This window comes from Arvicola amphibius, chromosome 4 (genome assembly GCF_903992535.2).
Source record: "Arvicola amphibius chromosome 4, mArvAmp1.2, whole genome shotgun sequence".
Taxonomy (NCBI): Eukaryota; Metazoa; Chordata; class Mammalia; order Rodentia; family Cricetidae; genus Arvicola; species Arvicola amphibius.
In genome coordinates, this window is record NC_052050.1 from 129,289,979 (window position 1) to 129,362,067 (window position 72,089).

General features: G+C 41.7%; 2 protein-coding genes across 3 annotated transcripts; both read left to right on the forward strand.

Moving 5' to 3' along the window:
* Nucleotides 1-1,212: 1,212 nt before the first annotated feature.
* On the forward strand, nt 1,213-25,400 carry Klkb1 (kallikrein B1). The gene is made up of 15 exons (XM_038325311.1): nt 1,213-1,351; nt 1,933-1,991; nt 6,428-6,590; nt 8,414-8,520; nt 11,952-12,111; nt 12,493-12,602; nt 15,453-15,612; nt 16,351-16,460; nt 17,001-17,163; nt 17,252-17,364; nt 17,522-17,690; nt 19,887-20,062; nt 21,093-21,188; nt 23,239-23,378; nt 23,939-25,400. The coding sequence occupies exons 2-15, from the start codon at nt 1,934-1,936 to the stop codon at nt 24,128-24,130; spliced, it is 1,917 nt and encodes a 638-aa protein (XP_038181239.1). The 5' UTR covers nt 1,213-1,351; nt 1,933; the 3' UTR covers nt 24,131-25,400.
* Nucleotides 25,401-28,254: 2,854 nt separating this feature from the next.
* On the forward strand, nt 28,255-47,497 carry F11 (coagulation factor XI). 2 transcript variants are annotated; one of them, XM_038325189.1, is made up of 16 exons: nt 28,255-28,532; nt 29,188-29,243; nt 33,920-34,082; nt 35,555-35,661; nt 36,361-36,520; nt 38,254-38,363; nt 38,697-38,856; nt 39,261-39,370; nt 39,463-39,625; nt 39,708-39,814; nt 41,431-41,599; nt 42,531-42,706; nt 43,823-43,918; nt 44,396-44,535; nt 44,816-44,937; nt 45,187-47,497. In XM_038325189.1, exons 2-16 carry the CDS (start codon nt 29,189-29,191, stop codon nt 45,326-45,328), a joined length of 1,980 nt encoding a protein of 659 aa, XP_038181117.1. In that variant the 5' UTR covers nt 28,255-28,532; nt 29,188; the 3' UTR covers nt 45,329-47,497. The 2 variants fall into 2 exon arrangements, with proteins under 2 accessions (XP_038181117.1, XP_038181119.1); XM_038325191.1 differs by lacking the exon at nt 44,816-44,937 and having other exon boundaries at nt 28,260-28,532.
* Nucleotides 47,498-72,089: the final 24,592 nt, after the last annotated feature.

Genomic DNA, 72,089 nt, shown 5'->3' on the forward strand with positions numbered 1-72,089 from the left:
CCTGCAAGGGCAGTGCGTGTTCTCAATCATCAAACCATTTCTCCAGCCCCTATGTCAAATTCGTAATCAGGCAATCAGCTGGTCCTCATTTATTTATGGTTGTATATGGATTCTTTGCTTTTTCTTTAGGTGATATTACTTTTTCTGTTTGTGATTTTTCTGGCTGTGTGCTGATGTATGCACTTTTAAATGAAAAGCCATTTTAAATAATTTTTAACATTTATTATTCATCTATTGTGTAAACATGTGTGTGCAGATGTGCACACACAGACGTGTGGGTGTGGAGGTCAAAGGACAGACACCTTTAGGGAGTTGGCTCTCTCCCTCCTCTCTGCAGGTTCTGAGGATTGAACTCAGGTCTTTGAACTTGATGGCAAATGCCTTTATCCACTGAGATACCTTGCAAGCCCCACAAATAGTTTAGGTTTTTTAAACTTGTTTCACCAGGCAAGTCTGTTAGTCAGATAGCTAACCAATAAATTCTGGGTTAGCCAACTGTGAAGTTAGAGTTGTGTGTGCAAGGCTAAAATTGAATCTGGGGTGCACAGAAAATAACCCTTGCATCGATGTCCATTGGAGCTGCATTGATAATTGAGTCTACGGGGTTCATACCTGGATCCTCAATTCAGTGGAGCCAGGATTTTATGTTTGAGGACTGACTTGAAGTGCTAACAATGAAATAAGCTTAGAAACTGAGCCTCCAGAGGTCATGCCAATATACTCAAGCCCATGGGCATGGTTTGTTCCTGGATCTACAATGACTGCCCTGGCAAGGGTCCCACTGAGGGGGGCCTTGTGACTGGGCCCGCAGCTATCATCCTGGAGCCTGGGTCTGCAGGGGTTTGCTGGCCTGATGCTGGAGTTTCCAAGACCCGTGAAAGCTGATCTTTGCATCGCTGTTCTTTACCCATGCAGCGCTCATCTCCACGCTGTCCTGCCCAGGCTTGGTGGCGAGGTTAACGTGGAACTTCTACCATTGTTCAGTGCATCTTTGCTTAGGTCTTATTCTCACCAGCTGCTCTAACCCATCACTTGGATTCCTTAGCACTTGGGAAGGCATTTTATTGAGTGTCGAGAACTGTTCATGTCGATTCCTTTGCAAAGGGAAGCCCATTGGAAACTCCATCCCTGATGTTGTGTTTGTTCAACTTCCCGGAATCGTTAACATATTAAACGGCTGAACCCGGACTGGGCTGTTCATGGACTGTATTGACAGGTTAAACAGTTGCAACTGTTGCCAGAGCGCAGGTCAACACTGGAGCCAAGCAAGTACTGCCTACAGCGGCATGTTCGGGGAGCGTGGGGACTGATTCCCTCGCCTCCAGAGCCACAGAAGCAGCTGTCCTTCCAGGTAACCACTTTCTATTATTCCGATCATTTTCTGTGTCATTTGGCATAACGCATTAGTTTCCTGAGAGTTTGGAAAATCTAAAAGGGACTGTTCTTTGTTTGTACAAATATTTTGATATACAACATTTTTTAAAGATTTTTATTGGTTTAAAAGTTTTAAGTTGGCTTGAATATTTTCAAAGATTTCCTGTATGTGGGGACTGTCGGTGATATTATTGTCCTTATTTATAATAATTTTGTGTAAGTTAAGAAAATTTATAAGTGTTTAATTACCTTTATTAATTCTCTTTACAGAATTAATAGAAACAAAATTAATAATAAATACACTAACATATAAATATATAAATGCACTAATAGTAGACTAGAGGTCTCAATTTGTATCTTAGGAAGCATGATACATATTTCAATTTTCCATTTACAAAATATTCCCCCCAAATCCTCACTCTCTTGCTGATTATGTGCTTTTGTTTACAACTTAGACATTTACCAAAAAAGCAAAGTCTATATATTAAATTAAATTAAATACATGGTCAATATGATCTAATCCTAGCACTTACGTGATATTTTTTTTTCCTTTCAAAGGATGATTTTATTCAACCAAGTGGGTTATTTCATTTCCTTATTTGCTACAGTTTCCTGTGGTAAGTATTTTCTCTAGAAGTTAAAATAAATAGTATGTGAAAGAGGAATAGTTGTGTAAAACATAACACTCCTGGAGAAAGCCGTTAGCCATACAGTCTTGGGGAAGGAGGCAGTTGCCGAGGCTTCAGGGCAAGAACTTCTCTTTAGCTCCATTGCCCCCAACACCCACGAACAGTAGGAGGGACACAGGGGCAACAGGCTCTTTGTGCATTTGTTAGCAGACATTTCTGTTTAGAGATTACTCCCTGCCAGAGTTCCTCCCACCCCATAGTTCCTTGTTTTTATTACCGGCCTTCAGAAAACAAACTCTACCTGAAAGATGGGAAAACTATTAGACACTATACATTGTTTGGGTCCAATTCAAATATCTGATTAGTGTGTGATATTTTTAATATGAGGCATAGGGAACTCTTTCTAGACTGAAGGTAAAGACTTCAGATGTAGCTAGTGTATTATCCTCTGAGTGGTCCGGATGGAGAGCTTTCGGCTCTAGGTGTCAGTGTTCTGCCTTTCTCTGTGTATTTCATTAGATTTTAGAGAATAATAATGGCAGGCTGGAGAGATGGCTCAGAGGTTAGGAGCACTGGGCTGTTCTTCCAGAGGTCCTGAGTTCAATTCCCAGCAACCACATGGTAGATCACAACCATCCATAATGAGATCTGGCGCCCTCTCTGACGAAGGCAAAACATGGCAGGCAGAATAACTGTATATCATCATAGTCTTCTTCTTCTTCTTGAGGAGGAGGGCTGAGGAGAGGTAGGAGCTTCTGATGCGGAGGGGGATGGTTCTCTTCTTCGGAGGCAGGAGAGTCTTTCCTCTTCTTCTCTTCCTTCTTTCTTCCTAAATACTACTCGGCCTCCTCCTCTCCTCATCCAATCCTCCTCCTCCTCCTCCTCCTCCTCCTCTTCCACCCCCTCATCCTCCTCCTCCTCCACCCCCTCCTCCTCCTCCACCTCCTCCTCCTCCTCCTTCTTCTTCATAATGTCTCTGAACACCCCTTCTAATTAGTCATTGTGGAGTGAGGTTTCCCCTTGCCTACAATGAGGGGTAGATTCTGAGTCAAGGGTGACTTATGATATGACTACACCACAAGGATTGTTTTCTTGACTCTCAAGTATTTGTCAAAGAGAAAGAGCTCTGATGAAGGCCTATCCTTGTCAATGGAAGTCATTTCTTTGGGCAGGGGAGACCTTTTTCTTCCCTATCTGCTAATTACACCTCCCTCCATCTGTCCCATCCACCCTGTCTACCTGCTCTTCTGTCACAAGCATTACCATGTTTAAACCAGTCAAATATGGAGGAGTGGTAGCCAGAGATGCTATTGACCATGGCTAAGATAAGAAAAATGACTTAAAAACAGATGTGTGTGTAGCACAGATAATAAATACAGTGTTTAGCTTTGCCATTATAAAAAAAGAAAAGTGATTTATAATTTATGCTCATGATAGAAAAATTAGAGATGTAAGCACATATAATACTTAAAATCGAATATTTTATATAGTCCCAAAGTATGAAATAACTATTGCTAAATTATTTTAGTCTTTCATATTTCTGTATGTATCTATCTGCTATAAAGTCTTATTTACCTTACCTTTGCTATTTATAGCTAACATTAATCCAAACAAACATTTTTGTTATCTGTTCCTCTTTATGGTATTTTGTGTGTACATTCTATGAACATATTCAATCATTTTATAAGTTAAATTTTTGGAATTAGAAAATGTTTGCTACGAAGGTATAAATACTTTTGAAGGTTTTTATGGCACACATTATTTCGGGATTGTCTTCCTGAAAGGCCTATCTCTGGTTTTCTCAACAAGCTTCTGAGAATGTTTCCCTGTTCCCACTTGGGAGAGTGCAAGTTGTTATCTGTTGCTTTGTAGTCAGCGTCCTGTAAACAGGGTCCGGATTTCTTCCCGAGGAACCATCTCTAGGTTCTAGTCTACGTGGTCATGGGGTTGCTCCTTCTGTTGCTGCCCGTCAGGCTGGAGCTTCTGACTCAGCCAGGCCAGAGCCAGAGCCACAGGCAGTGCTGGAGGGATGAGCTAACCAGAGTTAGTCTTGAAACAGGTTTTTCCTTAGGTTTCTAGGGAAAGATTCAGATTTATTTTTATTTCCAACTTGACTTGAGCTTCTAGTCTTGCTGCTGTCATGCGTCTTGAGACCAACACATGTCCTCGCCCGTGTCCCTCTCGCTCTCAAGCTGATTGCCTCTTTTTCTTTTATTATTCTTGTTGTATATATATGTATATATGTACACAAACGTGTATAAATGCGCTTTGCTACGTTCATTTTATTTGTGGCTTGTGTGTGTATGTGTACACTGGACAACCAATAAGTGGCTCATCTCTGGGAGAGGCTAATTCTCCTACTCCCAGAAATCTGAGTTGCCTGTAGATCTTTGTCTAGGAGCGGGACCCCATGAAACTTCCCCCTTTCATGTTACCATGTCCATTGATATTGCCTTTGTTCTGGTCTTGTTTGTGCAGATGCTTTGAGGAGACGGTTTCAAAGCCGATTCCCTGATATTCTAGCTATTATCACCTTCCCATGCCCTCTGCCATGATATTCCCTTAGCCATAGATTCAGGATGTGTGATGTAGATGCATCCATTGTGGCTTGCTTGCTCACATGTGTTGACCTTCACATTGCGTCCAGTTGTGGTTTTCTGTGATGGTCTCCATTAGCTGTAGAGAGAGGCTATGATGAGGGGTAACAGCTACACTTATCTAGGGAAGGTGATTAATGCATTGTCAGCAGCTTTCATACACGTATAGTCACTTATATTCCTTTGGTAAATTGTCTTTCCTTATCTGCCATTGGTTATAAAAATGGTTTAGCATTCATTTATCTTGTATCTATGTCTACATATGCATGTGTACACACATGCTTGCACACATACACACACACACACACACACACACACACACACACGCACCGTGGAGATGAGAGGACAACTTGTGGAAGCTGGTTCTCTCCTTTCACTCTGCAGGTTCTGGGGATCAGACCCAGGTTATTAGTCTTGAGGGCAAGCACTGACTCCTGAGGTTTCTCTCTACCACTCACCCAGAATTTTAAAGTTAAGGTGCTTTTCTTTCCTTATTGATGATATTTTTCATTTTCTTTTTTTTTTGAACATGTACATTTTTAATATGACCAACTAACATGCCCAATGTCCGTGAAACATGAAATATGAAAGATATCTCAACACGAATACTGAAAGATGTGATTATTCTAGATCACTTAAGTTATGTGGACTCTGTAATAACAACGCTGTCTTGGTCGTCATTGCCACCAAAATCATCGTCGCTGCCATTAACAACTGAGGAGGACAAACAAGTCTACAACTGGAACATTTCCAGTCCTTCTTCTTCATTGGCTGAGTCACAAGCTTGTCTACCTAGACTCAACTGCAAGATAGGAACTTCCAGGCCATCGCTGGTCACAGATTGTGTTTTTGCATGTGTCTGTGCGATGAGTGGCAGAGAATGTCTGCTCAATAATTATGAAATGCTAACCGCATTAAAAACAAGTCTCTTTATAGCTACCATTACCGCTGGGCCTACTATCGTGTTGTGCAAATGGGACACTTCAGGGTGTACACTTGGGAACACATATTCCCAGGAGCATCTACCCAGGAAAATCTGCTCCTTCCAAATATAAACCTGACCCAAGTGGTAGGCATGGCAACACCTCTCTGATAAGAAGAGAAGCAATACTGCTAGTTTGACCAATCGAAGTGGGACTTAGCAGCAGGATCTCCAGACAGAGAACATTAAAGATCTTAAATCTACAGTGTTTAATAAAATACATGTTGTTTAGACGCCTATTCTGTGGAAAGTAATGGCCACATAGAGAGATGTTAGAGAGAGACGGACAAGTTAATGGAGACCTGACTGATGAAAACGGACAGGCTATCTAAGGTGGAAAACTCAGTAGAAGATTTGGTCTGATTTTTCATGTAAACACAAATTCATGATTAAATCAATTGAGGACAATGTTCTAATGATGTGTGGGATGCGGAGCACCACACATAATGGAGCCGTGAGTCACCCCAAGTAGCGTTAGCTCATGAGTGTTCTTCCATGTTTCTCTTTTATTTGAAAATTATTTATTTAGACTTTTCTTCTTTCTTATTGAAAATAGATTCTTCTCTCATACAACATATCCTGATTATAGTTTCCCTTCCCTCTGCTGCTCCCAGTTTCTTCCCAAATTATTATGTAGGTAATAAAAAAGAATCAAATTTTCTGCTTTAAGTTTCCATAAGATGACTTTAAATAGCTGTGCTGTTAAAGTCGTTGGCACAATGTTTCATTCCAGCTTTGGAGCTGTAAAGATCTTTGGGCAGTCATTAGGGTGAATAAAAAATATAACAAAACAGATGGAAACTGTAACCCTTTTCTCCAAATCTCCTTTTAATGGTTGTATCCAGGATGTCTGAATCAACTGTACAAAAACAGCTTCTTCCGAGGTGGGGATATAGCTGCCATCTACACCCCAGATGCCCAGTACTGTCAGAAGATGTGCACCTTCCACCCCAGGTGCCTGCTCTTCAGCTTTCTCTCAGTCGCTCCAGCCAACGATCCCGATAAAAGGTAAGAGGTGGTATTCCGACATATCAGGTCAGACATTTCTCATGCTCCTTCCAGTTGTTTGCAAGATTGGCGTCAGATTGGTGTCAGGTTCCTCGAAGAAATCAAAGACCATTTTTTTTATCAAAAGTTCCTAGACTTTTTCTTTCCAAAGCAGACAACTGGACTACTGACCACAGACACAGACACCCTCAACAACCACAGCTCTCGTTCACAGTGATGCTCTAGCCAGGGCCTGGAAGGAAAAGCTTGTAACAAGAAAGGGTCCATCCTCATACCATAATATTTAGCCTTTCTGGTTCACATTCCAACATGTTCCCACATGTATATTTGTTTATGTATATAAATATGTTATTGGTTAGGTTCTGCACATGAGGAACAACATGTGTGGGTTTTTTTCTGAGATCATGTGATTCCACTTAATATTAGAAATTCAAGGTCCATCCATTTTCTCATTTTTCTTCAGCACCGAGTAGCATTTCTTTACATATTTTCTGACTTATTCATTATTTATTATACATTAACTAAAATTTATTATAAATGCCACAAATAAAACAATCACACACCCATTAGCCAGACCCAGAGACTGTACAATTCAGTGGATTTCTATCCAGTTAAGTAGCCATTTGAAAAGGAAGCCATAGAACTTCTTAGTGGACTTTATGCTTTTGCTTTCAAAAATGTATTTTATTCACTTTTATGCTACTTGTCCAATAAAAGGTGAAAATTTCACCTGCACAAAGAAATATATTTACTTGGCTTATATTTTTGAGTAACAAAGTTGAGAATATATAAGCCAGGAATTTTGTTGATAATAGACTTAAGATCTAGTAGGCACATCTCAATGGTACCTGAAGTGACCCAGTTTGCACATTTAGAACGTACATTTGTGTGTGTGTGTGTGTGTGTGTGTGTGCATGTGGGTGTGGATTACTATTAAGTGGCAATTTTGACAAATGCAAGTATTAAAAATATAGTTGGAAGTTTTACCTTAATTTTCTTTCATTTAATCAATAGCCAAAGTGTAAATTTTTGCTTCAGTTTCCATACCTGTAACTTTCTTTCTCACTCTGATTTTAAGAATTAGAAATGTGACACTCATTCTCTAATCCCTATGTGCTAACCTGAAGAAAAACACAAACTACATGTGACATTCGCTGAACTGAAAATTGAACTAGGTGCTAGGATTCTGATAAATAGTAAACTTAACACAAAGTTGATAATGAAGATAGAAGAATCCTCCCACTAGAGGGAAACTACCAAGAATCAATAAACAAGGTGAATATCAAGTAGAGCCCCAGCTCATGGACGATTTGATTTTTTAAAGTAAATTAAAATACTTCTAAATATAATCGCCACTTTAGAAAATGAAGAAATTTCAGATGGGAGAATCATAAGTTTAATGTCAGTTTGCTTCAAAATAAACTAAATAAAAGCTGTCGGGTGAAATGGGAGGGAAGAACTGGCCAGTGGTAGAACGCTTGATTAGCGTGTTTGAAACCCGAGGTTTCTTCTTTAGTACTACATAAAACAAAAACAAAAGCCATTATCTTTTGGGAAGAGGCTCTGTGGAAGCTCAAATGCAGGCATAACCATCAACTCTTGAAGACGGCTGGCTCTCTGGCATAAGGAATGAACAAAAGAAAGCCCATAGTGTAGATAGAGTGGAACTGTTTTAAGAATGTCTTTTTCAGCAAGTATCAAGGAAATGCTGACAGTTTCCTGACCCCAGGCTTTATTTATTAGCACACTGAAAATGCTGGATAATGTCTTAATGTGTGTTTGTCATTACATTTTCCTTTAAAAAATGAATTTTTTTTAACAAGGTTTGGTTGCTTCATGAAAGACAGCATTACAGGAACTTTGCCAAGATTGCATCGGGCAGGTGCCATTTCCGGTTATTCTTTAAAGCAGTGTGGCCATCAAATAAGTGGTAAGAGGTGAATTCTTCCAACAAAATTTGAATTACTAACACTCTTACTCAGAGTAGTTTGGCTCATAGACTTTACTATCATGGACTTCTGAAAGAGAACAGTAAGAAACATAATGAAGATGGAGCAGTATCTCGGTCATAAGAAGGGGTTGCATATATCTAGATAATGTTCTTGTCTTTATTAGTTATAACGCACAGCTTTGATGGGCCTCTGTTATCTATGGTGCTCACATACAATGTAAGATTTGGACAAAGGAATGCGCCCTTCAAACAACAGACCTTTCCTGTTTCCAGAAAAGACTTTTCAGAGAAGACAAAGGGGACAGACTATCCCCAGGATCACTTCAGGGAAATTTGTGGCTCCCACCAGAATTAATTTTGCCTTTTCCATCTCAAAGAACATTTGTCAATGTCTAGAGACATTTAGATCCTTACAAGTGTAGAAGTTGGTATTCTCTATGGTAATGGCCTGAGTTGGTGCAACACATTCTACCAGGCACAGAGCAGTAAGTCACAACATAGAACTTTCTGGACACCACTAGGTCATTGATAAGGGTCTAAAACAGTAATTCTCAACCTTCCTAGTGCTATGACCCTTTAAAATAGCTCCTCACATAGTGATGACCTCCCAACAATAACTTCATAATGGCAATTTTGCTACAGTTATGAATCGTAATATGGGACATGAATATCTGTGTTTTCCAATGTCTTTGGCTACTCCTTTGAAAGGATCATTTGGCCCTGAAAGGAACTGTGACCTACACATTGAAGACAGCTGACTTAAGAAATCATATTGTTTGCCATTCAGCCCAGACTGAAGGATTGAGTTCTGTCAATCATGCTTAGCATAATATTGCTTACAAGGAATATGAACGCTAGGATGTTAGCGAGCTTTATTTCTGACATCCATTGCAACTGATAGGAAGCAATTTCTATGCCATCTTAAAAGCTTCATACAAAGAAGAAGACATTTCTCTAACACTGCAGGGACTGATGGGAAAGTGAGCATGCTAAAAAGAGTGAGGTGGTGTGCCGGAAGAATCATAAGGAACGTTCTGGACTATGCTGGTTTGTCTTTTCATAGTTCACTCTGTAGGTTCAAATTTCCAGGGTCCTCATTTTTACCCCAATAACATACAGTCTTGGACTGCAATTTGAATTTTAGGTAATTAATGAAGGGTGACAATGGCTAAGATATGAACAGTACCCCACCAGTGTAATAGTTACATTTAACCTGAAGCAAGATACTTTTCCTATGGTATACGACCAAATCCATATACTACTATAATGTACATTATTTGATTAAATTTTATATATTATGATTGTGACAGACAACACAATTTTAAAAAATAGAAATAGTGTGTCTTTTCCATAGGTGCTCAGTTGCCATCTTTTCCCCCAGCTTAATCTTCCTCACCGAGTTTGACTCTAAAGTTCCTTTCTAACGTTCTCCCAAATACCGTCAAGTTAAAAAAGTGGTCCCAGGCCGGGTGGTCGAGGTGCAGACCTTCAATCCCAGTACTCCGGAGGCAGAGGCAGGCAGATCTCTGTGAGTTCGAGGCCAGTCTGGTCCATAGAGTGAGTTCCAGAACAGCCAGGGCTAACGGAGAGACCCTGTCTTGGGGAAAAAAGGTTTAAAATGTGGTGTCAGGAAAAATTTTAGTCAAGACTATTGAAGGGCAGGCTTAAAATTTACAGATAAAAGAAAATATTTTTATTTGTGACTGCTTCATTTCCTGTCTTGACTAAAGCAAATTCAAAGGAACCTCATTCTCTGATTTATAGATTTCTGCCCTATATCAACTACCAGGAGTGTTCAGCACCCCTACACCCTAACATAATACTTCTCTATTAGTCGGTATATACATAGTCTCCATGTATAAAATTAATTTTAAGATTCTTAGACACTTACAGCTATGTACAATAGAATATTTTTGTGCTAACACACACACACACACAGGGCTAATCTAATTAAGTTGTCTTAAAAACAAAACCCACAAGAGCCTTATTTGGCTTATTTTCTATTAAAAAGAATTAACTATATTTTTGACATATGAGATAAACTTGAAAGGACAGGTTGGGCTTGCTAAAGTCCCTTTGAAACGTCAATGAAAGAAGTGCTTAAATGGAGTTGAAGAACATTTGTAAACCTGGTGTGCTAGCGCATGGCTAGAATCTCAGTACTAGGGAAGCAGAGACAAAGCTCATCTCAAGTTCAAAGTCATTATGTCAAGCTCGTCTGGTCTGAAATGGGAGTCTGCCACATCCAGCATGGCTTGGGTCCTAAACTGACTAGGGGTATCGGGAATAAGAAAGGACAGACGCACGGGCCAACATGCAGAAAGAAGGGAGTGTCATGCATTGTCAGCATTGAACCCCCAAACCCCATAGTGATTACTATGTACAGCCCAGGGGATGTGCTCACTAGTCTCAGAGGGAGGTCTCCAATGGCAGGCAGTCTCTCCCCTGGGCTGTCAACATCCTCAAGGAGGATGGTAAAGTTGCTGGTCTTTGCACACACTGGTCAGTTGTTCCTGAACACCCGTGCTTAGACTCAGGGAGGGCTTTGCCAACTTTCCATGGGTCTGAGGCATTGGTCCTTCACATGGCCCATGTCAATAGACTTCATCAGCTCCTTACATGTTGATTCAGGACTTCTGGTAGCCACAGGAGTTCCTAATCAGACAGGTCTACAAAGCAAGACGGGGTGGGGGGAAGGGTGGTGGTGGTGATAGTGGTGGAATTTAGGAAAATTAGAAAGCAAGAAGGAAAATGGCTTTGTCATGCATATAAATCCCCACCCTCTATAAAAGATTCAACACAGATGTCAATGGTGAGACCTGCGATCACAAATCACAATCAGCCGGGCGGTGGTGGCGCACGCCTTTAATCCCAGCACTCGGGAGGCAGAGGCAGGTGGATCTCTGTGAGTTCGAGGCCAGCCTGGTCTACAAGAGCTAGTTCCAGGACAGGCTCTAAAAAAGCTGCAGAGAAACCCTGCCTCGAAAAACCAAAAAAAAAAAAAAGAAAAAAAAATACCAAATCACAATCAGACCAGACTAGGTGAAGAAAGGAAATAGATATAGATCATGTTTTTGTTTTGTTGTTATTGTTTGTTTTGGGGTTTTGGTTTTGTTTTGATCCAGCAGTCAAAGGTACACCAGTTTGTCAAATCCTTCGAATCTCTGCCATATGCTGTCAGGACCTTGTTATTACTGCCTTGTTTCTTTATCAATGCCACTGGTAACTTCAGTGTGAAACTGTCCTGTTGCATATACCTTGCAGGTTAGGAAGCAAAATAACCCACTTTCCGTGGTGGTGCGATAGAGGTCAGGTAAACACACTGGGGTGTGCTAATGTCCAGCAGGGTTTGATAATTTAGATACGTCAATAAGAAATTTGGCCAAATGTCTCTATGTGTTTCATTTCAGCTTGCCACCAAGACCTATATGAAGGACTTGACATGAGAGGGTCCAACTTCAATATATCTAAGACCAACAGTGTTGAAGAATGCCAGAAACTGTGCACAAACAATATTCACTGCCAATTTTTCACGTACGCTACAAATGCATTTCATAGACCGGAGTACCGGTGAGTGTGGCTGAGTGGGTCCCATGAGAACAGTCCAGGATTCAACAGCTCCATGAAAATAATCTGTTTCTCCTTCAGCTAAAAAGCAAAGGGAGTATAGTTCTGAACATATATTCCTTATTTATATACTTAATTCCAATGGCATTGCCAAAGATGGTAAACTCCATCTGGTCTACCTATAAGCTGTGTACGGAATAAAGTGTAGTGTCTGACGATGATGTCTGCCACTCCATTTGCACCCTAAAGGGCCCTTTGCTGAAGGGAAGAGTGTCTGTTGATTAATCCAACCCATGTACCACTCTGGTTATCATTTCAATAGCAAATGTTACGCACACAATTTTGCACACCTTATGAAGCCTGGCATCTTTTGCTGACTTTCAGGAACAACTGCTTGCTGAAGCTCAGCGCAAGTGGAACGCCCACCAGTATAAAGACGCTGGATAACCTGGTTTCTGGATTCTCACTGAAGGCCTGTGCCCTTTCAGAGATTGGTAATTAGAGGACGACTGTTCCTCTATGATTGTGATATGCTAAATGAGAGGACCCAGACATATCCATGTGCCACGCCCAGGGACCTGGGAATACGATGCATATAAACCAAAGGGTTTATGTAGATGTGATTGTATGGAAAAACTTTGAAATAAGAATTACTCTGGATCACCAGAATGTGCCCTATCCAGGCTCAAGGGTCCTTACATGGTAAAGAGGGAAGCAGGGGAGTCCAAGTCAGAGAGGGAAAGCCTTGAAAGGGTTGTTTCTGCCTTTAAAGCTGGAAAGAGTCTTAAAGCAAAGGGATGCCATGACCTGCAGAAAAGAAAAGGACATGGAACAGGCCCTTCCAAAGGAACAGAGCCAAGCCAACCTTTTGACTGGCACCCAGTAAGGTGTACTTTGGCCTTCTGATTGCTAGGATTAAAAGAGAATGAATTTGTGTTGCTTAAACCTCTAGTTTTACTATAATATTCTTGCAATAATAGCTTTAGGAAAGTACACTGGCACTATAGAGAAGGTCGTGAGGTCATTCGACAGTGTCCATGTCTGGCTAGAAAAAAATATTGCTGTGAATCAGCAAAGCCCTATTATTTCAGACACAGAGGTAGCTTTGGTTGAATTATCCAGACAAGTGCCATCATATTTAGCACATCAAGGTACCAGTGGTGAGATTTACTGAAATCAGATCACTTAGAATAAATTGTGCCAAATACTGAATGCTTGCTCTATGCCGTGTCCTGTATTGGTCTGAGTTCTGGAATATGACCTCTCTATAAAAGACAGAGACGTCCAAAACAATTTAACTCTTTTCTTATTTGTCTTTTCTCAACATATCCTCTGCGTGCTGTGCCATTCAATTGGCTCCAATGTGTTAGTTATTTAGTTTTAATATGCATTTTTTTCTAGTTTTTGAAACCTTGACTACAAGAGATAGGGCTGTTTATTCAAATGTGTTCTGTTCTGAGTAACATTTATCTTAGACTGCTTATCTGCAACTGTGCCTGAATGCCAGATGACTGGGAAACATATAAAAATAAAAAGGCTCTTCCGGCTCGTGACTCTGCAGGCCAGGAATCTAAAGATGGGATGGTTGTATCTGACCAAGACCCCTGTGAGTCTGGGGGCATTCAGAGATTCATCGCCTGTCTGACTCAAGTTTTGGTTTTAGTAATATATATATATATAAATATATATATATATATTAAAAGGACTGGCCAGGATCAAACCAGAGAGCAGAGAGAGTTCTCTAATAAGGCCTGGCTATTGTTAGACAAGGAATTTTAAAGGCAAAAGCCACAGAATTTATAGTTTTAGAAAACCAAATTAACTCATATCCTGTCTGGGTGTGGGCAAGGCTTGATTTTGTAATAGACGCAGGTGCATCAGCCATCCAAGGCAGCAAGCGTTTCAGACAAAAGCAGAACGTAGCAGTTAGCCTGTTTATTCTTGTGACCCATTACCTTGTAGGAATAGCTGAGACAGTGAAATATTTTTGTAACAATCAGAAATTTCTTTAGACTAGCCCAACTGCTCCAGGAAGTGGTCCGTCTCGGTAGGTGCAAGGTAGGAGTAACTTCCGCGTGGATTGAACAAGTTAAAAACAATTTTGGTTTTACAGGCCTAGCACAGTCAGTTTATCCTCTGGACATAATTTTCATCACCTTATAATGCACTACAGCACGGTAGAAAAACGCAGGTCAAGTGAGCATGTGTAGAAGTCTTGGCTTAAAACAGCCTGCCCTTGGCATAACCGATCTAGTTCAGCTAGATCAGGAACTCGCGCAAGAATCATTAATCAATTCACATGGGCTATGCCTTCATGACTTCCCACTAGGTCATACCTCCCAACACTGCCACGCTGGAGAACAAGCAACACCAGGAGATTTTGCTGGGTGCAAACCACACTGCAGCCTTTTCTTTATGCAAGAATTTTTTTATGCATAGAGAAGAACTGACAAGATTCTTTGGTCCCGCCTCAAGCCCATCCCAGGTGCCGCCCACAGCCTCCAAGAGTACCGCGCATGCCCAATCTCAGGCTGCACTGTACTTGACTTTTTTGAGCTGCAATGAGGTCCCACATCTCTTCAGTCTGACTGAACGTCCGTCCCTTCACTGAGTGATAACAATCCTGCACGTTTCAGAAGACGGCCATGGTTTTTTTTTTTTTTTTTTTTTTAAGAGGCAGGTCTTTTCACATTCCTTGCACGCCAACCAAAGCCACAGGAAGGCTGTCTCTGGGCCTACAGGCCTAAATTAAACTCATAAGGCAGGCGTGACTTTTAGTCGTTACCACACCCTCGTCTCAGGCACGCCTTTAGCTTTAGGGATGAAAAATGGTAGTTCCTGGGATAAAACCATATGCTAAGGTCACATAGCAGCCCTGGCACTTAGGGTCACACAAATATCCTGTCTTCCCTTTGAAAAGTTCAGCCTCTTACATAACGACTCCAAATGAATTGTATTTAAAGACTAGTTCTCAGCAGTTTCCTTCATGGATTTCGAAAGCATTGGAGGTAACCACACCTGCCCCCATTAGTGAGCCAATACTATTTGCAATTCCAATTGAGAGAATCTTTCCACATTAATGGCATAAAATTCAGAGAGTCACAGGTTCGCACACCCAGGAATCCCGTAAAAACCAGTACACTGGAAGCGTTACTGTATACGCAGAGGACCTGGTGCAGACCTGTACAGGCCCTGTGCATGCGCCTGGGTCTCTCAGGCGATTTTAAATTCAGGATGCTTAGCGCTGTGGATACTCAATTGTCATTGCCCTGGTTCCTGTGCTAAAACACAAGCAAATTTGGCCTTGTGTCACTGAGGAATGCTCTTCTTCGGTGAATTCACAGGTTGCCCCATGAATATGTTCCAGCACTTTGCCTTTGCAGACCTCGATGTGGGCCGGGTCATCACCCCCGATGTTCTCGTGTGTCGCACCATCTGCACCTTCCACCCCACCTGCCTTTTCTTTACATTCTATACGAACGAAAGGAAGATCGAATCCGAGAGGTGAGTGTGAGCGGGCATGCCGGCTCCTAGCCTTTCCCGTCCCCAGCGGAGGCTCGCAGGTGCTTGCTGGTTTCCCTGACAGCGGTAGAGCCTGTAGTTTAAGTGGTTGCTTTCCTGCCAGGTGCAAGTTGCTTCAGAGATTAGCAGATCCATCTACATACCTTCCCTTCCATAAAGCAAACATACCATTGAGTTAAACAACAGCGGACCGGCAAAGGGATCAGACAGCTTTCTCACTAGCATTAAGGTTTTAGATTGGCTTGAGTTAAGAGCTGCTCCATCAGCTTACCCTTTAATCTTGTGAGAAATCAGAGCCCTGCTTTTCTTGATCTAGGGTCTAGTTTGACCTCTTCGTCTTTCGACAGCTTCCTGTTTCCTTTATGTACAACATGAGGCCCGCAGAAGGCTGTGTGGATACAATACCGCGGGCAGCTTAATTCCAAACAGTTTGTCCTCTGGGGCCTTTTTCTTCTTTTTCTAATTAGAGGGTGGAATTTTACCCTCTCACCTCTTTTCTGGTTGTCTGTGCTTTCTGGTTTTTGCCAGAGGGAGAAGGGACTCCATTTACATTTAATCCCTGTGGTATTTTGGAGTCTTGCCATCTGATTGACTGAAGAGAGTTTCTCAGAATACAATCTTCGGAGTTGCCTTTTAATAAAAAGAAATGGGAGCTGCGTTCCTGTAATCTGTCTGACGCCTCTAATGCTTCTTTCTCTTTCTCGCTTGTTTTTTAAATAGGAATGTTTGCCTTCTTAAGATGTCTAAAAGTGGTACTCCAAGTCCCTCTGTTCCTCAAGAAAATGCTATGTCTGGATACAGTCTCTTCACCTGCAGAAAAGCTCGCCCTGGTAATGACTGACAATGACGGTACATGACGATTGTCTTAGTTTGCCTCTTGGTTCTCATGATAAAAACCATGACCAAAAGCAAGTTGGGGAAGAAGAAAGTTTGTGTTGCAGAAACAGTCATAGGACCTGAAGCGGAGACCATGGAGAAATGCTGCTTTTTGACTTGCTCCTATGATGGGCTCAGCTACCTTTTGTTGTTGTTGTTGTTGTTGTTGTTGTTGTTTTAATACAATTCAGGGCCACCTGCCTAGAGGTGGCACTGCCCTCCAGTGGGTCCTCCTCCTTTAATCCTTAATTCAAAAAAAAAAAAAAATGTCCCACAGACATGCTCACAGCTCAGTCTGAGGAAACAGTTGCTCTTCCCTCTTTTCCCATGACTCTATTTTGTGTCAAGTGGACAAACACTAACCGCCATGGGGTGCATCAGATCTTGGGGTCTTCTAAAAGTTGACGAAACTATTCTCAAGACACTAGGATCATTCTTACTATGGCTTATTTCCTGCCTCATTATATATCCTTGGTTGTTTTGACATGCTGCAGAACCCTGCCATTTCAAAATTTACTCTGGAGTTGACTTTGAAGGAGAAGAGCTGAATGTGACCTTCGTACAAAAAGCAGATGTGTGTCAAGAGACTTGTACAAAGATGATTCGCTGCCAGTTCTTTACCTACTCATCCATTCCACAAGACTGCAACGCGGAGGGGTGAGGGGGCGTTTCTTTGATCACCGGCAAGGTAATGATTTTATAGTTTTCTTTGTGGGTCTGATTTTATTCTGTTCATTTTGTCCAGGTGTAAATGTTCCTTAAGGTTATCTGTGGATGGCTCCCCAACTAGGATCACCAGCAGTGCACAGAGGAAGTCCGGGTATTCTTTGCGATTGTGTAAAGCTGTGGACACCTCTAGTGAGTGAGGATCATTTGTTACGAAACTGTATGGAAGTCTGGGTTGTGGTGACCGATGGCTTGGTCTCATGTGATTGGGGCTAGTTATATTGTTTCCTTGGATGGAGGAGATGCTGATTTGTGTCGAATTCTGACCACTCATCTCAACGCTTTTTAGTTTGCACAACAAAAGTAAATGCTCGAATTGTGGGAGGAACAAACTCCTCTTTAGGGGAGTGGCCATGGCAGGTCAGCCTGCAGGTGAAAGTGGTGTCTCAGAATCATCTGTGTGGAGGGACCATCATTGGACACCAATGGATCATAACGGCTGCCCATTGCTTTGATGGGTAAGTTTCAGATCCATCGTGTGTATGTGTGCATGTGTATACATGTTTACATGTGCATGCTCACGTGGAGGTCAACGTCAGGTGTCTTTCCTATACTGCTGTCTGTTGTGGAAAATTATTTTATTGAGGGAAAGATGAACTACATTTTTTTATGCTGCAGAATATTACTTTAACTGCGTAAAGGCGTGTTGCTTTTGTTTATGCTGTATTTGTTTAATTACGTAAAGGTATGTTATGTTTGTTATGTCTTTCCTGCCCAAGGAACCTGATTGGTCTCATAAAAAGCTGAACAGCCAATAGCTACACAGAAGAAAGGAAAGGCAGGGCTGGCATGCAGAGAGAATAAATAAGAGGAGAATTCTAAACCCAAAGGGAAGAAGGCGGAGAGAATCAGAGTCACACCCAGGACAAGAAGCCAGGCAGACATAGAGAAGCAGTGAAAATAAGAGATACAGAAGTAAGAAAGGTAATCAGCCCTGAGACAAAAGGTAGATAAAGAGAAACAGCTTAATTTAAGTTAAAAGAACTAGCCAGAAACATGCCTAAGCTAGGCCAAGTATTCATAACTAATAATAAGTCACTATGTCATGATTTGGAAGCTGATGTGTGGCCCAAAAGAAACAGACCGGTACAGCTGTCCTTCTTACTTGTTGAGATGGGGTTTCTCACTGAACCCCTTTGACCAGACTGGCTGGACAGCAACTCCCAGGGATCTGCCTGCTCTGCCTCCTGGCGTGTTGGATTCTGAACTCGGGTCCTCGTACTTGTGAAGCAAGCCCTTTGCCCACCAAGCCTCTCCTTGGCTCTGACATATTTGTTTTGATGAAGAGAAACGTTTCCAAGTCTTTGCCTAAAAATTATTATTATTTTAAATTTAGTTTGTATATCTTTTACATGGTTAAGTTAAAATTCAAATGATGGGTAGGCAGGTGTTAAGCCACAAAGTGTCTTTAATTCAATCTCCTACTTGGCTCATCTTAATTAATATGGTAACTTGATAACTCTGATATAATCAAAGCAATTGCTTTCAGGATTGGTAAACTGAACTTGATTTTCCCACAGCTTCTTGGAAAGTGACAGAAGCAGTCCCATATTTTTATTTATAACAAACATGAAGTAATTACATACACACACAACACACACACACACATTGAATATTTTCAGCCACAACTTCTAGCACTGTGAGGTGTAAACTTATATAGACTCAGTGCAACAGAATACAGGGCTCTCAGAAATTCTGGCAACACTAAAAGGTCCCTAAATGTACACTGACCAAAATTAATTCAAATGAAACACGTGGCAAACCCAAGGCCTTCTGGAAGTCCTAGCCCGTGCTGTGTCATGGAACTCCACTGCAGCCTTTCTTCCTAAAACACAGTGTGCTTATCTCACACTATGCATGCTCTATGCATGCTGTCATACCGTGCAGTACCAACAGATGGTACCCGAAACACAACTCGGACTGAAGACTATTCAATGTTGTGAATCACAGTGAGTGTACCGTGTACACAGAGCTTTCTGCTCTTACACAAACATAACAGTTTAATTACAAAAAAACCACAAACTTAAAAATGTTTCTTGCCATAGTCTGCTTTGGATTGTATAGTGTTAGACTTTAGTTTTAAATATTGTTGTTTGAACTGATCACTTGAGTTTTATTTAAAAAAGAAAACCTCATTGAATGAACTTTGGCTTGGGTATTGGATAGAATTTTTAAAATTTTTTAATGGTCCTAAACCTACATCTGCCGTTTGGTATGAAGTGACATTCTCAGTATTGTTGATTACAAAATCAAAACATTGAGGAACTCTTAAAGTCATTGAAGATATTCTCTGCCTTTTAGTAGGAGGTATCCAGACATGTTTTTATTATTTATATTAGAAGCACATTTATTCCATTAATGTGTGAATTTGCTTTCATCATTAATAAGTGGCAAAACTATATGTACACCAAAGGATTGTTTTGAAGTAAATTTCTTTATGATATACCATCAGTAAATGTTTAATATGTATACCCGCTTCATATAGTCACTCACACATACACACACACACACACACACAAATGCACAAGCATGCGCACACACACACACAGGAAGAACTAGGTAATGGGAAATATGTTCTTCTTTTTGTTCCCCACAAGAAAAAGTGAACAGGGAACAATGCCAACATTATTTTGGTTTGCATGTCATTCTCCCAGGATTCCGTACCCAGATGTGTGGCGTATCTACGGTGGGATTCTTAACCTGTCAGAGATTACAAAACAGACATCTTTCTCGAAAATAAAAGAACTTATTATTCATCAGAACTACAAGGTCGGAGAAGGCAACTATGATATTGCCCTAATAAAGCTCCAGACGCCCTTGAATTACACCGGTATGCACCACATTTTAAAGGAAAACTGCACAACTGAGTTGTATCGGTTCCAATTCCCGCTTCAGTTTGAGTGAGCAAACAGATCTGCCACCGTTGTTTTCTGGTTGGTGGGGTTGAGGGAGAGGCGAGCAGCCTGAAAAGTGAAGATCTTTGAGATTTGCCATGCAATCACTGCTTCTTAATGGGCAAGGAATCTTAGTAACTTTCTCAGTGTGGTATGGAGCTGAGAGGTATAGGAAAGCTCTTGCTGTCTGGGGACACTGCGCATCTTTTGACAGGACTGGTTGAATTACCATTGCTTGGACTTAGGATATACAATTATATCTCTAAGCTAATTAATTGCTAAGAACACACTGGGTAGACAATGGGGGGAATGGAGCACGTCACTGCCTTTGGAGGCACACCACTCCACAGAAACGAAATGCCTACCAGCACCTTAACTGTGAGCGTCAACTCTGTAACCTCAGACAGGTTGCCTCACCTCCTTCCCCTGCTAATATCTGCTGTAGGTGTGCTGGTCTCCTCGTTGCTTTGCTGTAATAATTAAGTAAGGTATTCAATTAAATCACTGGAACAGCATGGCTATTTTTACTCTGACTCTGAATTCTGCCAGAGTATATATTAAACAAAACACAAGAATGTAGATATATGTTTGTCAAGAAATTTTGGTGGAGGAGCTCCCCTCCCCTGGGGAAGTTTCATGCCAGAAAAGCAAACAAAAATATGAGAATTTCCTTGGATCGTGGGCTTTAGAAGTTGATCAGAAAGCTGGAGGCTATTCTCTTTACTCTTTCGTTTCAGTAATGAGTCCCCTTATGTTTCATGCATGGCTATGGCGTATTTTGATTGCATTTACCTCCCTTCACCCTCTCTTGTCCTTTCTCACTCTTCATCCCAATTGGTCCCAGAAGGCTCATTCTTGCTGTGTTGCTTTGTAGAAAACGAATAAGGGAAAAGAGAGAGATTAATTTTTAAAGTCAATATCTATGGCTTTAATTAATTCAAATCTATTCATTAAATTCCCTTCCAGAATTCCAAAAACCAATATGCCTGCCTTCCAAAGATGACACAAATACAATTTATACCAACTGCTGGGTGACTGGATGGGGCTACACAAAGGAAGGAGGTACAGCCTGACATTTGAAATGTTCCTGTCCAAAATGTTAAAGCACATGGAGCAGATTAGCTCCTCAACCATCCTTCCTCTTGATCTTTATGTTTATCTCATGTGAATGGTTCTCTGATTCACAAGAACATGTTTTTTTTTTTCATTAAAAACTGATGGGCTCATGCTTTAAGCATCTTACTCATAATAGAGATTATGTTGGTGACTGCATAAGAGACTATGGCCCGATGGTGCTATCAGGTCCAGTGCAGTCAATATGGTTCTCGGTACTCGGTGTCCCTGTTTGCCATGTGTTCCCTTGGTGTTGATAGCCAAGGTGCCAGCAACACTCTCTCAGGACAGTTCTTAATATTTCTCTTCATGCATTCTTGCAATATGATAAATCTACTTTTTTCTCTAATTACCGCTCAATACTTAGGCAAAATACATAGCTTCATAAAGATGGAAACTAGATTGCAGTACAATTGCTGGTATTTATTAACAGAATTCAACATAGTGATGAGGATGTATCTTTATTAATGTACTACATACCAAGTTGTTTTAATATTTGCCATAATGTTGAAATAGTGACAGACATAAATGATATTTTCACTTCTGTCATAACTACCGAGTAATTCAAAGCATTTGTGCCCTTATCCGACAATGTTGGTGATAGTACTGTACTCCCACAGTTTTTGTCCACATTTAAAACTGAAGGGGGTGTTCAGCTTTACTTGGAAGGTAGCCAGAAAAGAGGTGAGTTTTTCTCTCTCCTTTCCTTTGAGTTAATAGATAGATCCACTGTTTGTATGAATCTGAGGTCAAGAGCTCCTATGTGTTGAGACTATTTTCCTAGAAATGCTTCCTTTCTAGAATAAGTGCAAGATAAACACAATTAGACAAGTTGGTGTCATGTTTACAAAAAGAGACAATTGGCTATATTCTCCATTCTCCATGTTTCTTGAACCAGCCAGTCTTGTATTCAGTTAATTCCCATTTTGCACTGTGTTGACCTGGCGAGATATATATATATATATATATATATATATATATATATATATATATCATAAACATATATTTGGGAAACACAGACATGGAAAAAATTGAGTTATCTCAAAATTCATCATTTCTCATGGAACTTTGTTTACATAAAGAACACAATACTTCTTTGCTGCCAAATGTTTGGGATTTATTTTCATAAATTTTATATTTTTATTATAATTTGAATTTGTAAAACAATGAAAGGCAAGAACATCCAGACATTTATACTAAAAGTATGAATGAACAAGGAACTTTTTTTCTGAGGGGCATCTGTTGAGATAGTGTTAATCTTGATACTGGTCAGAGAAAAACTGGTTCCACCATTTTGAGCTGCATTTGAAGCAAGTTTTATTTAAATATTAAGTACTGATCAGGATAGGCTTTGATTAGTACAACTTTCTGGAATTTCCCGGCTGAGTTTGGCCCCAGTACAAGTGCTCTTGGGACTTACAAAGACAAACCCATTTGGCCACCATATTTTCCCATGAGGCTTTGCTATTATTTTTCAAGAACTACAACTCCCAGCATCCCAGGAAGTTACCTGGTGCTTGAGTCAGTTGAGCTTACAGGTTACCTTAGGGTATTACAACAGGAGGGTGGTCAAGATAATAGAAACCATGTCTGTGGTAGCTTGGGAGATAGGGCTGCTGAAAAGCTTCATTAAAAGGAAAGAAATACAGATGGCTCTCTCGTCCGTCTCCCTGTCCCTGTCCCTGTCCCTGTCTGTCGCTCCTCTTCTTCCTCTTTCTCCCCCTCTTCTTCTCCCTCTTTCTCCCCTCTTCTTCTTCCTCTTCCCCCACTCTTCTCCTTACACCTCTTTCTTTCCCTTTCTCTCTACCCTCCCCTCTCATTTCTATATGTATAATTCTACCTCTTTGGCAGTGTCCCTGACAAAAAAGCACTGACAGTTTTTGAACAAACTATGACCCCATGGAAAGTGGACCATTTTGACTTCCTTTAAAACTCTGGTCTTATTTTTTCTGTTTATTGTATTTTCTCCTTTTAAAGGTCTATCTTGATTGCTTCATAGGTGAAATCCAAAATACTCTACAAAAGGCAACTATTCCTTTGGTACCAAATGAAGAGTGCCAGAAAAAATACAAAAATTATGTTATAACCAAGCAAATGATCTGTGCCGGCTACAAAGAAGGCGGGACAGACGCTTGTAAGGTATTGTTTCAGACTGTGGAAAAACATATGGCAGGGCACCGGAGACAGTTCATTCCAAAGCAAATTCCCAACATTACAGTTCACTAGTTTTAGTTTTGAATTCAGAGTTAAATGATCTGAAAACTTTATAAATAACTTTTAATAAATTAAGCATAATAATTCTTATCATTTTTTACTTAAAATAGATACATCAGAATCTGTATTGACTATGGTTGGCATGTCACAAGCAGTACAGCTACGTGCCTTATTGAAGGACAATTTTATGTGTCATGGTTATGCTAAAATACAAGAAAAGTAGGTTTATTTGAACTTTGGTAAAGATGCTAACATTGTTGGGTTTATCTGAGAATGGGAGAGGGAATAAACTAGCCTTGTAACCATCCACTTATTCTGTTCATGGCTAATGGGATGCCAGGAAATTCAGAAGCCGCATGTGTGGTGTGCAACGTGTGCCTGAAGATGTTAGCGGCATCTGTCTCTGAACAAGGGGCTGGCTCCTCAGTTGAATCATTGCTGTTGTAACTCTCTACCATTGCTTTTCTCCTCCCACTGTGACCCAGGGAGATTCCGGCGGCCCCTTAGTTTGCAAACACAATGGAATATGGCAGCTGGTGGGTATCACCAGCTGGGGTGAAGGCTGTGCCCGTAGAGATCACCCAGGAGTCTACACTAAGGTTTCTGAGTACGTGGACTGGGTCCTGGAGAAGACACAACACCGTGGCGGAAGCTCCCTGGAGGTGTCTCCCGCATGAGGAAGCTGGGTAGCGAGGAAGAGCTCAGTTGACACCAGTTTTACCACCTGCTCCCAAGTAAAACAGAGAAGCCCAGAATTCTCTTCTGCAAAATGTGGATAATGGTGTCTGCCTCACATCCCGGCCATGAGATTAAAATCACAGTGTAGATACAGTTGCTGAAGACAGGGTCTTGCCGAAGTATGTTTCCTGCCTTGAGTAACAGGATCTCCAAACGTGAACCATTCAAGAAGCATCATGCTTGTTTGGAAATAAAATGATCAAAGGGTTTTTTTTTTTTTTCCCTCTAATTAGGTAGTGCAATGGTTGATCTGAAGCAGTTGAAAACAAGATTCTAGCACAATGCCTGAGATCATTCTCATATAACTTCTGACTCTAGACCCTGCAGATCTCAGAGTTACCTTCTGTCCACCTCACATTCGTTCATTAGACCTGGGTGCTGTTTTTCCATCTGGCTCAAAGGACTGAGGAACCCGGTTCTGTCTGGTGGAAGGAGGAGACCTTTGTGACATTTTTTTTTTTTTTTACAATAAAAAGATGGCTTACTTGAGCATGAGGCGACAGAGCACCTTTCTGTCTAAACCACCTTCCTCTGGCCATTGCCTCATAGTCTTGGCTACCTGTCCGTGCAGGACCTGTAATGCTGTGTTTTTCTTGCTGTGTACAGCTCCTGCATTGGCTGATCACACAGTGCTCCCACAGGGCAGGGAATCTGATGGGAATCTCCCAGAGAATCCTGGGAGTGCCGCTGAGACTGCATTCAGTATATGCAATAGTAATTCATGAAGTATCAATGGATATAACGTACTATCTAAAAATCCAGGCTTGCAACTGAATGGAAAGATAGTAGACTGTCTTGGAATAGATGCCATTAATCCTCATGTAACACAAATTCCCAGCTTGCCAGCGATTCCTGGAGTGGACTGTACGTGCATAACTCCGTTTAGTTAAGCTGATTAATATTTACATGGAATTGGCCATTTACAAACTATTGCACAAGTTCAATAGACAAACAGAAAAGTGAAATTTTCTGTAGAGGATTAAACTTTTCCTTGCACGTTGAAAGATTTTTTTTGAGTAGTTCAGGGGATTAAATATGGAAGAACTAATGGGTTAGCCACAGAATTTGGTGATGGGAAGTGAGGAGGTGGGAATTACCCCAGGAGCAAATGACTTTTGTAAGATCTGACTGGATCCCTATGAGATGATTTCCTTTTGAAGCACACAGCTTCAGCTTTTACTTTTGTACATAATAAACAGTTTTTTCTTATGCTGTGTGGAAGTTGTTTTATACTTAAAAGGGAAGAAGTGGTTTGTAGTGAAAATCTTGTTTCTCAGGTTCTGGTATTGGTAACTCTAGCGGGTGTTAGCAGAGCTTACTGCGTAAGCCTGTGGCCTTTGCTTTCTCAAGGAATGGCCTCATTTGGGCAAAGCAGCGTTTTGAAATGTGAGGCTCTCCCGTGGCATAAAGTCTCATTATAAAGTTGGACTGGCATGTTCTATTTATTTTTGATCGTGTGTTCATACGCAAAGTAAACAAAGGAGCCTCGTGGGTTTAATATACGTTTAAGAGGCTGAAAGAAAGAGAGGGTGAATAATGTCACTTTCATGTGAGGCAGAGTGAGGGCACAAGGCCCTAGATCTTTGGCAGATCCACCCAAGAAAGGGCATGTCAGCTCCAAGGAAGAACCCTCCTCTTCCTGTGTCACATATGGGGAGCACACAGCACATTGCTCATTGCGTTCTAGAGCTCAGCCCAAAGCTCCAAGGGCTGCCGCTTATCGTTATCTTTTTTTCTTGTAATTCTTGTTTACACCTATAAGCCCTACTAAACTATTGGCAGCTGAAGAAGGGTCTGTCTGTCTGTCGCTCTCTTCCGTCAGCACAGCATATGGGTAGGAATGTAACAATTATCTTCTTTTAGATTTACTTTTATTAGTTTTGTTGATGTGCATGTTTAGTTGTGTGCTATGTGGGCACCGATGCCTGGCAACAACAGATCAAAACATAGGACCTGAGTCACTACAACTGGTTTCTAACATAGCAAGACAAGTGGAGTAGCCCTTCATGCCATGATCTCGTCTAAGTGACACACACACAAGTATGCACACACACACATACATACACACACATTCAGGCATACAGACAACACACATCCTCAGGAAGTTGTTCACCTTAACTTTCCGCCCTAGCAGGCATGTTTCCATGTCTCTATGGAGGATGTTTCAAATTTACTATCAAGTTGATGCCTTTTCTTATGTCCCCAGGAAGGTCTTCCTTTCCTTTCCACCTCTGTTTTGTTATTTCTATAGGAGTGTGTGTGTGTGTTTTATTTATTTATTTTCCTTATGTATATGAGCACTCTATAGACTTTATGCCAGGAGAGGGCATCAGATCCCGATATAGATGGTTCTGAGTCACCATGTGGTTGCTGGGAATTGAATGGAGGATCTCTGGAAGTGCAGTTAGTGCTCTTAACTACTGAGCCCAGTCTCCAGGCCTTGTAGGAGTGTTTTAAAGGGCTGTCTAGTACCCCAGTTCATCTCTCCATAAAGGCATGACTATCTGACAGGTTTAGAATCTGTTCAGAAAGCCCCTACCAGCACAGCTGTAACAACACAGAAAATGGGACTATGGGACTGTGTCTTCATGTCCCCAAATAGTGAAATTCTGAAAGTCAGCTGTTTCAGAAGCTGATGTTGGCACTCTGTCCCTGAACTAAGTGCATGTTTCCTTTGGTGCATGTGGCTTCAGCAGATCCCATTTCTTTCTGGTCTTCAGAATGATTTTTTAACTAAAGATGCACTTGTAAATATGAGCTCATACTTAGCTTTTCTGTAGGAAATTGGGAGCCTTCCCAGAGCCTTCAGTCGTCTTTCTCTGAAAGTCGCTTAAATCAGACTTCAGAAAAACAACACAAAACATGTATTTATTTATGAGTATCTGTCACAAAGCACCCTCAGAAAGTCAGGGGACAACCTTTAGGAGTCAGGTCCTCTGTGTGTGCGTGTGTGCCTGTGTTGATGAGGTTACAAGAGACCATGAAGTAGTCTTTACAGCTACCTCATGTTTTTGTTTTGCTTTGGGAACAGGGCTCTCTATGTGGTCCAGGCTGTCCTCCGGCTCACTATGTAGACCAAGTTGGTCTTGAACTCAGTGATCCACGTGCCTCTGCCTCGTTAGTGCTGGGATTAGCAGGCTTGTATCACCGCACCTGGCTAGTTAGTGTTTAATATTAAAAACGAGAGACAAGAAGGGCAGTGAAACAAAGCAAATGGCCGAGTACCCATCAGCCACTGCTTCAGACTACAGCTCTAATAACTTATTGTTGCTCCAGTGACCAGACCCGTAACCGAAGAAATCTGGTAACAGAGGACACAAAGCGTCCTATTTTCCAGGAACACTTGATCCTTCTTGCAGCTCAGGGGGACACCTTAGCAGAAAAACAGTTGTGTGGAATGGCTTTTCTCGTTATAAACAGCAGCAAGCCCTACCTTTGGGAGGCCCCTGTGTGTACAAAGTCCCTCATCCCTCGGGGAACCTCTCTGCTCTGTTATTGTCGGTAGCATACGCGTCACAGCACATACCACTTTGGAGGTTGGCATTTGAGTCTCAGTGAGCCCTGACAGAAACCCTGTGAGAACTCGCTACGACTATGGATTTCGTTTTCCTCGTCAGTATTCACGGAAAGGCAATGATGCGCTTTGTTCCTCAACATTAATCACATCTCTGTCGGCATCTGAAAAGTTGACGTCATAAAAAAGAAAACCAGAAGTACGAGGCAGGACACACCGTGATGATCTGTGCGCTCAGCCTCTGACCCCCCAGCCTCGAGTCCCCGATCCCCAGTTTCCAGCTTCCAGGCCCTAGCATCCAGCCTCTAGCTCCTGATGTCTCTCCTCCCTTCGCTCTACTACAAATCTCCAAGTCCTGATTTCTGTTGTCTTTCTCTGCCCAGCTTGCAGTTGAGTTAGAATTAACCATGCACTGCTGGCATTTCAAAGCGCGAGTATGTATACATTTGGCAGGCAGGCACCCTCAATCTGAGTTTGCCCAACTGTTAAGGCAAGGTCAGGTTCTCTGGCCATCTTGGTGTGCGCTGCTTGTTTGCGTACACAGTGGAAAGAAAGCACACACATTTGCTGTGTTGAAAGAGCTTGCTGCTCTCCTGAGGTAGGCGAGGTACGTTTCATTAGCAGGGACTGAAAGGATCTTCTCCGACACCAGACACGCTGAGCACACTGTGTGAAGACAGGATGTCACATGGCAAAAGAATCCAGTACAAATAATTATTTAAGGAACATTGTCTTACGCAAGCTCATTCAGAGGGGAACAAAACTACATTGAAGAGAGAAATCGCCCCAACTGAGGACTGCAGCGAAGGCAGAGGAAGTATCTGCAGGTATGGCTTTAAAACTGGACATTTCTCTCAACCACGTGTCCCCTCTTCTACAACGAGGGCTTAACTTTTCCCGTATGGAAAGATTAATTTTTTAAAATCTATCTGATTTTACATTGTAGATACAGTTAGTCACCCCCTACAGTCAGTCAACTTGAGAGTGGAGGCCGAATGGAAGATGAGCAGCTTGTAGTCAGTAAGAAGTATTTTTCAAGAAAAAGAAACTAAAGAGCAATACAGGAACTGGATATGAGGCTCTGTGTGTGTGTGTGTGTGTGTGTGTGTGTGTGTGTGTGTGAACAGCTTTTTCAGTATTTAGTAGGGCATGTACATTTATAAGGGACCAAGATAATATATTAACAAATTTTTAGTGTTTTTTTTCAGAAATAGAAATTGTAAGGAGGATCAATATATATATATATACATATGTGTGTGTGTGTATACGTACATATATATGTGTGTGTGTGAATATATATGTATATATACACATATATGTGTGTGTGTGTGTGTGTGTGTGTGTATAGAAAGAGAGAGGATTCAAAACTGAAAAGAAAGGAAATGAGTTGGAAGAGAAAATAAAGATGGAAAATTGGAGTAGGGAGGGGGTTATATATTTGCACTGTAAGCTCTAAAATCATTGACATTCTTCTCTTTGTAGGATGACCTCATTACATCAAGTGGTATATTTTATCTTTGTTGTCTCAGTTTCTGGTGGTAAGTGTTGCTTTATTTTTTCCCCAACATATTACTTTTATTAATTGTTTGGGAATTTCATGCAGTTCACCCTGATCACACTTACTTCCCCTCCCTCACAGGTCCACCCTCACACCTTTGCATCACCACCCCACAAAAAGCCTCAACAAGTTTAATTTGTGTTGCCAATGTACTCATTGGAGCACGGTCAAATTCGCAGTGGCCGGTCTTTTAAAGAACACTGAGTCCTCCCCCACCCTCTGGCAGAAGCCATCAGCTGTGAAGAGCTATACTTGAGCATCTTAATCACAGTTTTTAAGGACTCTCTTCAATATTTAAATATGGCCTAGAAATAGCTCATTTTCTGACCTGTAGAGTGGGAAACAACATAAGTCTATGAAGAGAAATTGCATGCCAATCCCCATATATTGTGGGTTAATTCCATACTGCTAACTCCAGGGAAGGAAGCAAAATCATTTACTGTCCCGTCATGACTTCCACGTAAGGGGTCCAAAGAAAGAAAGAGATATAAACACAGGATTACAAAGAGACTAAGCCTATATCATCTGCGTGATGGTTATGTCTATGTATAGACCTGCATCTCTATCTACCTATATAACACACTGCAGTGGTGCCTAAGACAATAGCAGAAAGCTGAAGGCTTGAATCACCTCTCTGATTAGTTTTCTATAAGGCATTCAGTCCAGCAACACACACACACACACACACACACACACACACACACACACACACACCAATTCTGGGCTGAAAATGTTTTCAAAATATTAATGTACAGCTTACCCAGTTGGTTAATTTAGCTATTGAATTTGTTTATTAATTACTTAATGTTCAGTAAACATAATTAGCACAGTTGTAACTTAATTAACATTGGTTATAACAACTTAATATATTTTCACCCCATGCTTATTTTTTTTTATTTAAAATGAAAATTTAAAGACTCTTTTAAAAGTAGTTTATGTTACATTGGCTCTCTGAGACTGTCACTGGCCTTTAACCAAAGTAAATTTTTTTTGGTATTGCACATATGAAAATGGCAAATATAGGTAGGGATTTAATGCAATAAACACTGCAAAATCAAACTATTAAGTTTATAATTTAGTTTTTATTTGTGATAAGATTGCTACTCACGTTATTCCTTCATTGTCATTATTTGAAATTCCATTGTTATTTCCTTGGTAAATTGTCAGTACTGTCTTGACATATTTGCTAGTTTTTGTCTTTTGTTTCGTTTCGTTTTGTTTTTTGAGACAGGGTTTCTCTGTGAAGGCCTGGTTGTCCTGGAACTCACTCTGTAGTCCAGCGCTGGTCTCCAATTCAGAGATCCACCTGCCTCTGCCTCTGAAGTGCTGGGATTAAAGGCGTGCGCCACCACCGCCCTGCCTATCTTGACGTCGTAAACACTTAACCAATTGTGTTGATATACACACACATGTTATTTATATACATAGAAAACAGCAATAAATGGTGACCTCTAAATATGTCTTTGCCTAGTCCCGTGTGACTCGGTCCTGGAAACCTTACCAGGATGACTAGGGAATGAAAAAAGGATAGACACACAGACACACTCACAACCCAGCTGAGACCGGGTAGGCTGCGTTCACTCTTCTTGATGACCTCCTACCAAGACTAACTCACACACCCCTTGTGTTGTGTGTAATGAAGGTGTGCCGAGGTTCAGGGTGGTGCTGCTGTAGCGATGATCTTCAGTACGTTGACTTAGAGTCCTTCACGTATATTCTCAGGAGTCGGGCAGTTCTACTTTCAGTTTTCTGTGAAATCTCATTATAGATTTCTGGTTTTCCTATGGCCTCACCACAACCATGCAAGGGAGAATGGCTAGGTGTCTGCCAATAGACGAATGTGGGAGGGGGTTCTATTTTTTTTTACTGAGAAAGTTTGTTTATTAAGTTTTTATTAATTCTCTGAGAATCCCATACATTGAATTTCGCTCATATTCACCCTCCACCTCCCCAAACTCTTCCCATATCCACCTTCCATTTCATACCCACTGAACTTTGTGTCCTCAATCTTGATTTGGCTACAATGAAGACTGAAATCATGCCATTTGTATGACAATGGCTCCAACTGGCGATCATCATATTAAGTGAAATAAATCCGGTTGAGAAAGATGAACGTCACGTTTCCTCAAATTTGTGGATTCTAGGATTTACATAAGCACATGAAGTTGTGCATATATGTCATGAGAACTGAAGTGAGACTCTCTGCACCTTGGAGTCTAGGGGAATGAAGGAGAATAGGAGAGAAATGGGAAGGTATGCAGAATGAAGAGTCAAAACACACAATACACTCGATGCAAATGTCTGTGAGATCCACCACTAAGTACAATGGATTTATTCCAATCAATGCTTTGAGAGAATATCTACTCTCACTTCCCTTAAGCATTGTATGAGAGATCCTACTCGCCACACTAGGAAGGTAAAAGGAACTGAAAGACAAGGGGAAAGATAGAGGTTAATGGATTGTTCTTGTAAAATGTGATTAAACACATAGAAAAATTCAAAGTAACGAACACACTGATTATTTTAGGTAGATCAGCAAGGAGTCTAAATATAAAGTCAACGAACCTTCAACAGTGGTGGTACATGCTTGCAATCTCAGGGCTAGGGAGATAGCGGGCACATTTGAGGCCCTTCCATGCGAACTCTTTGATATATAAACAGTAGCCAATATTCACCAGTACTGGGAACTATACTAAAATTATGGAAATCAACATTACAAACTAAATGATTTGAATAGTCGCTATTTCCTAAGTAAAACTGCATGTTTATTAATTCTTTAAAAGTTAATCCAAACCTGCTGTGCTTCTTGATCATAACATTTTAAGGTGTCATGCTGGCTTTGTATGAAGACATTGAATTTCTAGACTTAGCAGACATAGTGTGAGGTAAAAACAGGCTGCTGGTGAGCTGGAAGTTGCCACAGTGTGCTTTGGTAGGAGACAACACAGAACTTGGAAGAAGTCAAATCCACAGCTGTCTCCTGGGATACTTGTCAAGATGGAGAGAGTCATGCTCCCTGCCAAACCTCTGTTGAATTTTGGATTCATCGATTCCTTCAGCAGCTACAGGAGTGCTGTGGAGTCTGCTCTTGGAATGGTGTTTCTAAATACACGGATTGAAAATAGATAGGCTTATGGAGGAATTAGTTACATCAGCTAAAATGGAAAATGTTCAATAAAGAATTAGGTGTGGTTCTGAGTAGCGTGTTATGTGAAAAGATTTAGTGTTGAACCAGAGAGATGGCTCAGTGGTTAAGAGCACTGCCTGCTCTTCCAAAGGTACTGAGTTCAATTCCCAGCAACGACCTGGTGGCTCACTACCATCTGTAATGAGATCTGATGCTCTCTTGAGGAGGAGACCTGGTCAGTCATCCTCATCAACTTAAATGACGAAACCCAATATTTACAGGTTCAACAGAACCGCCATATACACCCCCACCCCCAAGGCATGTTTCAGCATTGCCAGGGCATACGTTTCATTTCTTAATTTTCTAAAACTGAATAGAAATGACCAACAAGCTGGCAAAGAGTCATAAGGATTCTGTTTGTTGTCGCTGTGGCTGATACATCACACTGCCGATAGCAGCCTAGATAAATACTGATATTAATAACACAATTATGTACCGCATTTCCGTAGGGATCAGTGAAAAACAAGGTGAGGTTTTGTGATTTAGTTGACTGGCTAAGTCCTATGAACCTCATGTGACAGTTTTGACTGCTATGCACCTACAATCCCCTCAAGACATTTACTGACTGTGGTTACAACAGTTCATATTTGAGTTAGAATATATTCTTCCTGAAGTATTTCCACAAGTGTTCAATATTTATTTTTAATGTTATAAAGAAAAATGGACTAGAAGTCTCTCTCCATGAGACTATATGGCTGCATGAAGAACTGTAACTTTTTTTGTTTGTTTGTTTTGGATTTTCGAGACAGGGTTTCTCTGTAGCTTTGGAGCCTGTCTTGGAACTAGCTCTTATAGACCAGGCTGGCCTTGAACTCACAGAGATCCACCTGTCTTTGCCTCCTGAGTGCTGGGATTAAAGGCATATGCCACCACCGCCCAGAAGACCTGTAACTTTTTGTACACTCACTAGGGAACAGTCCCAAAGGACACAGAGGCTATGGGTTATTATGTATCTCTTTCTAGCAACAGAAGACTTTTAAATTTTTATGTACTTTGGCTTTTATCTGGAGGTTTTAACTCAGTATGACTCAATGGCTTTTCCTGGGCTCTGTACTTCTCTCTGGTAAATGAGTCCATTTTTAAAGCTAACATGACATCGTAGAACAGGCCATCCGTCTTAGCTTTTAGTATGTTGCAGTGTTAAAGCAATGAGGGAGGGCTTTCCTGAGGATCATGCTTTGCGAACCAACAGCTGAGAAATCATTACATTGCTCCCTCAGCCTTTCCAAGACAATTGCTCACAACAGTGGGGCCACCAAGGCCAATATGTTGTTTGAGGTTTTATTTCCATCTGGGGATGTTCACTACAGAAGCTAACCGAAGAGCGTTAATTGATCTGATGTCCGAGTTCAGGCATAGTTTATGGGAAACAGGCGGGTCAGCGTTGACTTTATTGAATTATCTAACGGTAAGTGCCTACCAAAATCCACAATAATGTGTGCCGTGTGTGTCTTATGTGTTCATTGCAGGCTGTGTCCCTAAGCTCTTCAAAGACACTTGCTTTCAAGGAGGTGACATTGGTACTGTTTTCACCCCGAGTGCCAAGTACTGCCAACTGGTCTGCACCCACCACCCACGGTGCCTGCTCTTCACGTTCATGGCTGAGTCATCTTCCGATGATCCTACCAAATGGTAACTCCTTATGTTTCTCTGAAGAGCAATTAATTTCAGAGGCCAGTTACTTACCACTGCCGATTACCTCCACACAAATTCCCTCCTGTCAGTTTGTGAAATGTGACATCACCAGCTGGAAAATGAGTTCTCCTTCCACTGAATTATTGAATATTAAAAGAAGGATGGAGTCTAGGTACCTTTGTGAAAAACTGTAATGCCTCTTGAGATCTCAATGTTAAAATCGTATTTTCTCTCTTCTTCTGTGTTTTGTCTTATATTTTGTCTTTTTGCTGCTATTGGTTAATGGTAGTGGCTATTATCTAGAACTTTCTTCTAACCATTCAATTAGAAAAAAGTTTATAAGAATACCATTAAGAAATATTATAATAATCTCCTGCACCCTCTAATATCTTATTATGTTTGCGTTACCAACCTGTAAGTATTCACAGCTAAATACTGAAAATGATTTTAAACTCATATAGCCTCGCACCTCTAAATACTTCAACAAACATTTCACAACAGAGGAAGTATAAGAAACTTAACAATATTACCGTACACCACTACACACTTCAAATATTATCTATAGCAGCTAAATTCTCATTATATTTCACAGGTTTCTTATGACTGTTTTGGCTCCCTATTCATTTTTTAAAAATCTTGGGCATTCCATCCATTTCTGTCTTTGTGCTAAGCTTGAAATTTAATATATAACCTCTTATGAAAACAACTAAGTTGACATTATTTTTGTTTGTTCTTGCTGGATTCACAGATTTCCACATAGTGCCATAAATATGAATTAATTTTTTTGAAATCTAGAACAGAGATTGGCAAGCCTCTTATTATGAACAAAGCCAGGCATAAAACTTTAGGTTCTGATGGACCAGTTGCAAATAGAAGAACATTCTATATTTCTAACACCATTTAAAAATGTAATCATGTAGGAACTAGAGGGGCAGCTCAGTGGTTAAGATCACTGGCTGCTGTTCTAGTCAGTATCTACTTCCAGAGGTTTGCAATCATTTGTAACTCCAGCTCCAAATGATCCACTGCCCTCTTCTGGCTTCCTTATGCATGTCACACACACACACACACACACACACACACACACACACACGCTGAGAGAGAGAGAGAGAGAGAGAGAGAGAGAGAGAGAGAGAGAGAGAGAGAGAGAGGAGTCTTTATAATATATAGCCCTGTAAAACAGAAAACCATTCTAGCTCATTGACCATATAACACTGGTAGATTTTTAACAACAGTTTAGCAATAGTTCAGAGTTCACCTGCTCCTGTTCGTGTCCTGTTGGAGAGGAGGGTCCTATGTGTTCTTTTAAATGTAGGTATGTTGAAATTAAAGCAAAGTCAGAGTCTTGTTAAGTAAACATTTGCTTTGGCCCGAGACCCAGTGGTCTGTTTCCTTCTCTTTCACACAAGGATCCACTCTTCCAAAACATGAATTCCCACTGAGGAGTGTTATCTTTTCCCAAAACACAGGTTTGCTTGCATCCTGAAGGACAGCGTCGCAGAAACACTGCCAACGGTAAACACGACAGGAGCAGTTTCTGGATATTCGTTCAAGCAGTGCCCTCAGCAATTAAGTGGTACGATGTCTTAGCAAATGTCAAAAATACTAGCCATTATAGTTGATACATGGAATTGCTTCTGATATATTTTTGTGGCATAGAATAAAACACTACCATCCAGAATTAAGCTCGCTCACTAAGGAACGACCTTCTTACGTAGAGTAGAGCATGTGAGTATCTGTATTCCCGCCCCCCCGCCCCCGCCCACATACACACATTCTCAGTCACGGGAGCATTTCTCAATTCATAAAGTCGTGTCAGCGCACAGATCTTAGTTCTTATTTACTTCTTCCTCCCAGCCTGAAATTGTACACAAAAGCCCTTATTATAGATACTAATTCAAATCAAAAGGAAAAGAAATCCCAAAGACTGAAGTGGGCACATGTGTTAATAGTGAAACGCATATTTTTCGATAAATTAACGAGTGAATCAATTAGTTGGTACAGTTGAGGCACTAGGTCAGAAAGACAAAATGCAGATTTCCAAGCTTAAAGTTGTTCCTGTATAAGAAGGACATCGGCTTCCTCAAAACAGCTCCAAGAGGAAGTAGGAATTACCGCAGACTGAAACAAACCAAGGGACTTGGCTAGGAAAGTGGGCGAGAAAGGAAAGGTCTGAGTTTAGGGGGCCAGCTGCAGAGGCAGCACTGCTGTCGCTGACCCCCCTCCCCCCCCGGAGTTCTGTCGCTGCTGCTCACGTTCCTGCCTTCATTTCCAGCTTGCAGCAAAGATGTGTATGTGGACCTAGACATGAAGGGCATGAACTACAACAGCTCTGTCGTGAAGAACGCTCAGGAGTGCCAAGAGAGGTGCACCAATGATGTCCATTGTCACTTTTTTACATACGCAACAGGGCGTTTTCCCAGTGTGGCGCATCGGTGAGTGGACCCGTGTCCGAGCTCCGGGACAGAGGAGTGCCAGGAGCAAGAAAAACACCCGCTCCTTAGTTATTTTCATCAGATTGAAGCCTAAATTTTCATAGCCCCGTCTCCCAGAAACATCTGCATAATAGAAATCACTGATTTGTCATGAAAAGCTCATCGAATGTCTAATGAGCACGCATTTAATTCATAATCAAGATTTTGTGTTTCAGGGACTGGAAGATGACTCAATGTGTAAATGCTCTATCTGTGCAAGGATGACGACCCGGGATTGGATCCCAGAGTCCATATAAAAGCCAGATGCGATTGTGCTTGCTTTTAACCCCAGTGCTTGGGGCCTGGGCATAGAGTGAGGGGGCAGAGATAAGAGAATTATTGGGGCTCTCTGGCCAGTGCAAGGTTTAATGAATTCTGTCTCTCATTAAAGTCCTCCTCTAGACTCCCATTCACGCTTGCATACCCACATCACACACACACACACACACACACGCACACACACCATACACAATACATAGAGTGCAGGCTCACAGACTCTGTGTTTCAACAACACTGCTGTAAAGCATACATATGCTTACCCTATATTCCAACTAATTTCAAAAACACTACATTTTTACATTTGTAGTTTAGAGAGAGCAGTGGATTGATTGGCAGCGTTCTTCCTAGTCTAACAAACGTCGTAGCAGCCCTGACCTAAAGAACTGGAAATAAAATCAATTTATCCATCTAGCTAGCTATACAGTTCGGTTCCTTCCCTATGATGAAGCAATTGAAGCCCACGGACAGTTTTTTGTTTTTTGTTTTTGTTTTTGTTTTTACTGTTTCTTGTGGGGTTTTGAAATCTTCCAGGAAGAAATCTATTGCGTAATAATATAAAAGTGATCTGTTCACTAATGATTAATCTGCATTTTTAGCTTTAAATTTTTATTAGAAAATTATGATTTGTTCTTTTAAGATTTTGTGTGTGTGTATGTGTGTGTGCATGTGTGTGTGTGTAGGTATTGTGTATATAGATGCATGTGTGTGTGTGTGTGTGTGTGTGTGTGTGTAGGTACTATGTGTATAGATGCGCATGTGTGTGGGTAACTACAGAGGTCAGAAGAGCCATCCTCCAACTCCCAAGGTTTATTTTTAAATTTAGGACTCTCTGTCATAATCCAGATTTACACAATTAACTTTACTATTTTATAGTTGGGTTTTTAACACTTTCTGTTTATATTCTCCCTTCCACAGTTTTGGAAAAAGAAATGAAAGGAAGCAAAGCACTAAAGATGTATTCAAAAATCAGTAATAAAACATGGAAAATAGCCTTCTATGGTTCTCTGTACTTCCCCTCAGAGGACAGTTTTTATGTTTTAGACTTAATAGAATGTGAACTGCAGGTCAGGAAAATGTTCGTAGGGCTTCTAAGAAAGCTCACTTAGAGGGCTAAGGTTGCAAAGGTCTAGAGAAATGACCCATTTTCACACCCCACCCCTCGCACCCCATCAGGCCTCTCAGGTCCATCACGGAAGAGATAACATTGTTCCCAAGTCCACAGGGCCACCCTGTGGTTAGAGGAGCTGCCAGAACTCAACTAGCTCTGCAGGTGAACACTCCTCGGAGCAATGCCTTTGCTATTACAGCCATTTCCTCCCTGCAGATGGTAATTTCTTATCCTCTTGTGTTTTTATAGACTCGAAAAGAGTAATATTTTCCGTTTTTTTTTTTTTTTTTTTTTTTGTTCTATTTAGCAAAACTTGTCTTTTGAAGTACACCCAAACGGGGACACCAACCAGAATAACAAAGCTCAATAACGTGGTATCGGGATTTTCACTGAAGTCCTGTGGCCTGTCTAACGCGGGTAACTATTGTTTTCTCTATGAGGTATTTGCACATTAAGCCTGCAGAATGTTGAGGATGGGTGCAATAGGTCAAACTCTGAAAACAGTTGATGCTCGCTGATGAAGCAGACCCATTCACCTTTCACTGTCTTCATGTGATGTGGTTCATTATGTCCTGGGAAGAATTTCTTCTTAAATTTCCACTAATAATCTGCTTATTTTTAATAAATGAAAAGGTAAAGATCTTTGGATGAACTTTCTCTTTTTAAAAAAAAAATGAACAACCGCTCTCTGGAGTGTCTATGACGTTGCCCATGCCCTGACATCCTAACACAGCTTCTTCTGTCGTACAGCTTGTATTAGGGACATTTTCCCGAACACGGTGCTTGCGGACCTCAATGTTGGCAGCGTGCTGGCCCCAGATGCCTTCGTCTGTCGACGCATTTGTACACACCACCCCACTTGTTTGTTTTTTACATTCTTTTCCCAAGAGTGGCCGAGAGAATCTCAAAGGTAAGAAGTCGCCATTAAGGGTGACTTTTGTTCCCTTTTAAACAGGGCAATAAAAATGTGCTACACAAACAAGATAGGAGGCATCCAAGCAGCAGGCGCTTTGAGACAGGCTGAACCTGTTGGAAGCGACAACACGGGGGGGGGGGGGGGGGGGGGGGGGGGGGAACGACTCCAAGAACGCTCACAATAGGGCAAATTCCAAGATGCTTTGATAAATTCTCAGTGACATACAGTTTATGGAATGTGACTCACTGTTTCAAGAGAGTTGGTAGGGACATGATTGCTATTAAATGCTATGAGCTGACTTTACTCTTCACACATGTTACAACAGTGATCTTTCTCTTGAATATGTTTTTGCACGATTTCTCAGGATTTTTTTTTTTACACCCCCTTTTGCCTCATAGACATCTTTGCCTCCTTAAAACATCTGAAAGTGGATTACCAAGCTCACGCATCCCAAAGAACAATGCGCTTTCTGGCTTCAGTCTCCAGCATTGCAAGCATAGCACGCCAGGTAAACAGTGAGCTTCCTTCTCCCGGGTCCCGAGGAGATGAATGGATGCGAAGGCCGCTTGTTTCAAACCTGCCTTGTGCTTTGTTGTCTAGTATTCTGCCATCCGTCCTTCTACAACGACACTGATTTCTTGGGAGAAGAATTAGATATTGTTGAAGTGAAGGGCCACGAAACCTGCCAGAAAACGTGCACCAATGCTGTCCGCTGCCAGTTTTTTACCTATTCCCCATCTCGAGGATCTCGCAATGAAGGGAAGTAAGGCAAGAGTCAGGTGAGTGTGTTTGGGGCACCTCTTTGTAGGCCGTGTTATGCTTATACCGTATGTTTTCAACCATAGGGGCAGATGCTCCCTAAAACTGTCTTCAAACGGATCTCCAACTAGAATACTTCATGGGAGGGGAGGCATCTCTGGATACACTTTGAGGCTGTGTAAAATGGATAATGGTGAGTATTTAAAAACAGTACAACTGAAGGGAAATATGAATGTGTCGACACAGAGCTAGCAAACAACCACGATAGAGGGGTGGAAACAGTGGCCCAAGCCTCTATTCCCAGCATTCAGGAGGCTGAGGGAGGGGAATCAGGAGTCTGAGGCCAGGTTAGATTAAATAAGAAGATCCCGTATCAAAAAGCACAACAAAACTAGACACAGAAGAGAGATCGTTTCTAAGCTAACAAATTTAGAAAGTTTCCTTTATTCTAGCTTCTTTTGCCCAATCTTCCTATGTTTTAAGCCTATTAATCAATTCTTCATTAAATCTTACATGAATTGATGAATTGAATATATGTTATATCTATATCTATATAGGTACATCTATATAGATATAAATATATTTTTAGTCATTTCAAGAAGAATTTCCTGAAGAGACAATCCCAAAGGGTTAATTTTTACTTTCAAAACCAACAGAATTTTGCTTTGTTTTAATTCTCATTAATTAAGCTATCAACCAGTGCATTAATTAAATCATTCATTTTCTTCCCACTTGATCTTTCAGTGAAGCATAAATAAAGATTATATGTATTGCATAATGCCCAGTGTTATGATGTCCTGTAAATTGTGATGTAACTGGTTTCATGAACAAAACGCAATGCTGCTCGTTCCTTGTGACAGTTTTAGAAGTACAAACTCTTTTGTGTCACATCATTGGCTGTGCTAGAAGGTGACTCGATGTTCAACTTCTGATTTATAGCACACTCAGATGTTCTAACATCCTAACTAGAAAACACGCCTTCCTAGAATTCAGAGGCTTCATGGCAATCTCTAGGTGACCCAAGACTCTTAAGAAAGTGAATTAAGTTGTAGTTCATATATCCTCTATTTTCCTCATGATAAATTTACCAAATAAGAAGGAACATTTAAACCAAGTATTGTCTTAATTCTACTTCTTAGAGGTAGATAGGATGATTACAAAAAAAATTTACAAAAATGTTAAGTGATGTGAGCATGCTTTAAAAACCGAGTTCCAGATTTGACACCTTGATAAATTGAAGGTTCTGTTTTTCACCTCTTTCTGCCTTCATTATGTTCTTCTCTGTTGAATTTATAGACTCTGGCCTGTGGAAGTGACAGACTATATCAGTTGCAGATTGATAGCTGGGGGAGAAAATATGGAGAAAAATAAAGTCTGACTTGTGAGGTGTAAATTAGAGAAGCAGGTAGCACTGTGCAATATTTTCTACATAACACCCTCATGTAGAGGGCACATCTCACTGAGGTGTTTGTCATCTTTACACTGTGGTTGGTCTCCAAAGTAATTTGACTTTCTAAAGACACCTAGCAACGCTACTAAAAGAAGCATTTCCTAATCCCAAATGCAATGTTGAGCAATGTATACGTTCATCATCCTGTTTAAACTAATGGAACAGACATTCAGATGTAACTTTTACTGAAGGGTTTCATTGAGTTACTGGTAGTGTGTCCTACTTACTACTCACTCACTAACCTGAAGGCTGCTTTCCTGCTTATGGGATGGAACGCTCCCTAGAGATTTCTCAAGTCACAGAAGGACCCACAACAATGACGTCATAGGTGACTACTCACCGTGCTTTTTCTGTTGTAGTGTGCACAACCAAAATCAAGTCCAGGATTGTTGGAGGAAGTGCGTCTGTTCACGGTGAGTGGCCATGGCAGGTGGCCCTGCACATCACCTCGCCCACCCAGGGACACCTGTGTGGAGGCTCCATCATCGGAAAGCAGTGGATACTCACAGCCGCTCACTGCTTCTCTGGGTTAGTACTGCTGCTGTCCTCCTTGGGTCGCCATCATTGGATGCGGGTGAAATCTGGGACTACCATAGTAGTAAATAAATACTTTGAAAATATAGATGATCCTGCTCACCAAACAAATTCTCTCTCTGTGGGGAGGGCTGACTGCATGGAAGAGTCAACCACTCCTCATCTGGCAGCCTTAGAGCAGGTGCTGGAACAGACCATTAATGCAAACGATTCCCAAATCCTTTCCTGGCCCTGCTGCATAGGGCCAGATGGAAGCTCCCAAGTTCCTGCTCTTTGAGTCATGTTTCCCTTCTTTTCTCTTTCTCTGCCTCAAAACACGCAGAGTTCCGTCCACACCATCAAGCTGGAGCCCCTACTTACTTTCATTATTTTCGGTATCGTCCAAATGTGAATGTTCCAGCCCCCCCCCCCCCCACCCCGGGGAGTGTGCATTCCAAAGAAGTCTGGTTGAGCAAAACTCCTCTCGGCTGCTTTCAGTGTTCTCTCAGTTGTTTAGCAGATTTATTTGGTTTTGTTCAATTTTTTTTTTTGCATGATGCACACAGGTGCTCATAACTTAATGCTACACTTGCGTCAACACTCCCTTTAGGAGCTCATATGAGGAAACACAGGAAGTCCGTGTTGGGTTTTTTTTTTTTTTTTCTGTCAGTGACAAAGTTGAGACTAAAACCCAGCTCTTCCTGAGCTTGTGGATATGCTGGCGGATGGAAAGACCATTTGTTTAATGTGTTCAATATAAAGGAAGCACTATCCAGTGCTTTCTTTGTAGGGGAAATACTTGACTAAGTTTACTTTAGAATAAAATCACCTTTTGTCCACCTAAAGGTGGAAGCCATCGCAGAGCACAGATACCCATGAAGCACCAATGTTTGGGAATTGCCTGCCGAGAGATCTTTTGCTTTTCCCTCTGCTGTTTGTTCCTTAGGACAGAGGCATCTAAACACCTGCGTGTCTATGGTGACATTGTGCACCAATCAGAAATAAATGAAGATACAACTTTCTTCAGGGTTCAAGAAATAATCATTCATCATCAATATAAGGCGGCAGAAAGTGGGTATGATATTGCCCTGCTGAAACTGGAATCATCCATGAATTACACAGGTATACAGAATTTCTGGTGGAAAGTGACCTACAAAGGTGGCCTAGATAAAGTGTTCAGTCCTGGAGTCTCATCAGCCAGGCCCATGCTACAGCAAGACCAAGAAAGGGCTGGAAAGATGACCTCACTCTGTTGAGACTGATGGTCTTGTCTTAGAATACTAGATCACACTCTGAGAGTGCAGGTAAAGAGACTTGTCTTTGAGCTTCTTCAGGGACACAGAATGACATCATTTTATAAAGAATAATGTGGATTAACATTCTGCTTTAGGGACAAACGACTTGACAACAGGATCAAGCAAATGCCACAGAATAGTAAACCTTATTAAATATTAAATGAAAGCTTGTATAAAGACGCATGTCTTATTCTTTCCTTGCCCCTTTCACTTGGGATGCTTTTAGTATTTTATTATTACTATTATTATTAATTTATGTGCATTAGTGTTTTGCCTGCATGTATGTCTGGGCAAGCATGTCAGATCCTCCAGAACTGGAGTTACAGACAGTCATGAGCTGCCATATAGATGCTGGGAATTGAACCCAGGTCCTTTGGAAGAGCAACCAGTGTTCTTAACCACGAAGCCATCTCTCCAGCCCCAACTTGGGATATTTTATATTCAACGCTGAACACAAGACATAAAAATGTATGAGAAAAAGATAACATAAATATCATAAATAGGAAAACACGCATAATGTCAAATGAAATCGCCATCTTTTCTGGGGAGAATGGCCGGTTTCGCCTCTGTGCTAGTCAGTTTTCACCACTGATTAAATACCTGGGGGAACTACCTTGTAGGGGAGAAAGGTAATCTGGGCTCTCATGACGTCAGAGGCTCCCACCTGGGGTTGGGGGCTGTGCCGGAGCCTTTGATGAGGCACGCGCCGAGAGGAGCAAACTCTTCATCTCATGGATGTTGGGAAGCAGAAAGAGAGAAAGGAAGTGGCCTAAGAGGGGCACACCCTCCCTGACCTATCGTCCATCTAGAGGGCCCACCGTCCACCCTCTCCAAGCAGTGTCACAGACCGGGGTGAAGTCTGTGAAACATGGACCTTTGGGGAGACACTTCAGACCCAAACTGTAGCGGCTTCTGATAGCTAACGTATGATTTCCACGATTAGATTCTCAGCGGCCGATATGCCTACCTTCCAAAGGCGATGAGAACGTACTGTACACAGAGTGCTGGGTGACTGGATGGGGGTACGCCAGATCAAGAGGTAACAAAGGATTCCTCTATCTCTGCTCTATCCAGAAGTCCAGGAACAGAGAGCTTAACCATAGCCCTTGCTTTCTCTCTAGTCACATGGACAAAATGTGATTAAAGAACATTAAGCAATTACAAGAAGAGTAATAAAAAGACTAATATATCTGATTAAAAATATTAAGTATGATTACCCTCTCTAAAGACTATTTTAACTGAAGACTTTTCGTATGGGACCTAACACTCTACATAAAAAAATTCTAGTTTGGTTTCTAATTATTTTGCTTGAAAAGAAATTCTACTTAGTGTCATAACTAATTTTAAAATTAATAAAATTAATAAAATTATATATACAATATTGGACATAATGTCTTCTTTATACTCTATAATTATAAAATTAATTAAGCTTAGTAATTTTTATGTAAAATTTTGATTTTTGAGTATAATTGTGTATACACATATAATATTATTCTACCAAAATGACCTTTTTCAGGCGAAGTACAAAATACTCTCCAGAAAGTCAAGATACCATTGGTGTCAAATGAAGAATGTCAGGCAAGATACAGGAATCATAAAATAACCAACAAGATGATCTGTGCAGGCTACAAAGAAGGGGGGAAGGATGCGTGCAAGGTAAAGTGTTCCAAGCAATCAGCTCCATCAGATGGGGGTGAGTGCTTACAGCATTTTAAAAAACAGTTCTGCCCCCAGCACTGCCCTAGATTGCTTTCAGCTGCTGTGAGGAAATGCTGGCCAAACCCAATTCAGGGAAGGAAAGGGTTTATTTAGCTCAAGGGCTACAGTCCACCTTAGAGGGAAGCACCTGAGTTAGGAACTGCATCAGAGGCTGTGGAGGAATGACAATTACTGGTTTAATTCTAAACTCTTTCTATTGTAAACATTTATTCATCAGTTAGCAATCAAGACATGCCCACAGGCCAATCTGATGGTGGCAGCTCTTCAGCTGGAGTTCCTTCTTCTCAGATGTGTGAGCTTGACAGCTCAGACTAACCATTGTCACCAGCAGGACACAGGGTGGGTTTTAGGGAGACTATACCTAAAATTGAAAAGCTGAAGGCAGGTAAGCAATTGCACGTTTAAATCCTTGCGACAGAGCCAGAACTTGAGGCAAAAAAAAAAAAGAAAAGAAAAGAAAAGAAAAGAAAGAAAGAAAGAAAGAAAGAAAGAAAGAAAGAAAGAAAGAAATTGCTGTGAACAATGCTTATTTAATACGCAGAAGTGTCTGAAGTGGTCGTGCATGTTTCCTCTTCTTGCCTTCCACAGGGAGATTCTGGAGGGCCCCTGTCCTGTAAGCACAATGGGGTCTGGCACTTGGTGGGCATCACGAGCTGGGGTGAAGGCTGTGGCCAGAGGGAAAGGCCAGGTGTCTACACCAATGTGGCCAAGTATGTGGACTGGATTTTAGAGAAAACTCAAACGGTGTGAAAGAGTTCAGTAGGTATCATTTGGTGGCCCTGGAAGAAGAGAGGACATGACCCCAGTGACGAGGACACTGGGATGCTGTATCCTCCACTGTAACAAACCGAAGGGGCTTGATGGATGTAAGAAAGTACAGAAAGAAAATTGATTTTTAGAACTCCTGATCTGCAAGAATCATAGACTGTTTTCCACATCCCTCCTCTACTCAGTGAGACAAATGCAGCTGGGAGGTATATTTTAAGATAAAAATAACAGCAGATGTACTAAGAAAGTATCGCGCAGAGGTGCTGTTTGCCTTTTAGTCTCTGCAACAAGTACCTGAAGCCGTTCAGGGGAGCTTCTCTTGTCCACCTTTCCAGAGGTTCCAGCCTGTGATCTGCTTGACTGGCTCCATTGCTTTAGCTTGAGGTGGGGCAACAGGAGCCTGGAAGAGTTGCTTGCTTCATGGTAGCCAGAAAGCAAAGGGAAACGGGGACAGGAAAGTACTGGGGACAAGACTGGTCCTTTAAGGAACCAGTACCAATCATCTACTTCTTCCGGTGGCATCCCTTTACCTTCCAGTGTAAAGTTCCCACTCCTTCCCAGATCACACCCCCGACTGGAGACAGTTCACATGCGAACCCTAGCAGCTACCAAGAGACCAGAGGGAAATGCCAAGAAACCATGTAAAGGTTGGTGACTGCAAAATCAAAACCAGAAGAAAGGCAGACAAGAGCACACAAGGACCACGTATAGGAACCTGTTCTTCTCTGCCTATATCGGATACGGAAGATGCCGAAATGAAGAGAGATGTGAAGGCAGGGGGCAAGACTGGTACAGAGACTCGGCAGAAATGAGACAGCACGTGACAACATGAACGGGTGGACGGAACATCCTCTGCTGTTCTAGGGGTGTCTAAGGAGTGACACTCACCCATACGGGCACTGGGTCTGGCTACTTAGGGAAGCTGACAGAGTTCAATGGTGGGTTTTAAGAAAAAAAAAAAAAAACAAAATCTTTGTTAGATTTTTAAGTGTGTATATGTCTCCATGTGTGTTCATGTATGTGCAGGTGTGGGGCAGGGCGGAGGCGGGGCAAAGATCAGCCTTTGCATTCTTCCTCATGAAGCATTCAGCCTGTTATTTTGAGGCAGAGTCTTACTGGAATTTGGAGCTTCCTAATTAGGCTAAAAAAGCTATCCAGTAAGTTCAGAGTCCTTTCTCTCTCTACCTCCCAAAGCTGGGATTGAGAACACGTGCTGTCATGCCCAGCTTCAATTTTTCCCTCTCCCTCTTTGTGTACACACAAGTGCATGCACAGACAACACACACACACACACACACACACACACACACCATAAAGTGTATGTAGAGGTTAACAGACAATCTTTGACAGTCTTCATGAACCAATTCTCTCCTTCCACCCTGTGAGATCCAGAGATGGGCATTCGGTGTTCAGACTCAGTGGCAAATATCTGTACCAATTTAGCCATGTATCAAGCCAGCTGGCCTGGTTTCCTGCAGATGCTGGGCATCAAAGCCCAGTCCTTATGTACGCCCAGCAAGCATTTTGACGGACTGAGCTCCCCAGTGGCCTTTTCGATGTTCTCTGTGTATTCCCTCAAATCAGTCTAGACAAGCACAATGGATGGTGTGAAAGCAGACTCCATAATTTCCATAGGGCTGTGTTTAGGAGGAGCAACTCCCCAAGAGCTGGCACCTTGACGATTCATCTTGATGTGCTTGTCTCGAAAAGCCTCTCTGCACAACCTATGCTCCCATTGTCAGTATTTTGGTAAAGAACAGATTGATGGAGATAAGGTAGACAAGCCAAAGCCTCCCTGAGATCTGCTAGAGAGTGCATCTCTACAGAGAGCTGAGTAATGAATGCGTTCAGCAGAAATGAATGTCGAAAACATACATAGGACAGTAAAAGATAATTTAGGAGCCAACATGGTTTGGGTATAGTCTTCAGCATCCTCAAACAGCTCCCTATATTCCTGACTTTCTCTAGGCATGGGGCAATAACGTAGTGTTTGAACTGAGATGACATCATTTTCAATAACTATACAAGCTGTGTAAAATGACAAACATCTATTGAACACAATTATGTGACAGTGTCTCCTGGAGCTTTGGGGATTTAGGCATTGTCAATAAATTATTTCTCATTTCATGAAGCTCATAGTCTATTTAGTATGAGTCAAAGAAAATGGTACAAAATGGACACTCCCAAACAGAAATAAGTAAGACGCAAAGGGCCCTAAGAGATGATAGAGGAAGAAGAGTCAGCATAAGCTAAGTGTGGGATGAAGAAGAAATGGTTCCGAGCAGGGCAAAGCAAAGACAACGAGGCCCAAAGATCAAAGTAGCGGATGTAAAATGCTTGTTAGAGTAAAACGGAACTGGGCTCGAACATTGTCCCGGCTTCGCAATCAGCAAGCAAATACTAGCTTCTTTGATTCCCCGTTTATTTTGTATTTCGCATAGAACAATGTTAGGATGCAGTTGTGAAGGAGAGGAGGTATTTCTGTCTTCTCCGGGAAGTAGTTAAGAAAAGTGTACATTTTAATTTTTCAGCATTTAGCAATGTGCAATATCTTAATTCTGAATATTTAGTGCCTGCCCGTGATTCATGCATAAAAATGCTCTGGGCTACAAAATGTACAACGAGAAGATTCACTGCTCCACACCAAGAGACAGCACATCTGTGTGGTGCCCAGCACTGTCTCCCCTAACCTCCTCTCCTGGAGCTAGCGCTGATTGTCGTTGACAAGGCTCTTCAGTACGTCACAGAACGTGATTCCACTGCAGAATTGTTATGCCTCCACCTGTAGAACGTTACTATTTGAAACTATGTATTGCTTCTTTTCTGGTCCCTGAGGCACATCTCTCAACGTTAACAACAGGGGGGGGGGGGCAGATTTATTTTTGGATCATGGCTTTTGAGTCCAATCTACTGTTACTTGGCCCCAATAACTGTGGCGGGGTGGACCCGAGCCAGATGTCAAGACAGGAAGAAGTGACCTACTTCTTCAAGGTGGTTCCCACCTCATAAAGTTCCCAGAACATCCCACCATGAAGCCACCAGCTGAGGAACAGTCTTTCAATTAGAGTGCCTTTCTGAGGGGTGGGACGGAGGGCTAGGGACACTTCCCCTGCAAGCTGTTCAGTTTGTAAATAGTTTAACAGTTCGTTATTTTTCCACTAGATGGCGCTTTTATACTTCTTTGTCACCCTCAAACGCCAAGCAGGAGGCCAGAAAGCAACCTGCAGGTTTAAACAAATTCTCTGTGAGTGTAAAATTAAAAATCAAACTGCTTCAATTCCGAGATTCCTGCCTTTTAAAATATAATTGTTGTAAAAAATTTAGTCCCTAGCGAGTAATTTCTCCTTTACGTAGTGCTTTCCCGAATCCCCAGCTCTGGAGACAGACCCAGCGCCCATCCGGGTGAGTGTGCACTCCATGGACACCCCCAGTACCGCAGAGGATCTTCCATCCACCCGTCTATGTCGTCACGTGCTGTCTCGTTTCTGCCGAGGCTCCGTACCAGTCTTGCCCCTGCCTTCACGTTTCTCTTCATCTCGACATCTTCCATATCCGAGCTGCAGAATCTACCCCCTAATTATTCAAAGTACCGCTCAACTTATGTCGTACTTGTCAGGAACAGGCTGCCTCAGGACTTCGGAAGAAAGAAGTGCATTCAGAGTGGCAACCGTTACAGGTTTGGCTTCCAATGTGGCTGAACGATGTGGCTCTGGCGTTTTCTGGGAAGCCAGGCATAGTGGGTGGGAACACAGTGCCTGTGGAATCCCAGTCTCTAGTGTTTCTTCTCACGTCACCGCTAGAGAGTTTTCTCTTAGCCTACTCACTCCAGGCATGGTATGCCACCCTCCATTATCCCCATTGAGTTAGCACGAGCAGACACTTAGCCACTGACCACCTCAAACCGAGGGCTAATAAAGCTCTCTTCTTATTAAGTTGTCTGTCCCCTGTATTTTGTATAATAGCACAAATCCGATGGGTGCACACCAAACACATACATTCAGAAACATATACAGGTACATACAAATACACACACGCACACATACACCTATGCATATACACATGCATACGTACGCACAAAGCACAGGCACACACACATGCACACACACACACACACCACACACCACCCAACACATATACAGATATACACATGCACACACACACCACACAATACATATACACAAATTCAAACAGCCACACGAACAATGCACATACACACAGACAACATGCACACATACATACATACACACACAGCAATACATGCCTACACACACACATTCACATTCATATTCATAGGTAGTTTCAGATTCAGGTACTCTGACAGCCCATGGCTCAGATCCTCTGTAGAGGTTTCCTACAGCCATGGTTCCTCTGCTCCTCCTTGCCCAGCCTGACTTAGTCACACACCAACCATGGAACCCATAGGTACCACTTTCTGTAAGGCTAGAAATTTGGATTTTTTTTTTTTTTTTTTTTTTTTTTTTTTTTTTTGGCAATGCCACAAAAGACCACCTAGAGCTACGGACCTCCAGCTAGAATGAAGTTGTTCATCTCACATGAAAGAAAGAATGCCTGAGGTAGGGGGAAACACAGACGTGTGGACAGTGTTTCTAAACAAATCAGCTGGTTCGGATGCTGGAGAAAAAGAAAACCAGGAAACTGATAACAGGAATGTCTGGGACAGGGATTCCCGAGAAAGCGCACAGTGAACTCTTCAGAGCTTGTGCCCGTCAGAGGGCACAGTGACTCTGTGGAGAGATGCCCTCGGTCCAGGCTTCAGCCGGTTGAAAGTTGAAAACCAGTTGGAAACTGGCTCCCCGCTCAGTCCCATTTACATTGCCTTCTGCAGGGAGCCCTCAGGTTGCCAGCCTCGGTGGCTGAACAAAGCCATAACTCAGCCTCTCCTCAGCTCCTCTTCTGAGTGTGGGGGATCAAGCTGTGTGGAGACCCCTGACAAGGTACGGAGAACATCTGTGTCTGCTCACGGGCCCTTTTAGGAAAGGATGTATGAGGCAAGCATCTGTGTCTGGCTCGAGGGCCCTTTTAGGAAAGGATGCCATCATGCACTGCCTGCATGGGGCAAGCGGGCTCAGAAGGGCCTGCCAGACAAGCAGGGAGGCAGGTGGTGATCTGCACAGACAGAAGGTCTTTCTAACGCACCCCTTCAGAGAGATGCAGAGCTTCCCTGGCTGGAGACAGCTGCTCATCTGTCCAGATGCAAGCCCAGTGGTTGTCTGTGGGATCCAGCAGGCTTTATTCTCTAGTCTGAAGCTCCTTGCTCCTTTGTCTCATCACCCTGGGACTCACTGTTTCTTGTGGTTAAAAAAGGATTTCTGTGATCATCCTGTGCCCCTGGGTGGAGTGAGAGAGCTTTCCTAAGAGACAGGCTTTTCACTGGCGTGCTGTGTGCTGCAGGGGTAGCAGATTTGCTTTGGTTTTCTCTTGTTAACCTGTACATTGTTAGCAGAACTCTGTTCTGGCAAAGAATGACAATCCCAGAAGACTGTCACCTTTTCTCTTGCTTGCTGTCCAACCTTTGGTTCTCAGGTCTCTTGTTGCATGGAACAAGAGGTGTGCTGAGAGGAAACACCTTGTTCTGACAGAAAGACCTGCAGACACAGTGGGGGTCTGGGGATTTTAGCCTTGGATAGGCATGCTGCACCAACTAGACATTTGAGTGATCCATTCCGTCTGACATTTTTTTGATTCTTATAAAGTTATAAAGGTCATTTTGACTCGTTACAGTGAGAAATCCTAAACCTCTTCCCCCACTGAATTGGTCATCAAGGCCTTTGCTTCCAACTCCAATGTGTTTGCATGTGTCCACTTGTGGCATTGACTTTTACTAGGGGGTGTGAAGAAGCATGTATTCATCCCAGATGGAAAGAAAGCACATAAAATAAGGACTTTACCAAATTCCCAACAAGGCAAATAATGAGTTGATTCTAGTTTTACCTGCAGAATGTAGGTGAGGGATTATTGCCAGGAGCAGGAGTAACTCAAAAGAAGCAATATCAAAAAGTCCCACTCCATTGTAGTTGAGTACCTCATGGAAGCTACAACTTGGAATCCCATATTCAGTTAACCTTCCACTTAATGTATATGCCATTATTGCAAAGTCATCCTGCAGCTGTGGAGGGAGACAAAGGGCAGTAAGGCCTGCGATTCCAGAGGAGGGCACTGTGAGCCTGCTTGCTCCAGAGTATTAACAGCTCTATTGCCATCCTCGTAGGCATACCCATCACTGTGTTACTTTATTCACTTGGTTGCCATGACTACCGGGCTAAAGCTATATCTACTTCAAGATGCCAAGTGGACAATCATGCTATGACTTAAGGAAAAGCTATACCATATAGCATGCATTCCTCTTCAAAGATAGAGATTAACATCGAATCCACATCCCCCCTTTCCTGGTGCAATTTACCATTAAGCCACCATCATCTCTTTCTCTCTGGACCAAGAGACTCCTAGCATGCAAAAAGACCATCACTTTTTTCTTCTTTTTAATATAAAATTTAAAAAGTAATCCAAGCTTGCAACACGAAGTCAGACTATGCACTTCAGGACAAAAATCCTTCTAGGCTCTTTGATTCTTATTTAAATTCATATTCAATATCCTTGGGGTCTTAAGGGCCTGAGTTAGCTGGCTCCTGGGGCCCTCTCCTCACTAACCGCATTTCTACATAACAGCTCACTAGTCCTCCGACAGTTGTGGGAAACAGAGAATTTAACAGGGGATGACAAAGGACAACTGGGAGCTGCTTCCTTCTCTGCAAGCCCTTCCTGGTGTAAGGACTTAGAGAGTACGGGTTGTGCATGAGGAAGTCGGTCTACCCTAGAATCTTCTAGAATATCAACCTTGGAATTCTCAGGCACCTCAAGTGTCTTTTTTTGTTTATGAACCTCACAGGTGTAACAGGCTTTCTCTTGTGGGCCACCAACCAGCTCCCAAATCATGACATGGAGACATTATTAGTTAGGAATGATCGCTCTGTCTTATGCTTTCCCCACTAACTCTTATAACTTAGATTATACTTTTTCTCCTCATCTACATTTGCCTTGGGGCTTTTATGTAGAAGGAACGGCGGGGCTGCGTCCTGCCACCTGGCCGCTGGCTAGCTTTACACCCGAAATAATTACACAGAAACTGTATTCATTTAAATACTGCCTGGCCCCTGGCCCGTTATCTGTAGCTTCTTATTGGTTGATTCTCATATCCTGCTTTAACCCATATTTAGTAATTTATATAGCACTACGAGGGGTGGCTTACCAGGAGAGATCTTAACCTGCGTCCATCTCAGAGAGAAGCATGGCGACTGCATATGGCGACTGCCTGAAGCATCTGCCTTCTACCCAGCATTCTGTTCTGTTTACTCCACCTACCTAATTTTCTGTCCTATTGGGCCAAGCAGTTTCTTTATTAATTAACCAATGAAAGTAACACATAGACACTCCTCCATCATTTTTACATTTCTTTCTTTCTCTTAAGTATTTTTCCTTGACCAACAAACCTCTCCACTGACACAATAATCCAAATCAGCATGAATTAAAACATGTCCAGGTTTAATGGATGCCAGCATTCCTGGGTGGCCCCCTGGGAAAACATGGAGAGGAGGGAAAGGAGAACCTGAATGGCCACTGGAGAAGGAAAATGGGAGACCATGTGTTCATTCTCTGGGGGGCAGTTTAAATAGCCCGTGGGAGTGGTCTTGAGCATCTCTGGGGAAGGTCACCTTTTGGCGGGCTTTTTTGGAGGTGGAGTCTGGACTGTGGCCACTCCCAGGGGAGGGGGCTTGGAATGGAGTTTTTTTTGCTCAACATTTTAAGGTGGATGCCAGGGTGCTGGGGTGAAGCCCCAACTAAACATTTCAGACTCTTTGTATAAAGGAGTGTTAGGGAGCTGAGGTGATGCTTTTAACCAAACATCCCAGACTCTTTTTGGATAAAGGAGGCACTTGCTCTACTCTGGCTACTTCCTGTGAACATGGGGTGACATGGGAGAGGGGAGAGCTGGGAGTTGGTGAGCTCACACTCGGCAAGAGGTGTGGCTGGAGCGGCATCCAGTTTACTGTCATCCTGGAGACCTCAGGCAGCTGTTTCTTTTATTTTGTTCGGGGTGGGGGGGATGTGAAAAGATGGCTCAGAGGTTAAGAGCACTGGCTGCTCTTCCAGAGATCCTGAGTTCAATTCCCAGCAACCACATGGTGACTCTCAGACAGTTGTTTCTGGAGGGAGATGAGAAGGCAGGTGGCTAGGATAATATATATATAATAATATATATATAATAATATATATAATATATTATATATATAACATATATAATATATATAATAATATATATAATATATATAATAATAATAATATATATATAGTTATTATTGGCCCTATGAATGGGGCTAGCCATGGGAAGAATTATTAACTGCCAGAAAGAATGGGTCAGAGAAGTGCCCTGGTTGTACTTGTGAGGCTCGGGTAAATAAGTGAGACATAAGAGCAGATAGGCCCTTTTAAGACCAGATTTTAGTTGTTAGGTGTCTTTCAGCCCAGAGAATTGGTACCAATAGTGAAATCCCAGGAGCTGGTGCAGGTGTTGGCATTGTCTGGAGGGCCCTTTGTAAGTTGGTCTTGGCCCAGACAGCAAGAGTGACCTGTAAAATATGCTTAAAAATGGGTGGAGTTAAAGTAGACTCTGGAGACTGTTAGTTTTTACTAGATCAGATTTCTTGATAGAGCAGCAGAATTTTTTTTTTTTTTTTTTTTTTTTTTTTTTTTTTTTTTTTTTTTTTTTTTTTTTTTGGTTCTTCGAGACAGGGTTTCAATGTAGTTTTAGAGCCTGTCCTGGAACTAGCTCCTGTAGACCAGGCTGGCCTTGAACTCGCAGAGATCCACCTGCCTCTGCCTCCCAAGTGCTGGGATTAAAGGCAGAGCTGCAAACTGGGCGGTGGTGGCGCACGCCTTTAATCCCAGCACTCGGGAGGCAGAGGCAGGCGGATCTCTGAGTTCGAGGCCAGCCTGGTCTACAAGAGCTAGTTCCAGGACAGGCTCTGGAAACTACAGGGAAACCCTGTCTCGGAAAAAAAAAAAAAATGGCAGAGCTGCAGAACTTTTTAGGAACTTGCAGGTATCTGTAAGACAACTGAAGAGGATCATTTTAGAAGACAATTAAAAGGAATTAGGAACTCTGGATTTTTTTTAAGGATACACCTGAAACCTTTTAATACTAGACTATGAAGCCTATGAAAGAGGCACACCTGTTTGTATTTTTAGCAGAAAACTTAACAATGAAGTAATGAGTTACCAGTACCTTAAGTCATCAAATGCCATTAGACAGATCTGGGAGAGATAAATGAGCAGAAATGAGACAGCTTTTTAGCTACAAAGGAAATCCCAAGTTTCTTCTTAGTCCTTGGAGAACACCAGCCTTAGAAGCAGTGCTTGCCATTAGCTGCTGAGTACAAGAGGCTGAAAGATTTTCTTCTGGAAGGTGAGGATTTAGTCTACATGTCTTGGCGGGATGAGAGAATCAATCCCCCAGTCTCTTCAGGGAGATTCAGCTGAAGGTTAATCAAATGTTGGGATTTAAAAACTTGTTGAGTAATGAATGGTTGAGATGAAGTCAAGTTAGAAAGATGTTTGTCTAGTGATATTTCATTTGTATTTTAATAAATAAAGCTTATCTGAATATCAGAGAATAAAACAGCCGTACTGACAAGCCTTACAGACCAGGCAGTGGTAATACACTATTTTAATCCCAGTAGCCACACTAATTTGCCATCTATGCCAGTTTCTAAACTGGGCAGTAGTGGTGCACATTTTTAATCTCAGCCCTAAAGAGGAATATAAGAAGGGAGAAGATAGCGCTCACATACAGTCTCATTCTGAGGCTTCCTGAGGGCAAGGTCGCCATTTCTGACTGGAGTATAGGTAAAAGCCAGTGGCTGGCTGTTTTGCTTCTCTGATTTTCAGGTTGAACCCCAATTTTTGTCTCTGGGTTTATATTAATTGTGCAACATGTTTGGAAATAAAGCAGAACAAAATGATGCTATTTCTACAGCCCAACGTGTACCCAACACCCCAGTCAGTGGAGCTACGTAAGATATTCCAGAAGGTTTTAACACTGAGTCAGTTGCTGCAGAAGGAGGGAGACAGGCTTGTGGAGTATGTGAAAGCATGAGGCTCTCTATCTGAATATTAAGAAAATTACTTGGGCAAAAGCAAATCACTGTATTTAGGGGCATTAATGCTGGTACCAGAGTTATGGGGACAGAGTTTGTACCCTGTCAGCTGCAATGTGCAATATCCATTTTCAATAAGCCAGTTAAGGACATTAATTAATAAAAAATGAAAAGAGAATTCATTCAAGAAGCCATATTGGGAACAAAGAGGTCCAGTGAGCTACATCTCCAGTCTGACTACAGGGTGTTGACATAGGGTAAGGCTTAAGTAGAGTGTCAGGGGTTTGTGTAGCTAAGCAACCTTGGTCAAGGTAAGCCAACACCATGGTGATAGTAGTAGTCTCCTGCAAGTTGTGATTCTTACCTGGAGATAAGTTCCTGCTCTGGCTAGCCCTAGGGTCTCTGGCTTTCCTTGTTTCCACCATTAGATTCTAGGGAAATGCCACTTTCTTCGAGTACATCGTTGCAGTACTGTGATCACACAAGGAGGGCTCCAAGTGTCTCTTTAGGTCATCTTCATTCAGGCCGAGATAATTCCACTGCCTCACATCTGAATGACAGTCTTGGTACTGAAAAACGAAGTTGAGTCGAGGCTCTCAAGTGGGTTTTACCTTCACTGGCAGCTCTCCCCATGCGTGCTGTAAAACAAGCCCACTAATCTTGTGACTCAGTAACTCCTGCACCATGTGTGCTTGTAAAATCAGTACCACCTGGATGAGATCAAGTTTGCCAGATCATGTCCAAGGCTGCCGAAGCTTCTGAGCCTTTGAAAAAACGCTAACTGGGAAAACCCTTGGCTCAGTAGCTTCTGGTTTTCTCCATCCGGGCACTCTGGGGGTTCTGACTTTTCTAAGAAAATAATTTTGATTTTATGTGCTGGCACCTACGATGGACAGAGTCTCACCAATAAAAATGCCCCGGGACACCTTTCCTACTGTGTCAATGGAGAGCGTAGAGCTCTTTGTAAAGACAATATCCTATTTACCAGTCTTGAAATGTGAACACAACTCTTTCTTGAGAAGTTGCTTCTATATCACGTATGCCTTTCTTCTCTGCTCTTTGTCCTCCCTTCCACTGTCCCCTGATAGAAGCGGACAGCAGTAACCATGCCACCACGTGAATGGTTGGCTGCTTTGAAGTCTCCTCTACCAACCTAACTAACCCACCTGTGACTTCACCCCCACTGAGAATTTCAGGACGTGGACAAAATGTATACAAATATAAACAGAATTAACATCAAAGGCTTCCTGTCCAATTCCCAATAAAATCTTTCTTTCCATTTGAAAATGCATGCTCTGTGCTGTCCACACTTCCGTTAGTACTCTTGTCTTTACTCCCCGTCTGAATCAACCATTAAGCTCCACTCATAGATTCTAGGGCGGCTAGCCTTTCTTTCCCTCCCTCTTTTCCTCTCCCAACTCCCACCCTCCTTCTCCTTCTTAGAGACAAAAATCTCACATAGTCTGGGCTGACTTCGAACTTGCTGAAGAAGGACCCTGAACTCCTGATCTTTCTGGCTTCCACCTTTTGAGTGCTGGATACCCCAGGGCTTCTGTAGGCCACAAACTGAAACATCTTCTCAGTTTCCTGAAAATCAGCTTCAAAGAGAACCATACGGTCAAGTTTAATCACAGCAACAACCTTACCCCAATGGCACCCATTTCTGTGTTAGATACTTTTGTGCCACGATGCTTGTCAGGGACAATTTATGGGAGTAAAGGTTTATTAGTCTCACAGTTTCAGAGAGGTTCCCTCTGTCATGGCAGTCCTTCATGGAAAGGAGGGCAGCCTAGTTCTTGCTGGCACAGAAAGGTGGGAAAGACTGTTCACATCATGGCAGACCAGGAAACACCAGATGCACCTAGAACCAGAGGCCACTTAAAAGCCTTTCCATGGTAACCTGCCTTCCCCAGAAAAGCCCCACCTCCTGAGTTCCACAACGTCTTAAAATAGTGTCATTATCCAGGGAAGAAGCCTTCAAAGCGTACAAAAGCCCATTAGGAACACTTCATATTTAAATGACAGCATGTGTCCATGATATCTGTGTCTAGAGATGGTTTTAAAGCTTCCTGTACAAGCTGGATGCTTTGTGACAATCCTTTTATAATTGCCCTGGCAGTGATGTCCGGTGTGAACTGAGTAAAGCCGCTACAGTTAGCATCTTTTGTTTGCTCTTGATCTCAAGGGAAGTGCATTTAGACCCTGCTCCATTAAGTGTGACAGTAGCTGTGTCTTTCATAGATGCTTTTTATCTCGTGGAGAAGGCTTCAGCTTATTTGTAGGTTGCAAGTGTTTTATGGTAGAAAGGTGTTGGATTTTGTTGAATGCTTTTTAAAAAAACAGTTTTTAAGACAATCATGATGTTTTACCCTTTATCCTATTACTGTGCACTACACTGATTAATTTGGAATCTTAAACAAACTGTATTATTACAATAAAACCCACTTGGTCATGACATTTAACCTTTATCACTGGATTCATTTCACCAATATTTTTGTTGAAGGTATTCTAGCCTTTAAGGGACATCACTGGGTGGTTTTATTTTATGGGGGTGGCTCTGTTGAACTGTCAGAATGATAATAGTTATACAGAGAGGGGTAGGAGGAAAGCCTTTGTTTTCTGTTTCAAAAGATCCTATGAAGAATTGGTATGGGTTTATGATTTTTAAATGTATAAATGAAGCCTTTTGGCTTTGGGAACTGGTTAGTGGAACTTTGCCACTTAATAATGCAGTTTCTAGCGAAGTGTCTATTTAGCCTATGTAAGCTTTGTTGATTAAGTTTCAGTAGCTGGCTGTTTCAGAAGTTCATCTACTTTGTCCTAGTTCAGTACTTTGTGGCAGGCTCGTTAGGAAGGCCACGGTCACTATCAATCTCTCTTCTTTAACTCCAAGCTTTAGTAACTTGTATCTTTTCTCTCTTTTTCCTACTGGGACTCTCTAAAGGTTTATTGGCTGGAGTGTCTCCAAAAAGCCCAGATATTCTTATTGATTTTTCCTTTTGCTTTTCTATTCTTTCATTTATTTTCCCTCTAACCTTTATTACTTCTGTCTTGTCCTGCTTGGTCCAGTTTAGTTTAATTCCTAAGATGCCAATAGATTTAATAATATATTAAATATATAATATTTTATATTATTTCCTTTGGGGACTTTTTGATAATGCATCTATTTATTTTAGTTCTATATGATGAATTGACTGTCAGGGTATCATCCTATGCTTAAAAACCCATGGTTTACTTTTCCTCTCAAGATACAGAATACCTTTCCACCAATTCTACTGTATTACATGATTGAGATTCTGTAGCCTCAATTTAAAAGATTTTATTAGATTTATATTAATGTTTTTGAATCTCAATGTACTTATTTTATATCCCGCAAGAAGAAACTCTGCTTATTTTCATTCTGTAAATAAGAAGACTGGGTTGAATAAAAATAAAGAGTTTGAGAAATGCATAAGAGGTAGACTAGGCAATAAAATCTTTTTTTAGGCAATAAAATCTTATAATGTGCTTACTGAGTTATGCAGTGATGTACAGCTCCTGCCCATTTATATAAACATACCTATATATGCATATATATGTATATATATATATATAAATCTGTAATTTTACAATTTTTTGCTGTTTTACCTATACATATGTCTCTGTGACTGTGTGAGGGTGTTACAGACAGGTGTGAGCTGCCATGAGGGTGCTGAAAATTTAAACTGGGTCTTCTGGAAGAGCAGTAGATTCTCTTAACCACTGAGCCTTCTTTCCAGCCCTGCTCCTGTTCTTGATAAACATTATTATTTAGTGGGAAAATGAATATAAGAAATTCACATAAAATTGTAAAATGGAAAATTGCAATTTTGCTTGTAGTCTCTGCACAAAACTGTTACCTGGGTCCCCAGGGGAAGCTGTCTCGGCTGTGGGCTGGGGATGGAACGTAGGGACACCATTGAGATGCTAGTTCACCCTCTCAGCTCATGTTTTACCACCTGAGCCTTACATGGCTGACTCCACTGCAGATGGCACAATTAAATGAGTGTGTATTTTGTGCTGTTTTTTTTTTAACCTCACATAATTTTTCTTAATTACACAAAAGAAAGGATCCAGCAGGCAAGACTGTTTATCATGTATGGACAGACCTATATGGAGCAAAAGGAAGAATGAGAAATGGCACATTTGAGGTTCTTTACCTGTTGACAGGTGCTGTCTGAGCTTATGGATGATTGTTTAGAAGGTTGGGTACAAGTTGTTATGGCTAATGGTCAGTAGAAAAGCTAAATGAGGGAGATTTGATTCGGAGTTCTTATTTTGAGAAAAAGGGGAGTATTTTGTGCGTTTGATAGAAAAACTGTATTTTTCAATGCACCCTCATTTTCTTTTTTTAGATGAGTTTGTGATCATTGAAGTTGTGTCAACTAGGGTTTATTAAGTGATATTTCATGTTTTCTATTTTAGAAACACCCAAATAAAATGTAACCCTTTTTAGATTTTTTCAGGATAATTTAGAATTCCTTAGTGCTAAATATATTTTACAACCTGTGAATTCCAGAACATAACCAGTCCTACGTGTGTGGTTAGCATAGGATCAGGAAATACACTCTGGATTAGCAGAGTTCCTCACGGTCCCTCCACCCAACACCACAGCTCTTGTCCGCACATCCTTTCAAGGCACAGCCTCGCCTTTGACCCACAAGGCCAGGCTGCTGTGACATCTTCCAACAGGTGTCCACGTCTCTAACGCTACCATCTCTATCACAGTTTGACTTTTGCCTTTGTCGTCATTTGAACACTAAGCTGGATGCAGTAATTCCAGCCTGTAATCCCAGCAGCCAGGGATCTGAGGGATGAGGGCAGCAAGCTCAGGTTACCTGCCAGGGCTGGCAGCAGGGTGAGATTTGGATTCCGCTTTTAAAGAAAAGCAAGAAATGTTTCCTGGGGCTGGAGAGAGGACTCGGCAATTAAAACCACTGGCTGCTCTTAGAGAGGATCTGGGTACAATTCCCAGCACCCAAGTGGCAGCTCATAACTGTCTGTAAGCTCCGTACCAGGGGACACCCTCACACAGACATACCTGCAGACAAAATACCAACGCACATAAGCTCAATAAAGAAAATTTTAAACACAAAAGAAATAGTTTCTTCTGCATCCTCATTCAAAAAGAGAGGAGGAGGAGGAGGAGGAGGAGGAGGGGAGGGGGAGGAGGAGGAGGAGGAGGAGGAGGAGGAGGGAAGGAAGACGAAGAAGACAAGAGGGGTAGAGCAGAGTGAAGACTAAAGCAGCCTACACTGCTATCATCCTAAGCTAATTTCCTCCTTCTCCTTCTTCTTCTTCTTCTTCTTTTTCTTCTTCTTCTCCTTCTTCCTCTTTTTCTTCCTTTTTAACGTTCTTCTTGGCCCTCCACGGTCATTTCTCGATGTCTCAGCATGACAGACAAATCATCCCTGATATTTCTCACTCAGCTCTTCAGCTGTTGTCCCTCACATCCCTGATGCTTACACTGAAGCAAAATCTAATCCCTTTTTGTCCTTTGCAAGCGTCACATTGTTTCCGTGTCCATTTCTATTACCCACAGTATCTGTTCTAGTCAGGGTTTTATTGCTGTGAAGAAACACCATGACCATGCAAACTCTTGTAAAAAAAAATTAACTGGGGCGGGCTTATCGTTCAGAGGTTTAGTCCATTGTTGTTATTGAGGAAAGCATGGTAGCATGCAGGCAGGCACAGTGATGGAGAAGTAACTGAGAATTTTTCTCCTGGATCTGCAGGCAGCAGGAAGAGCCAGTAAGCTACTAGGGATGGCTTGAGCTTCTGAAACCTCAAAACCTACCTTCATAGTGATATACTTCCTCCAACGAGGCTACACCTCCAAGTAACATAGACTCCCTCTGAGTTTGCGGTGGGGGGCACATTTTCATTCAGACTACCATTGTATCTTTTCAAATGATATCCACCTGCTTGTATTTTAAAACTGGGTGAAATTACACCTCTTGTGCCACAGCTCTGCCTGGTGTGTGCCTTTTATTGGAAGGGTGAGGTTGGCCTTAGAGAGCCTGTAAGGATGACCTTACTGAGGAAAAGAGAACATGCCCCTGCTCACCTATTCCCAACGATCAGCAGAATTTTTGACACCCACAAACACCAGCTGAAAAACTGACAGGAAAGACCATTAGCGGTCACCACCCACCAAGTCCCACTTCTGGGTATGTGAGAGACGAGCTCTAATAATGAGAGTGTGTTGGGTTTTGGCGGGGCCAGAGTTAGAAGGGAGACAGAAAGTCTGAGACTACAGGAGAAACCTAAACTCCTCCCATAATTTAACTATCTCCCATGCAAATATCTGAGACATTCCATTTAAATCTGGAAGCCTGTTATAAGCTTCCTTATTTCTATAATTATAGAAGATGAGTCTGACAAAGCTAAGCTTCATGGACTCCAGTTTATAGCAGTCGAATCCTGTCAACTGCTGTTGATCCCAGCCCCTGGGTCTCAGTTACACAGCAAAGTGAATTTTAGCAGGGCACAGAGGTGCCCACCTTTAATTCCACACTCATGAAGCAGAGGCACTTGGAGCCCTGTGAGTCTGAGGCCAGCTTTCACGGAATGCCTTCTTTCAGCCAACAATTTTTGCCTTTGTCTTTATGTGGCTTACTAGCTCATGTTTGTCACTGGATAATACCCTCATGTAACACACTTCAGTTTATTTATCCATTCGTCTACTGAATTACAAACTAGTTGCTGCACATTTTCTAGTGATTCTGTTGGGTTTTAGTGAAATGCCAGTGGATATTTACATTCAAGCTATACAAATTTTTTTCAGATCAGTTGAGTTTTTTTTCCTAATCAAATTTTTTCAATCATTTTTCAAATCAAATGAGTTTTTTTTCAAATAATTCCCTTGGAGTACAATGGCTGGATTGCATAGTATGATCATATTTGGCTTTGTAAAACATGTCCAAACCATTTTCTATGGTTGCTTTGCCGTTTTCCATTCTGAATAATTAATACTGAGAGTTCCTATTGTTTCAAATCTGCACCTGAAATATTACAAGTTTGATGTTTATTATTTTTGCATGTGTATGTGTGTAGACTGCGTGCATGTAGATGTGTGTTCATGGTGTGTGGGTGCATAGATCTATGCACAATGCATCTGTACATGTGAACATGTATGTTGAAGCCAAACGCTGGCCTCAGATATCTTCCTCCATCACACTCCATTATATGTGTTGAGACAGGCTCTCTTGCTGGACCTGAGACCTGCTGTATCTGCTAGTGAGGCTAGCCAGCTAGCTCTTGGGATTCTCCGTCTTCAGCTGCCATATGTTAGGACTGCAGTTCCATAAGACTTTGATGTGAGTTCTGAGATGTCAACTCTGGTCCTCACAATTGCATGACAAGTACTTTTACCTACTCAGCAATAGCCAATACTTGTACTTATTTTTGGTCAGTTTGATGGGTAATTTTGGTGGCATCTCTTTCTTTTTCTTTTCTTTTTATATGACTTCTAGGTGGGATCTTTCTATGTAGTTCATGGGTCTCCAACTTCGGCCTCCCAAGTGGTAGTGTGACACCTTATGCTCCACCATGCCTGCTGCTAACATTTCATAATTTATACTTTCCTAGGAGTGAAATATTTTCATGTGCTTAATTGTTGGTGAAGTATCTCTCAGAATATGAATATCATTTTCTATGTGAAAAGGGAACCTTTGAAGTATGGCAAAGAGAGCTTGTTCTCATACTATGAATTGTAGATGTGTAGAGATTGAATTGATAGACAGCAGGGGAGCTACACCTGGGAAAACTCTGCAGTGGGGATGCTATGACTCTGCGAAGCTAAGCGAGCAAAGGCAATGACTGTAAATGTTCATGCCACAGTTTAACCATGAGGCAGGGCATAGTTTCTCAGAAACCGACTGGCAATCTTTCATGTGTATCTATAATGTGTATGCATATTATGTATATGTATATCCATATAACACACACACACACACACACACAGGAGGATTTGCTTGTTGGTAATAAACTAGTGAAACTGCCTAGAAATGTTGTTCCCAGCTATAAGGAGTGTAAAAGATTGGACTGATTTGGAGTATCACAGTAGGAAGTGCTACCCATATGCAGACAGGATTTCACACAAAGGACTTCATCTGTTGCAAGCACACAGATGAGAGAGATGGTAGTTAAAGTGGTACAACCTAATAATCTTGGCTAAGGGATTCTCTGTCCAGCTCTTCCGTCTAGCTGAAATGATGAAACTCTATTCAGCCGACCTTCGTATGAGCCACACTGACAACTGACCTGAGATTCCTTTTTACTAATTCAGACTTCATTGAGAAAAATCACCTCATTTATCTCAGACTAGAAGCTGAAGTCCTCAGTAAAACAGATACCAACTATGTGTTCTAAGGTCTTCCTTTAATCTTTTATTTCATTTCGCATGAAGGAGTCGGGCTTTTACAGTGTTGAGGGCAGCAGAGAGCTTGCTAATGGATTCTGTCATCACTGGTTACTGAGTACTTGGGCTGAGGCTGAAGTGGTGTGGAGTACTTCAGAAGTGCTTCTTCCACTAGGATCTCCAGTACTGAAAACAGAGGAGAGAAAAGCGCTGTTTCTGTTTATCTACTGTAGCTAAATCAGTGGCGTTCAGCTTTCCTGTTGGATTCATTTTGAGGCAGAGGAGTTAAAACCATATCAACAACTGCAACTTCTTAAGAGATTTATTGGTAGGGTTGGCAGTTCAATGCTATTCATGGAATTCCCATGCTGAGTTTGGGTGGGGTTGATCCAGCTACTGCAACAGAGATAGACATATCTTACTAATTTATAAGCATGCTAGCAAAATAGATGGGTATGAATTCCAGGGTCACTTTCTAAAAATTTTGTTGAAAATAGATTTTTTTCCTCATGTAATATATTCTGATTACTCTACTCCTCCTAGTTCACTTCCTCTCCAAGTCTGGATCATCTCCTTTTCTGTCTCTTAAAAAAAGCAAACATGCTTTTTTTTTTTTTATCAAAGGGATGATAGTAATAAAGTAAAACATAGTAAATTTTTTGTGAAAAATATAGTACATAATATCATATAGTGTTTTATAAATGATATAATATAGTATCTAGTACCTTTTCTGTTAAAAAAAAAAACCTGCCATAAACATTCAAGAAAGGGAACACTTATTTTAGCTCACACATTCAAAGGTCTCAATTCCTGACAGCTTGTTGCCTTGGGCTTTAGCAGAACACTGTGGAGCCTGTTGTAGAGATGCACCATCTCTTGCCACACAGAAAGCAGCAAGAGAAGAAGAAATCAAAGACAGATATAACTTTCACTTACCTTCCCCCTGTGACTCACCTTTTCCAACTAGAACTCACCTACTACATGTATCATAATTTCTGTAAATAGGGCCATCAGCTGAGGACAAAGTATTCAATAAGTGAGTCTGTTGGGGAGGAAGGGACAAAGGAAAGAGGAATGAATGAATGAATAAATAAATGAAGGAAGGAAGGAAGGAAAAGAAAAAATAGAAAAGTTTACAAATGCACTGCAATAAAATGCAGCAAAATATTCACAGAGGTTGTTGATAATTGGTGAAATTATATGTAATATTTGTTTCTGCCAAAATATTTTTGTTGATTATACTGCCTTAATCATCAATAAAGTGGAATGGCAATGAATGCAAGTTAAAAGGTAATATGTGATCTAAATATTCTTCATAGTATATATTACTTTTTAAATACATTCACTTGCTTCCATTGAGTAATTCTATTCATTATTACAACCATAAAGTGAACTTCCACTTTCAGGTCTGGCATGTAAGAAACCCAAGGTCCTCTTCTAACACCAAGAAAAAGGCCACCAAACCTGCTCATCTTCAGGGTCCTGGAATGGGCTTCCAGTTTAAACAGGAGGAACTGAGCAGGAGATAAGGACTTTATCCCGCACCAACATGGCTCTGTCCCAGCTTTGCAAGGTGGCTCTGGAGAAGTCCTCTTTGAAGGGACAGTCTGGTCCCCATCAGACGGTTGCTCTTATTGGGGTGGGAGCTCAAGAGGACTTGGGATATAACTCTTCCTTTTAAGGGTGGTCTGTAAGGCTGATGTTTCTGCCATCTATGGTGACTTCAGATTTAGGATAAATGATTGAAAACTTACCAGGTACTTTTTAATTTTAACGATCTAGAGTAGTGTATTGTCAATACTGACAATAAGATACCTCATTTATTCTTGTCTCTGTGTCTTCAGGCTTGAAGGGGGATGAGGTAGGGTAAAAATTACCCATTTTCAGACACCTCTTGATTAACATGCCTACACATTGATTATATAGTATCATCTAGAGCAATGATATCGATGGGAAATTATATGACCCAAAGGAAAAGGGACAGGTATAAGATGAAGCCTCTATATTGGTTTCTGTTATCTGTGAGCTCCAGTGAGAACCATATGACTACTCCATCATATCTACTTTACTAATAGTCCATTTCTATCTATATTCTACACAGATTGCAGCATGTATTTAACATAGGACCGATTAGCATGTAAAGCTATTGTGTCGGTGAAGATCTTTTCCCAGTCAGTAGGCTGCCTTTGTGTCTTAGTGACAGTGTCCCAACTCTGCAACTGACAAAGGTCTGATCTCTAAAATATATAAGGAACTCAAGAGACTAGACTTTAAAATGCTAATTAACCCAATTAAAAAATGGGGCGCTGAACTGAACAGAGAATTCTCAACAGAAGAAGTTCAAATGGCCAAAAGACACTTAAGGTCATGCTCAACCTCCTTAGCTATCAGGGAAACAACTTTGAGATACCATCTTACACCTGTCAGATTGGCTAAAATCCAAAACACCAATGATAACCTTTACTGGAGAGGTTGTGGGGTAAAGGGTACACTCATCCATTGATGGTGGGAATGCACACTTGTGCAACCACTTTGGAAAGCAGTGTGGCGCTTTCTCAGGAAATTCGGGATCAACCTACCCCAGGACCCAGTAATTCCACTCTTGGGAATTTACCCAAGAGATGCTCAATCATACTACAAAAGCATTTGCTCAACTATGTTCATAGCAGCATTATTTGTAATAGCCAGATCCTGGAAACAACCTAGATGCCCTTCAGTGGAAAAATGGATAAGAAACTGTGGAATATATACATGTTAGATTACTCAGCGGTAAAAAACAATGACATCTTAAATTTTGCATGCAAATGGATGGAAATAGAAAACATTATTCTGAGTGAGGTAACCCAGACCCAAAAATATGAACATGGGACGTACTCACTCATAATCGGTTTCTAGCCATAATTAAAGGACATCGAGCCTATAATTCGGGATCCTTGAGAAGATAATAAGAAGGTGAACCCAAAGAAAAACATATAGTAATCCTCCTGGATATTGGAAGTAGACATGATCGCCAGGCAAAAATTGGGAACTTGAGGGTGGGGCGAGACGGGGCCAAGGGAAGATGGGGAGAGAAAAGCGTGAAGGGGAGAATGGGGGGAGCTCGGAGGAATGGGATGCTTGGGATACAGGAAGGGTGGATATGGGAGCAGGGAAGTATATATCTTAATTAAGGGAGCCATCTGAGGGTTGTCAAGAGACTTGACTCTAGAGGGGTTCCCGGGTTTCCAGGGAGACGCCTTCAGCTAGTTCCTTGGGCAACTGAGGAGAGGGAGCCTGAAAAGGCCAGTTCCTATAGCCATACTGATGAATTTCTTGCATATCACCATAGAACCTCCACCTGGCGATAGATGAAGAAAATGACTGAGCCTCACATTGGAGCACCAGACTGAGCTCCCAAGGTCCTGATGAGGAGCAGAAGGAGGGAGAACATGAGAAAGAAAGTCAGGACCGTGAGGGGTGCGTTCACCCATGGAGACGGTGGGACAGAACTAACAGGAGATCACCAACTCCAGTTGGAATGGGACTGATGGAACATGAGACCAAACCGGACTCTCTGAATGTGGCCGACGGTGGAGGTTGACTGAGAAGCCAAGGACAGTGGCGCTGGGCTTTGATTCTTCTGCATGGATGGGCTCTGTGGGAGCCTTCTCAGCTTGGTTGATCACCTTCCTGGACCTGGGGGTAGTTGGGAGGACCTTGGTCTTAACATAGAGTAGGGAACCCCGATGGCTCCTTGGCCTGTAGAGGGAGGGAGGAGGGTATGGGTGGAGGAGAGGGGAGGAGGAGGGGAGGAGATGGAAATTTTTAAATATAAAAAAATAAACCATAAAAAAGCTATTGTGTTTTAGGATTTAAAGCAGAAAAATTCACCACACTTTAAACTGTCTTTATATGAAGGTCTGACTTAAATAGCATATGCGTTATGACGTGAATCTAAGCTATCACATACAGGTCCATGTGTTGAGTTCTTGGTCCCCAGTGTGGGTGCTAAAAAAATTTAGGTAGTTCTTCAGAACAGAGGGTTTAGTTGAAGGAGGCAGATTACTGGTGACAGGGCTTTGAGAATAATATTAATGCCAAATTCTTTCCTTCATCTCAACTTCCTCTCAGCCATGAAGTAAAACAGTCTATCCTCTCATCCTACCATTATGCTCCCCTTCACCTCAAGCTCAGAATTAATGGAATCAAAGACCATGGAGTGAAATCCTTGAAACAGAACCAACACAAATCCTTCCTCCCAACTCATTCTCAGGCTTTTGTTAGAGTAATGCAGAAGGGACCACATGCCATAGCAATTAAGAAAAATCTTAATTGTAGGCGAATATGTTACTATTGCTCTGACCCAAATGCCCTAGAACTGGCTCTTCGATCTGCTGTTATTGGACTCTCTTTGGATTTGACTAAGTATGCTAAGAAGTTCTACTTGAACAAATACTCACTAATGAAACGTTTACGAGGAAAGTATCTGCTCAGGCTGGGGCTTTTCTGACAATGGTAATGACCTTATTAGTTATTTTAATGACTTTAATAGCGCCTTAGAGAGTAAGAAGATCTGCCATTAAGGGAGGAGAAAGCACAGCTGAGCTGTCTCATTAATGGATTGAACCACTCATTAGCTACTCTTTCCTAAAGTCCCTCATGATGTCCTGGCTAATGGCTACTAGAAATACAGAAGTACTTTAATAGAGGGCCCTCAATCTAAAGCCCTTGTAGCTGTAGCATTGATTACTTTGAGCACAATGATAACAACACAAATTAGAGCAGCAGCTAACTACTGAGTGCTTAGGTTGTGTCAGGCACACACAGGAGCAGCATATCTGAAGAGACAAGCTGCATTAACCTAACACATTTGGCTAGCTAATAGATATCTAATTCAATTTGCACATGACGGTATCAAATTGGAACAACAGACGTGATTGGCCGACTTTTCAAAAGCGTGCAGGTGGAGGAGTGCAGATGGATCCTGAAGGTTTATTCATGGACTTTATGGGAAGATGTACATCACGTCTTGCCTTCATCAGGGAGCCAATTCATTTTTGCTGACGACAAATCTGTCTCAGGCTTACGAAGAAGGCTTCTTATCTTTTTATTGTTTCTTTTTATTCATGGTTTATTTTTTTATATTTAAAAATTTCCATCTCCTCCCTTACTCCCCCCCTTCCCTCCCCTCACCTCCATCCATACCCCCCAACCCTCTCCAGGCCAAGGAGCCATCAGGGTTCCCTACTCTATGTTAAGACCAAGGTCCTCCCAACTCCCCCCAGGTCCAGGAAGGTGATCAACCTTCTTTAATCTTCTTACCTTTCATTTAAAGCCAATCCATAAGTCTTGAGTTATAGCTCAGTGGTAGAGCACTTACCTAACATTCATGAATTCCTGGGCTTCACCACCAGTACTGCAAAGGAAAATAAATAAAACGTCAATAGAATAAAATAATGCTGCGCACCGCGCCCCCGTGTCTGCGCTCTGTGCGCTATTACCCAGTTACCGAGCTTCGGGCAAGGGGCTGGAGGTTAAAATACACAGACACACAGAGACAGAGACAGCGACACGGGTCATCCTTGAATTCCCCAAGAATGCCCCCTTTATTGTGTTCAGGGGCAGATTATATAGAGATAGCCATGCCCCAGTCAAACCCACCAGAAACCACTCTCCTGCCATTAGGAACTCCTGAAGGTCTCGTGCTCAGAGCAGCTGTAGGCACTCAGATCAGGGGATTACAAGAAATTCAGGATCTGGGGTCTCACTGCTCCCAACAAAATAATAATTATTCATCTCGTGAGTGAAAATCACTGTATTTGAGGGAGCAGACAAAAGAGACAATGACTCAAGGTCTCTTAATCTGACGCTTGCAGCAAGTGATTTGGACCATCCAGTTTCTCCTCTGAGCCTAACCAGGCAGCATGCCAGGGAATTTAGCTCCAGAAATGCTGAGTGTCATCCAAGAGCGCAGACTGGGAAGTCAACCTGCATTGATTGTGTCTCCGTCTGGATTATGTGACTTTGCTTGAGTTTTCAGATCTATCACCATTTTTCTATTTCTGGAAATTCAGACACTGGTAAACTACCTCAATTGACTACAGGAGGGATTGAATGAAAGATCCATTCCATACACAGAATGTATGCAATGGGTGGCAGCGATTATTATTCTTAGGCGTATAATCAATAATGATGAGAGTCAGTCCACAGCAATAGTACTTTCCTTTCATTTTCTCGGCCTGAAATATAAATACTCCTCTGAAAACAGAACTTGAGGATTTTCTAATTTTCTATTTATCCATCTTAAGCTTTGCCAAAATGTTCTGTCAGGAGCTAGCTCCTTTAAACATTTGTCAATAACACTGTTACCTATCTCTCTTCCCCAGCACCCTGTTCTCGATATTGCTTCCTTGGATTAAACTGTCAAAAATAATGTGGATGCCACCTGTTTCTAAGTATCAAATAACACAATAATTTTTCTCTGTATGCCTGCTCCACTTAATAGCTAGATACCATTTGATCTCTAAAATAGCCCAGCTGGATGGAACTGACTTATCTTTTGTACAATGAGTCACTCAACTGCCATGGCTGGTGGCAACCCCTTTACTACGCTATGTTTCCCAAGCTCTTTCCCTAGCTCAATGCTTTCCTCTTCAATTAGGTCTTGACAGGCCACATGGGTAGCGTTTTATGTCTCACACTACTTGTACTGGATGGTTTTGTGTGTCAACTTGACACAACCTGAGTCATCAGAGGAAGGAGCCTCAGCTAAGGAAATGCCCCCTTGAGATCCAGCTGTAAGGCATCTTTTCACTTAGTGATCAATGGGGGAGGGCCCAGCCCATGGTGAGTGGTGCCATCCCTGGTTAGGTGGCCCAAAGTTCTATAAGAAGGTGTGCTGAGTAGACTATGAGGAGCAAACAACCAGTAAGCAGCACCCCTCAATGGCCTCTGCATCAGTTCCTCCTTTGGGAATCCTACCCTGTTTGAGTTCCTGTCCTGAATTCCTTCAGTGATAAAAAGCAACACGGAAGTGTAGACCAAATAAGCCCTTTCCTCCCCAATTTGCCTTGTGGTCATGGATTTCCTTCACAGCAGTAGAAACCCTAACTAGGACCCTGTCCAGAGGAATAGTGTGACCCTCCCAGCAGCTTCACCAAAGAAGGCTACAATTCAGTTTTTCACATTATGCTTACCTTCTAGTCCTAAAACATTTGGATATTTGACACAAATCATTGCTATTTTATTAGTTTATCTTTTAGTAGACATTTATTAATAAACAGTAGTATAATCCTGCACATAACACGTACCTGCTTTTTAAATTATACTTCACATTGTTTTGTTGATATGAATGCAAAAATGCCATTTAAGAAAAAATAAAAGTGTTCCAAATTCATAATTCATTTTTATAAATCTATAAGGAAGAATATGCAGCAACTAGTTTTAGTACTACTCTAACATTGAATCAATAATACAACTGAAAACTGTTTTAAAGAGGAAATTCTAGATGCTTGTCTAAAATAGAGAGAGTTTCAAAGTAGAAGATCTCTCTTCTACAATCAACTTGCCTTCCTCAAGTTTTGCAATCTTAATTATATAAATTTGTAGTCTTGGAATTGTTCAGCTACCACTTAGCAAAAATAGAGAGACCCCACTTCCAATGTAGGGTTTTCATTTTCTCATTTTTAAAGACAGAATTCGGAGTAAAGCTCAAGACACTTGGTGCAGCTCAGCAGTCACCAAATCACCGAGCTGCTCCTTGACCCTAGCTCTACCTTTCAAATGGCATTGTACTGAAGCTAGCTAAATATACCTGTGGGGTTAGTTTTCTGTCAACTTGCCACAGGTTAGAATCAGCTAAGAAGAAGGAATTTCAACTGGGAAGATGCCTCCATCAGATTGACTTGAGACGAATGATCAATAATAGCTTTGGGAAGGCCCAAACTACTGTAGGTGACACCACCCCTGGGTAGCTGACCCTGGGTGCCAGAAAGTTGTGAGCAAACCAGGAGAACAGGTTAGTAAGCAGTATCCTTTCATGGTCTCAGCTTCTATTCCTGCCTTCAGGTTCCTGCCTTGAGTTCCTACTCTGACCTCCCTTGATGATGGACTGTAAACTATAAGAAGAAATAAACCCTTCCCTCCCCAAGTTGTTTATTGCAGAAATACCTGTCAAAGGAAAAGAAGACAAT

Coding starts and splice junctions, on each gene's coding strand:
- F11 (XM_038325189.1), top strand. CDS start 29,189: ATGACCTCATTACATCAAGTGGTATATTTTATCTTTGTTGTCTCAGTT. Junction 34,083..35,554: donor TCCGATGATCCTACCAAATG/GTAACTCCTTAT, acceptor CCCAAAACACAG/GTTTGCTTGCATCCTGAAGG. Junction 44,938..45,186: donor TGTCACCAGCAGGACACAGG/GTGGGTTTTAGG, acceptor TGCCTTCCACAG/GGAGATTCTGGAGGGCCCCT.
- Klkb1 (XM_038325311.1), top strand. CDS start 1,934: ATGATTTTATTCAACCAAGTGGGTTATTTCATTTCCTTATTTGCTACA. Junction 20,063..21,092: donor GACGCCCTTGAATTACACCG/GTATGCACCACA, acceptor ATTCCCTTCCAG/AATTCCAAAAACCAATATGC. Junction 21,189..23,238: donor GGGCTACACAAAGGAAGGAG/GTACAGCCTGAC, acceptor ATTGCTTCATAG/GTGAAATCCAAAATACTCTA.